Here is a 72,089-nt window from a genome sequence, read left to right as displayed (position 1 = left end):
TGCAGCCTGTAATTGTTTTTAGGGCTTTGTTTTGTATGATTTGAAGGGTGTTGTGGTGTGTCTCACTGAGATTAGGAGCCCATGCAGGACTCGCATAATTCATCACTGAGCGTATGCATTGTTTGTATATTGTTATATTAGTTTCATTGTTTTGTCCAAATGTTGTTCCAGTGATTGACTTAAGTGCGTTAAGTCTAGGTGTGCATTTGTTTTTTATGTTTGTGAGGTGTTTGAAAGACATGGATGTATCGTATGTTACACCAAGAATTTTCGGTGTGTTTGTGTGTGGTATTAGAGTGTTGTTGATGTAGAGATGAGGTATGTATTTGTGTTCTTTTCTCCAGTTGGTGAGAAGTGTTGCTGTAGATTTGGTTGGAGCTATTTTGAGTCTGTTTGTGATGAACCATGTGTTGAGTGTGTCAAGGTAAGGCTGGATTATTTCTGCAGCTTTGTCTGTGTTACGATGTGTGCATGTGATTGTTATGTCATCTGCGTAGGAAGAGATTTGTGTTGTTGTCTTTTGCGCATGCGTCGTGTCGGCATGGGCAGAAACTGGCAGATTAAAAAAAATAATAACAATAACGAAAAAATAGATCAAAAATAGACCAAAAAGATAAAACATAAAATTAAATAACAGAGAAAGAAGAATTAATTTTAGGTTAATCGTTGGTCGTCTTCGGGTTTGTTGTCTTTTGCGCATGCGCCGTGACGTCATGGGCAGAGATTGGTAGATAGAAAAAATAAATAACGAAGTACATTAATAGATCAAAAAGGTAAAACATAAAATTAAATAACAAAGGAAAGAGAGAGAGAAACGGGAAAGAATTAATTTTGAAAGAACTAATCGTTGGTCGTCTTCGGGTTTGTTGTCTTTTGCGCATGCGTCGTGACGTCATGGTGTAGTGGGTTTAGTTCGGAACAACGGCAGGACAAAGAAATTCACTGGTGATCTTTAATCTCTTTTGTAATTAGCCACAAGGTGCGACACTAGAAGTGTCACACGAGGAATATAGGTGCAGCTCGGACTAAGGCCAGAGCTTAGTGGAGCTAGTTAGTTGTAGCTGGACGGGGAGCCTAACGTCAGAGGTGTGGTGGCAGCTGATGACGCCGAGGCTCGATGGGACGGCAACAAGACTGGACGAGGAGATGTTGTTGGTTCACTAGTCGGTAGTGTTCTGGATTCTGGATTCCAAGAAAAGACCACCTCGCTTGCGCGGGATCGGGTTTTGTGGGAGGGGAAGAATGTCTGTTAGAAAATGAAAAGATAGTAGTGTATAAAAGAGGGCTATTGCCACCGGGCGAATTACGAGCGATTAGGGGCTTATTTGTTGTCGTGGCTTAGGAGAACTGGACCAGGAGCTTGGAGGGCAGCGCTTGACGCCGGAGGTTAGGATTACCAACGGGGTTAGGATCACCAACGAAAGTTTAGAAAATGGTAGGAGGCGTAGTAGTAAAGGTGGAAAAATGGACAAATCTTTAGTGGGAGGTAAACTGAAAGTAGAAGATGTAGTAGAAGAGAAAGTTAGAAAGGAAGCGAATTTTAGTCGAAGAAAAAGTAAGTGTAGATGTTTGTGCGTGTGTTGTGGCTCTGTTCGTGAGAGGTGTATGTGTGTATCTTACGAGAAGTGAGTTGATTTCACTTTCCGCGTGTAGAGGGCGGTCCTGATAAGTGTTCTGAGTGGTATGGCCGTTGGCTTCCCAATTTAAAGGTCGCCCACTGCTCAGCGTAGTTGGCAAGGGAGGTCGCTCGTCTCTCGAGTCCGCTTTGCTGGTTCCTGATTGGCTAGCGCATATTCACCGTTTGCCAACTATGGGAACTATATAAGGCTAGCTCCGGAGGTTTCTTTGATGAGTGTGTGACAGGTCGTAGGATGCGTCACTACAACCTCAGTTGCTAATACTCATACGAAAGCTATGGAAACTGAAGAAGCAGAAGAAAAGTTGGTAAATTCTGCCTTGGTTGGCAAGACGTGGCGATAGAAGTTTGTATGCCAGATTAGTGGAGGAACTTTCAGGAGAAAGCACTTTATTTTTAGAACCCTTCGAAGCTGTACACAAGAATCTCGGTATACAAAGTCCTTTCAACTTGACTATAATTGTAAACGAAATTATTACTGCAGTAGTCAAGTGAAAATAATGAACACTGGTTTTATATCATTTTTAATGGTGTCAATAAAAACAAAAAACTCAGGTTTGAGCAATAAAATGTATGTTCCATTTTACTTATATTTTATATAAACCTCAGGAATGGTGGCTCATTGAAATGAGTAAACAAACTTGCCATTGTCCTTCCCAGCGAATTCGCCACTTTTCCTGGCAGCAGGAGTTAGTATCATTCTGCTCATTTTGGATATCAAATATCTATGAGAAGGGGAAACACAAATTCCAAGGTGTAGTGACTGTATTCGGATGGCGACTGCGTTTTTTTTTTTTTTTAATGAATGGGCGTGATGTAAATTATGCCTTAATTGGAACTATTCCCGGTCCCGAACACCACGGATGAGAAAATTTATTAAGATATGCATATATATATAGTACTATTTTGGAAATTCTACATTAGCATTGTTTTGATTATTCAAAATATGTTTGTTCATGTTTTGGTGCCACCATCCCAAATACAAGGGTTAATATTCAAGAATACGTGGTAATTCGTGGACACCACATGATTTTATTCCATTCCCCCCTTGTTTGTCCGCTTAGGTGTTACGTTGCATTCGCAGGACCGAGAGCAAATGGGAAAATCAAGTCTGTTTTACTGAAATAAGAGATAATGGTATTTATCACAAAACTTATAACTCCTTAATCTATACTCAATGTCACAGATATGGTGCAAGTAAGGTGTAGTTTCACTCCATAGAATACGTTGGCTTGGGGTTAGGTATGTAACGCCTACCCACAGGACACCTGTACGTCCCTCTCCCATGGCCGGATTTAGGATAGGGTTATAGGGCTGCGGCCCCGCGCATTTAGGGGACTCGCGCCAACTCCATAACAATGGTATAAACACTTCTTTGTGTGTGTATCGTGGTAAAGAAAACGAGTAATCAGCGGACTGTGACTGAGCGCCGAGTGGCAGTGTGACTGTACATAGACCTCGAGGTGGCTGACAACACATTTCATGAAAACTGGGGCAATGTTGTAATGGGGGATGAACCTGACAGGGCCGGGGTCCCACATGTAAATCCGGGCTGCCCTGGACTCTTTTTATCCAATTACACTGATGGTTTGTTCTTACGAATCTTTTCATTGGATTACAAGACAAGAATAACCTACGAATACAGATGGCCCGTGTGAAATATGTGAGATTACGTCGCCCTTCCGGCCACCTTTTAGATATAATTCTATTTCTACACATAATAACCACCAATTTATCGTTGAGGGCAGGCAACTTTCGGTCGCAACCCCTTCCGTTTACAGCGATTTTTATTGGTTTCTACGTCCGGGTATGCATGACTCTTGATGATCGTTACGAGTGTAAATGTGTTGTCTTTGTGGTTTTTTCGTAAACTCCCCATCACAGCTTCATCTCTGCCAGTGGGGCTCACCTTTGAATGCCTATCCCGGGCGCTTGTGATTGTGCGTGTAGCTTTGTTGGAGTCCCCGCCTACTATTTCGTAATATAAATTTCTGCTACTTCGTTGCTGTGGTGAAATATTCATGAATTCTAAAACCCTAAGAATGCTTCTGTACTGAAATCTTGAACTGGGTAGTGGGTTTTTCTCCTTTACTAAAACTTAAAGTTCCTAATCGGTTCATATATATGAACATGTCCTCATAATGTAATGGAGGGGTGGAGTGAGAGATCAAATTTCCCCAATACCTATTTGTGAGTAGTCACATAGTCCTTAGGGAAAAAAAAAAAAAAAAAAAAAAAAACCGTGGCCTTACAAAGGTACCAAAAAATGACTAGTGTTTCCGAGCAAGTTATCCACTATTTCCAACAACAAGAGTCAGTAGCATGCTACTGACTTTGGATACCAAAAATCACATTGAGTAGCATCTGAATGAGAAATGCCTAGTGTGCTTAACTAAATTCGAACCACTTTGCAATTTCACTAAGCAAAAAGAGATTAGAAAGCAGTTCCCCAAATGAATATTTTCCATACAAACTTCAGCTGTAGCAAATACATTTCACTACAATGCAATGCGGAGAATCTTCTTTTATCTTTGTGTACACAGAGTTGTGAGGTCTCCACACACTGAATGCACCATCAGTACCAAATCCTGTAATATTACTCAGTGGACCACTGTAACAAAGTGGGACTTAATATCTGAGAAACAGGACAATGTTGTACATGAGGTAATAGGAAGCAATGTCAAGAATCTTGTTACAACTTTTGGTACATCCTCCTTGAAATATCACACACGTGCATGGATGCTTTGTAACTGAGACATGAATTGACTCATGAGTGACAAGGGAAAATGAGACTTATTGTATGTCTTTGATTACTGGGCCATGAAGACACGAGTGAACAACAATAGTGAGTATAGTGGTTCATTTTGTTCTGCGGTGTTTTATACCACGAAAAAAATCTCACCTGGTTTTATTTCTATTGAACACACTGTTCTTTTGAACACGGAGAATTTGAAACTAAACTCTCCATGCTTGTGAACATATGTAGATATTTGAACCCATCTCAGTACTCTTTCCTAGTTTGTTTCTAGGCTAAAAAATGCCATGTCACAATATTTTTTCATATGATTTAAAGAAAGAAGGGTCCCTTTTTCAGTGCTTATGTTCTCAATAGCCAACCAGTAGTACATTGACAAGCTGATAACATTACACAAGTGTGTTTTATGTCATGAATACAGATTAAAACAACAATAGATGAAGTCAGTGTATTTACCTAGTTACCTAGTTGTGTTTACCTAGTTGTATTTTGTGGGAAGGGGAGCTATGCTCATGGTGTCCCGCCTTTGTATCTCACATACTGTGGCCTCTTCGGAATGTATGTAGGTATTATAATAAAATATTTATTACTATTTTTTTTTATTGTGAAGTTTCACAATATTAATGAATGATGCTGCAATCACTCATCTGTTTGTCTTATCTATTTTATCAATTTTGTACAGATCAAGTGGCATTCAATTGGTTCCATATCAGATTCAAGCTTAGATTAGACAATTTTTGACATACATAAATTGAGATAATGAACAGATCTTAGATCTTCTTGTCCTATATCAACTACCAATAAAACTTTCACTGATGTATGTAGGACTTCACCAATGCATCATTAAGTACGTAATAATAATTTCATAGGGTACTGTGTTTAAAGAACTTGTTAGAAAGCATAAAAAAGAGCCAAGTATAAAACTTTTTTTTGAGGAGTATTTCACATTCATTTCAGCCTAAAATGTCATCAATCCAAATTTGAATCTAACAATTATATCCCCACATAGCTCATCTTTATTGAGAAATGTGCAACACAATGTCACACCGGAAAAGTCTCAATTTTGCTTGAGTTATCACATGACTTTTGAAAGCATCTCACAAGAAAGCTGCATCGCACAAGTCACATTGGAAAGACTTTTCTCCTGTGTTGACCATCATATGCCACTTGATATTGCTCCTTCATGATAAAGCTGGATTGCACAGGTCACGGTCGATAGGCATATTTCTATGTGGGACATGACGTGCTATTTCTGAACACCCCTATGCAAGACATACACTGCTGGAAAGGCCTTTAAGATCATTATGTGATATTTGAGATCATCTTTACTTGAGAAAGCTGTATCACAAAAGATCACATTGCAACTGCTTTCCACCCATGGGTTATCATATGCATACATACATACATATACCAAGGCTTTTTCCCCCTTCCAATGGAGGTAGCCAAAAAGGGAAAGGCATAAAAACACTTCCACCCATTTCATCCCTAAATACACTCCACACCCCTCCCACCCTCCCTCTCATCTGAGCACCTCCTGGATGACGGGTCATCCCTGCACCCTGCCCACCGCCCTGGGTCAGAGGAAGAGGAGGCGAATCAAGTAGGGAAGAAAAGGTAAAAGGTACAGATGGAGAGATGATAATGGAAGAGATGGCAGTAAGGGGAAGATGGGCAGAATATTTTAGGGAGTTGCTAAATGTGAAGGAGGATAGGGAAGGAAAGATAGCTGCAGTGGGAAGTGCGAAGAAAATGAGAGTGATGAGTGAGGAGAATGGAGGAGAAATAGGGAAGGATGAGGTTATCATATGCAGTTTGATGAAACTCATTCAAAAGAAAGCTGCACCACATGGATTACACTGTAAGGGCCCCTCTCCAATGTGAGCCACCATGCCATCTTTGAGACAACTCTCATGAATATGCTGTGTTGCACACGTCATATTTGGAAATGCTCATCTCTTGTGTACGTTATCATATCACGGTTGAGATCACCCTTCTGCGAGGGAGAAGAATCACTCAGGTCACACTTACTTGAGAAAGCTACCTCACACAGGACACACAGGAATAACTTCTCTCCTGTGTGGTTCATCACATGATGTTCATGGTCATCCTTTTCTATGAAGGCTGCATCACACTGGTCACATTAAAATGGGTCCTCTCCAGTCTGGTTTATCATATGATGTTTGATAACACCCTTTTGTGAGAAAGCCGTGACGTCATGGGCAGAGACTGGTAGATAGAAAAAATAAACAACGAAGAAATAAATCTATAGACAAAAAAAGATAAAACATAACATTAAATAACAAAGAAAAGAGAGAAAGAAAAGAAGGAGAAAAAATTCGAGTTTGCTGTCTTTTGCGCATGCGTCATGACGTCATGGGCAGAGACTGGTAGATAAAAAAAAATAATGAAGAAATACATTAACAGATCAAAAAGACAAAACAGAAAATCAAATAACAAAGAAAAGAGAGAAAGGAGAAAGAATTAATTTTGAATTTTAGGTTAATCACTGGTCGTCGTCGGGTTTGTTGTCTTTTGCGCATGCGCCGTGACGTCATAGGCAGAGATTGGTAGATAACAAAATAATGAAGAAATACATTAATAGACCAAAAAGATAAAACAGAAAATTAAATAACAAAGGAGAGAAAGAAAGGGGGAACAATTAACTTTGAAAGAATTAATCGTTGGTCGTCTTCGGGTTTGTTGTCTTTTGCGCATGCGCCGTGACGTCATAGACAGATTGGTAGATAAAAAAAAAAAGAATATTAGATAACGAAGAAATAGATTGATAGACAAAAAAGATGAAACATAACATTAGATAACAAAGAAACGAGAGAAAGAAAAGATGTTTTTTTTTTTTTGCGCATGCGTCGTGACGTCATGGGCAGAGACTGGTAAATAAACAAATAAATAACGAAGAAATACATTAATAGATCAAAAAGATAAAACAGAAAATTAAATATCAAAGAAAAGATTGAAAGGGGAAATAATAAATTATGAAAGAATTAATCGTTGGTCGTCTTCGAGTTTGTTGTTGTTGTTGTTGTTGTCGTTCCCTAGACTGTCTGTCCGAGCAGTCCCGTCTCCTCAAGGAAGGCCACAGCCGAAACTGGGTTTTCCCACAAATCCTTTATAGAGTGTATGTTGTGTTGTTTGCGTGCATGATTGTGTATAATGCAGTCTTCCATTATGTGTTGTATGGTATGGGGTGAAGTGTTACATCCTGGGCAGCTGTTCACAACACGGTCGTCCAGCCTCTTCTGGTAGCTTAGAAGTGCTGGGTGGTGACCGCATCGCAGTCTGGCCAAGTGGACTCTGTCCTTACGTGGGAGAGAGGATTCAGAAGGGTGGATATCAGGGGGTCTGGCATGCAGCAGTGTGTTGTCTTTCAGTGTGTTAATGGAGCGGTGAGTGATATGATTATGAATATGTTTCCGGAGGCTGGTATTTGGTGGTTGTGGAGGAAGAGAAGAGAGTATCTGTGTGTAATAAAGGTCTTTGGGTGTAGTTTTAATGTTTCTTGGTGTGTGTGGGTGTTCTGCTATGTAGTGTAGCGGGTGTGATGTGTTTGTGGTGGCTGCAGCAAGTGTTTGTGTGCCTCTCATGTCGAGGTGGTCCTTGACTTTGAGGACTTTTGTTTCATGGTGTAAATGGTCTGTAGGTGATGTATTTGTGCAGCCTGTAATTGTTTTTAGGGCTTTGTTTTGTATGATTTGAAGGGTGTTGTGGTGTGTCTCACTGAGATTAGGAGCCCATGCAGGACTCGCATAATTCATCACTGAGCGTATGCATTGTTTGTATATTGTTATATTAGTTTCTTTGTTTTGTCCAAATGTTGTTCCAGTGATTGACTTAAGTGCGTTAAGTCTAGGTGTGCATTTGTTTTTTATGTTTGTGAGGTGTTGTTTGAAAGACATGGATGTATCGTATGTTACACCAAGAATTTTCGGTGTGTTTGTGTGTGGTATTAGAGTGTTGTTGATGTAGAGATGAGGTATGTATTTGTGTTCTTTTCTCCAGTTGGTGAGAAGTGTTGCTGTAGATTTGATTGGAGCTATTTTGAGTCTGTTTGTGATGAACCATGTGTTGAGTGTGTCAAGGTAAGGCTGGATTATTTCTGCAGCTTTGTCTGTGTTACGATGTGTGCATGTGATTGTTATGTCGTCTGCGTAGGAAGAGATTTGTATTTCTGAGGTGTCTGGCGTGGGTAAGTCATGCATGTATAGATTAAATAATGTGGGGGATAGAACTGAGCCCTGTGGTACTCCGTTCTTAATGTTTCTGATGTGCGATGATTGGCCATTATACGACACATGAGCATTCCTGCCTGCCAGATAATTGGCCAGCCATCTTTTGGTGTTATTGTGCATGTCTGTGTTATATATTTTATTTGTTAGGTTGTGGCGGGGGATAGCATCAAAAGCTTTACTAATGTCCAATGTTATAAGAAGTGTTCTGTGGTGGGGCCTATTTGAATTGATGCCATCTAAAATTCTTTGTGTGAGGTTTGTCAGAAGAGTGTTTGTGGAGTGTAGTGGCCTAAAACCGTGTTGTGAGTCAGCAAGGGGAATATATGGTGTGACAAGTTTAAGTATTAGGCGTTCAATGACTTTAGAGGGGGTGCAGAGAAGTGTGATTGGGCGGTGTGATGTTGGGATTGTTGGGTCTTTGTTCGGTTTTGGAATGGTGATTATTTTACCATGCTTCCAGATGTCGGGTATTGTGTTGTGTGAATAGCTGTAGTTTGCAATGTTTGTGAGTGCGTGTATACCTTGTGGTCCAATGTGTTTTAGGTGGATGTTGCTTATGTTATCAGGGCCACAGGCAGATGAGTGCTTGAGACTATGCATTATGAGTTTTGTCTGACTGTCTATGAAGGGTGTATAGTCTGAGTCTGTGGGAAAGTCTTTCTTACGTCGAATGGTGCGTCGGTCGTCAGGGTGAGATGTAAGATGGCTCGTCTGTGCAAAATGACGTATGAGTGCATTTGCTTGTTGTCTGTTTGAGGGTAGATTATCTGTTGTTGTGATTATTGCTGCGTGAGAGCGTGTAGTGTTAGTGTTGGATAGTGTGATGCTGTTGAGTGTTTTGTACAATTTGCTGGTGTTTGTTTTGTGATCAAGTGTATTGATAAAGTTTTGCCAATTTTGTGTTTTTTGTTCATGTATTTTATTGGCAATCACAGTGTTTAGTGTTTGTATTTGGTCTGCTATGTTTTGAGGGATAGGTGTGGGGGTATCGTGTTTAAGTGTGTCACGTTGTCTGATGAGGCCTTGGATTTCTTGTGTGAAGTTGGGGTTGTGTGATTTTCTGTTGCCTCTAGGGATGTATCTCTTGTCTGCGTTTTGTATGATTGTATTAAAAGCGTGCACAGCATTGTTTATGTTTGTGATTGGTGTACTGTTAAGTGTTTCAAAATGTTGTTCTGTCTCTTCATTAAAGGCTTCCCAGTTAGCTCTCTTGTAATTGGTGTAAGTGTGTCTGTGGCCAGCTGGGGTGCATCTTGTTTTGGTGGTGATGATGATTGGAAGGTGGTCAGAACCAAGGGCTCCGACCACTCTCCATGATGTTGTTGGGGTTAGGCAGGGGGAGCAAAAGGTGATATCAGGAGAGGAGGGAGTGTAGAGGGCTTGGTATGGGATATGTGTATGATTATGCATGTTGTTCATGATAGTCAATGAGTCGAATTGAGTCTGTATATCAAGCCCTCTGTCTGTGTCAGGGTTGTCGACAAACCAGGCAGACGACTTGGCGTTGAAGTCACCACCCATGATCAGGTTGGGGATTGAGGTTAGTTGGCTGAGTTGAGGTCTGAAGGTGTTTGGAACTGTGGGGGATGATTGGGGGGGAATGTACATGTTAACTATTGTTAGTGTTGAATTGTTGCCTGTGCGGATACGAATGGATTGGGTTTCTGTTGTGTTATCTGTGGTAGGGAGGAGAATTTTGGTTGTGGCACTTGTGTCCACAAAACAGATGGAATGGTGGATCAGGGTGATGAGTCCACCGCCATTGCCGTCAGTCCGGTCTTGTCTGATGGTGGTGTAATTATGAAATGACGGTGTTTTGTGTGAGTGTCTTAATTTTGTTTCTTGTAGAATTGCAATGTGTATGTTGTGTTGTTTAAGAAAGTGTTCAAGTTCATGTTTTTTAGTGTTTATACCGTCAATGTTGTGTTGTAATATGTTGATGTTGTGTGTTTTGTATGTGTTGTATGTTGCCGTTTGGGGTTGAGGTTGGGGTGGTAGTGGGGAAGGTGTAGGATCTGGGTCAGAGGGGGGGAAAGGAGAGATCGGGGACAAAGGAAGGGGAGTACTAATCGGGGGTAAGGGCAAAGGGAAATTGGGAGTGGGTAAGGGTGTTGGCTGTGGTTGGGGAGGTGGGATTGGGGTTACTGGAGGGCAGGTAGAACATGTCCAAGTGTTTGTGTATTGGTTTGTGTCAGCAAGTGTTGTACAAGTGAGGTGGGCCCAGTTTTTGCACATATTGCACTGAACTGAGCCCTTTGTCTGTCTGCTCGAAGTAATGGGTTTAGAGCATGTTGGGCATGTGTATTTTGTGGTGGGCCCAGGATTGCTCTCTACATCTCCGGCTAAAAGTAGAAGAAGAGGGGTGATCGCCGGAAAATGACCCCTCAGTGCAGAAAAAACGTAACATTGTGTGTTGGAAAAAAAAAAAAAAAGGATTGTGGTACTCCCCCAGGTAGGCGTAGCTCCTCCTTGGGGATCGGTGCCATCTGCGTAGAGCTGATGGCCAGGGGTATTTGCTGCTGTTTGGCCCCCAACTCTTGGGGTTGGGGGGTGGTCCCACGACGTAGACGTTGCAGCTCCAGGACCTGTTGTTGTTGTTGTTGTCGTTCCCTAGACTGTCCGAGCAGTCCCGTCTCCCCAAGGAAGGCCACAGCCGAAACTGGGTTTTCCCACAAATCCTTTATAGAGTGTATGTTGTGTTGTTTGCGTGCATGATTGTGTATAATGCAGTCTTCCATTATGTGTTGTATGGTATGGGGTGAAGTGTTGCATCCTGGGCAGCTGTTCACAACACGGTCGTCCAGCCTCTTCTGGTAGCTTAGAAGTGCTGGGTGGTGACCGCATCGCAGTCTGGCCAAGTGGACTCTGTCCTTTCGTGGGAGAGAGGATTCAGCAGGGTGGATATCAGGGGGTCTGGCATGCAGCAGTGTGTTGTCTTTCAGTGTGTTAATGGAGCGGTGAGTGATATGATTATGAATATGTTTCTGGAGGCTGGTATTTGGTGGTTGTGGAGGAAGAGAAGAGAGTATCTGTGCGTAATAAAGGTCTTTGGGTGTAGTTTTAATGTTTCTTGGTGTGTGTGGGTGTTCTGCTTTGTAGTGTAGCGGGTGTGATGTGTTTGTGGTGGCTGCAGCAAGTGTTTGTGTGCCTCTCATGTCGAGGTGGTCCTTGACTTTGAGGACTTTTGTTTCATGGTGTAAATGGTCTGTAGGTGTTGTATTTGTGCAGCCTGTAATTGTTTTTAGGGCTTTGTTTTGTATGATTTGAAGGGTGTTGTGGTGTGTCTCACTGAGATTAGGAGCCCATGCAGGACTCGCATAATTCATCACTGAGCGTATGCATTGTTTGTATATTGTTATATTAGTTTCATTGTTTTGTCCAAATGTTGTTCCAGTGATTGACTTAAGTGCGTTAAGTCTAGGTGTGCATTTGTTTTTTATGTTTGTGAGGTGTTTGAAAGACATGGATGTATCGTATGTTACACCAAGAATTTTCGGTGTGTTTGTGTGTGGTATTAGAGTGTTGTTGATGTAGAGATGAGGTATGTATTTGTGTTCTTTTCTCCAGTTGGTGAGAAGTGTTGCTGTAGATTTGGTTGGAGCTATTTTGAGTCTGTTTGTGATGAACCATGTGTTGAGTGTGTCAAGGTAAGGCTGGATTATTTCTGCAGCTTTGTCTGTGTTACGATGTGTGCATGTGATTGTTATGTCATCTGCGTAGGAAGAGATTTGTGTTGTTGTCTTTTGCGCATGCGTCGTGTCGGCATGGGCAGAAACTGGCAGATTAAAAAAAATAATAACAATAACGAAAAAATAGATCAAAAATAGACCAAAAAGATAAAACATAAAATTAAATAACAGAGAAAGAAGAATTAATTTTAGGTTAATCGTTGGTCGTCTTCGGGTTTGTTGTCTTTTGCGCATGCGCCGTGACGTCATGGGCAGAGATTGGTAGATAGAAAAAATAAATAACGAAGTACATTAATAGATCAAAAAGGTAAAACATAAAATTAAATAACAAAGGAAAGAGAGAGAGAAACGGGAAAGAATTAATTTTGAAAGAACTAATCGTTGGTCGTCTTCGGGTTTGTTGTCTTTTGCGCATGCGTCGTGACGTCATGGTGTAGTGGGTTTAGTTCGGAACAACGGCAGGACAATGAAACTCACTAAGCAATCTTTAATCTCTTTTGTAATTAGCCACAAGGTACGACACTAGAAGTGTCACACGAGGAATATAGGTGCAGCTCGGACTAAGGCCACAGCTTAGAGGAGCTAGTTAGTTGTAGCTGGACGGGGAGCCTAACGTCAGAGGTGTGGTGGCAGCTGATGACGCCGAGGCTCGATGGGACGGCAACAAGACTGGACGAGGAGATGTTGTTGGTTCACTAGTCGGTAGTGTTCTGGATTCTGGATTCCAAGAAAAGACCACCTCGCTTGCGCGGGATCGGGTTTTGTGGGAGGGGAAGAATGTCTGTTAGAAAATGAAAAGATAATAGTGTATATAAGAGGGCTATTGCCACCGGGCGAATTGCGAGCGATTAGGGGCTTATTTGTTGTCGTGGCTTAGGAGAACTGGACCAGGAGCTTGGAGGGCAGCGCTTGACGCCGGAGGTTAGGATTACCAACGGGGTTAGGATCACCAACGAAAGTTTAGAAAATGGTAGGAGGCGTAGTAGTAGAGAAAGGTGGAAAAATGGAAAAATATTTAGTGGGAGGTAAACTGAAATGAGAAGATGTAGTAGAAGAGAAAGTTAGAAAGGAAGCGAATTTTAGTCGAAGAAAAAGTAAGTGTAGATGTTTGTGCGTGTGTTGTGGCTCTGTTCGTGAGAGGTGTATGTGTGTATCTTACGAGAAGTGAGTTGATTTCACTTTCCGCGTGTAGAGGGCGGTCCTGATAAGTGTTCTGAGTGGTATGGCCGTTGGCTTCCCAATTTAAAGGTCGCCCGCTGCTCAGTGTAGTTGGCAAGAAAGGTCGCTCGTCTCTCGAGTCCGCTTTGCTGGATCCTGATTGGCTAGCGCATATTCACCGTTTGCCAACTATCGGAACTATATAAGGCTAGCTCCGGAAGTTTTTTGGATCAGTGTGTGACAGGTCGTAGGATGCGTCACTACAACCTCAGTTGCTAATACTCATACGAAAGCTATGGAAACTGAAGAAGCAGAAGAAAAGTTGGTAAATTCTGCCTTGGTTGGCAAGACGTGGCGATAGAAGTTTGTATGCCAGATTAGTGGAGGAACTTTCAGGAGAAAGCACTTTATTTTTAGAACCCTTCGAAGCTGTACACAAGAATCTCGGTATACAAAGTCCTTTCAACTTGACTATAATTGTAAACGAAATTATTACTGCTGTAGTCAAGTGAAAATAATGAACACTGATTTTATATAATTTTGAATGGTGTCAATAAAAACAAAAAACTCAGGTTTGAGCAATAAAATGTATGTTCCATTTTACTTATATTTTATATAAACCTCAGGAATGGTGGCTCATTGAAATGAGTAAACAAACTTGCCATTGTCCTTCCCAGCGAATTCGCCACTTTTCCTGGCAGCAGGAGTTAGTATCATTCTGCTCATTTTGGATATCAAATATCTATGAGAAGGGGAAACACAAATTCTAAGGTGTATTGACTGTATTCGGATGGCGACTGCGTTTTTTTTTTTTTTTTTTTTTTTTTTTTTCATGAATGGGCGTGATGTACATTATGCCTTCATGGGAACTATGCCCGGTCCCGAACACCACTGATGAGATAATTTATTCAGATATGCATATATATATAGTACTAGTTGGGAAATTCTACATTAGCATTGTTTTGATTAGTATTCAAAATATGTTTGATCAATGTTTTGGTGCCACCATCCCAAATACAAGGGTTAATATTCAAGAATACGTGGTAATTCGTGGGACACCACATGATTTTATTCCATTCCCCCCTTGTTTGTCCGCTTAGGTGTTACGTTGCATTCGCAGGACCGAGAGCAAATGGGAAAATCAAGTCTGTTTTACTGAAATAAGAGATAATGGTATTTATCACAAAACTTATAACTCCTTAATCTATACTCAATGTCACAGATATGGTGCAAGTAAGGTGTAGTTTCACTCCATAGAATACGTTGGCTTGGGGTTAGGTATGTAACGCCTACCCACAGGACACCTGTACGTCCCTCTCCCATGGCCGGATTTAGGATAGGGTTATAGGGCTGCGGCCCCGCGCATTTAGGGGACTAGCGCCAACTCCATAACAATGGTATAAACACTTCTTTGTGTGTGTATCGTGGTAAAGAAAACGAGTAATCAGCGGACTGTGACTGAGCGCCGAGTGGCAGTGTGACTGTACATTACCTCGAGGTGGCTGACAACACATTTCATGGAAACTGGGGCAATGTTGTAATGGGGGATGAACCTGACAGGGCCGGGGTCCCACATGTAAATCCGGGCTGCCCTTGACTCTTTTTATCCAATTACACTGATGGTTTGTTCTTACGAATCTTTTCATTGGATTACAAGACAAGAATAACCTACGAATACAGATGGCCCGTGTGAAATATGTGAGATTACGTCGCCCTTCCGGCCACCTTTTAGATATAATTCTATTTCTACACATAATAACCACCAATTTATCGTTGAGGGCAGGCAACTTTCGGTCGCAACCCCTTCCGTTTACAGCGATTTTTATTGGTTTCTACGTCCGGGTATGCATGACTCTTGATGATCGTTACGAGTGTAAATGTGTTGTCTTTGTGGTTTTTTCGTAAACTCCCCATCACAGCTTCATCTCTGCCAGTGGGGCTCACCTTTGAATGCCTATCCCGGGCGCTTGTGATTGTGCGTGTAGCTTTGTTGGAGTCCCCGCCTACTATTTCGTAATATAAATTTCTGCTACTTCGTTGCTGTGGTGAAATATTCATGAATTCTAAAACCCTAAGAATGCTTCTGTACTGAAATCTTGAACTGGGTAGTGGGTTTTTCTCCTTTACTAAAACTTAAAGTTCCTAATCGGTTCATATATATGAACATGTCCTCATAATGTAATGGAGGGGTGGAGTGAGAGATCCAATTTCCCCAATACCTATTTGTGAGTAGTCACATTGTCCTTAGGGAAAAAAAAAAAAAAAAAAAAAAAATCCGTGGCCTTACAAAGGTACCAAAAAATGGCTAGTGTTTCCTAGCAAGTTATCCACTATTTCCAACAACAAGAGTCAGTAGCATGCTACTGACTTTGGATACCAAAAATCACATTGAGTAGCATCTGAATGAGAAATGCCTAGTGTGCTTAACTAAATTCGAACCACTTTGCAATTTCACTAAGCAAAAAGAGATTAGAAAGCAGTTCCCCAAATGAATATTTTCCATACAAACTTCATCTGTAGCAAATACATTTCACTACAATGCAATGCGGAGAATGTTCTTTTATCTTTGTGTACACAGAGTTGTGAGGTCTCCACACATTGAATGCACCATCAGTACCAAATCCTGTAATATTACTCAGTGGACCACTGTAACAAAGTGGGACTTAGTATCTGAGAAACAGGACAATGTTGTACATGAGGTAATAGGAAGCAATGTCAAGAATCTTGTTACAACTTATGGTACATCCTCCTTGAAATATCACACACGTGCATGGATGCTTTGTAACTGAGACATGAATTGACTCATGAGTGACAAGGGAAAATGAGACTTATTGTATGACTTTGATTACTGGGCCATGAAGACACGAGTGAACAACAATAGTGAGTATAGTGGTTCGTTTTGTTCTGCGGTGTTTTATACCACGAAAAAAATCTCGCCTGGTTTTATTTCTATTGAACACACTGTTCTTTTGAACACGGAGAATTTGAAACTAAACTCTCCATGCTTGTGAACATATGTAGATATTTGAACCCATCTCAGTACTCTTTCCTAGTTTGTTTCTAGGCTAAAAAATGCCATGTCACAATATTTTTTCATATGATTTAAAGAAAGAAGGGTCCCTTTTTCAGTGCTTATGTTCTCAATAGCCAACCAGTAGTACATTAACAAGCTGATAACATTACACTAGTGTGTTTTATGTCATGAATACAGATTAAAACAACGATAGATGAAGTCAGTGTATTTACCTAGTTACCTAGTTGTGTTTACCTAGTTGTATTTTGTGGGAAGGGGAGCTATGCTCATGGTGTCCCGCCTTTGTATCTCACATACTGTGGCCTCTTCGGAATGTATGTAGGTATTATAACAAAATATTTATTACTATTTTTTTTATTGTGAAGTTTCACAATATTAATGAATGATGCTGCAATCACTCATCTGTTTGTCTTATCTATTTTATCAATTTTGTACAGATCAAGTGGCATTCAATTGGTTCCATATCAGATTCAAGCTTAAATTAGACAATTTTTGACATACATAAATTGAGATAATGAACAGATCTTAGATCTTCTTGTCCTATATCAACTACCAATAAAACTTTCACTGATGTATGTAGGACTTCACCAATGCATCATTAAGTACATAATAATAATTTCATAGGGTACTGTGTTTAAAGAACTTGTTAGAAAGCATAAAAAAGAGCCAAGTATAAAACTTATTTTTGAGGAGTATTTCACATTCATTTCAGCCTAAAATGCCATCAATCCAAATTTGAATCTAACAATTATATCCCCACATAGCTCATCTTTATTGAGAAATGTGCAACACAATGTCACACCGGAAAAGTCTCAATTTTGCTTGAGTTACCACATGACTTTTGAAAGCATCTCACAAGAAAGCTGCATTACACAAGTCACATTGGAAAGACTTTTCTCCTGTGTTGACCATCATATGCCACTTGATATTGCTCCTTCATGATAAAGCTGGATTGCACAGGTCACGGTTGATAGGCATATTTCTATGTGGGACATGACGTGCTATTTCTGAACACCCCTATGCAAGACATACACTGCTGGAAAGGCCTTTAAGATCATTATGTGATATTTGAGATCATCTTTACTTGAGAAAGCTGTATCACAAAAGATCACATTGCAACTGCTTTCCCCCCATGGGTTATCATATGCATACATACATACATATACCAAGGCTTTTTCCCCCTTCCAAGGGAGGTAGCCAAAAAGGGAAAGGCATAAAAACACTCCCACCCATTTCATCCCTAAATACACTCCACACCCCTCCCACCCTCCCTCTCATCTGAGCACCTCCTGGATGACGGGTCATCCCTGCACCCTGCCCACCGCCCTGGGTCAGGAAGAGGAGGCGAATCAAGTAGGGAAGAAAAGGTAAAAGGTACAGATGGAGAGATGATAATGGAAGAGATGGCAGTAAGGGGAAGATGGGCAGAATATTTTAGGGAGTTGCTAAATGTGAAGGAGGATAGGGAAGGAAAGATAGCTGCAGTGGGAAATGCGAAGAAAATGAGAGTGATGAGTGAGGAGAATGGAGGAGAAATAGGGAAGGATGAGGTTATCATATGCAGTTTGATGAAACTCATTCAAAAGAAAGCTGCACCACATGGATTACACTGTAAGGGCCCCTCTCCAATGTGAGCCACCATGCCATCTTTGAGACAACTCTCATGAATATGCTGTGTTGCACACGTCATATTTGGAAATGCTCATCTCTTGTGTACGTTATCATATCACGGTTGAGATCACCCTTCTGCGAGGGAGAAGAATCACTCAGGTCACACTTACTTGAGAAAGCTACATCACACAGGACACACAGGAATAACTTCTCTCCTGTGTGGTTCATCACATGATGTTCATGGTCATCCTTTTCTATGAAGGCTGCATCACACTGGTCACATTAAAATGGGTCCTCTCCAGTCTGGTTTATCATATGATGTTTGATAACACCCTTTTGTGAGAAAGCAGAATCACACAGTGCACATTGGAAAGGCTTTTCTCCTGTGTGGCTCAACAACATATGACATTTGAGGTCACCTTTTTGTGAGAAAGCTGCATGGCACATGGCACATTACAAAGGGTTCTCTCCTTTGTGAGTCATCATGTGACATTTGAGATCACTTTTTTGTGAGAAAGCAAAATCGCACAGGTCACATTGGAAAGGCTTCTCTCCTGTATGAGTCATCATGTGATTTTTCAGATCACCCTTTCGTGAGAAAGCTCTATTGCACAGGTCACATTGGAAAGGCTTCTCTCCTGTGTGAGTTATCATGTGAGATTTGAGATCAGCCTTTCGTGGGAAAGCTGCCTTGCACAGGTCACATTGGAAAGGCTTCTCTCCTGTATGTGTCATTATGTGATATTTGAGACTACCTTTTTGTGAGAAAGCAGAATCACACAGTTCACACTGGAAAGGTTTCTCTCCTGTGTGGGTCATCATGTGATATTTGAGAACACTTTTTCCTGATAAAGCTGCATCACACATGTCACACTGGACAGGCTTCTCTCCTGTGTGAGTCGTTATGTGATATTTGAGATGACTTTTTTGTGAGAAAGTTACATCACACAGGTCACACTGGAAAGGCTTCTCTCCTGTATGGGTCAGCATGTGACGTTTGAGTTTACCCTTTTGTGAAAAAGCAGAATCACATAGGTCACACTGGAAAGGCTTCTCTCCTGTGTGGGTCAGCATGTGACATTTGAGTTCACTCTTTTTTGAGAAAGCAGAATCACACAGGTCACACTGGAAAGGTTTCTTTACTACATGGGCCACTGTGTGACATTTCAAATCAAACTTTTGTGAAAAAGCTGTATCACATTGGAAAGTGTTTTCTTCTGTGTGCATCATCATCTGATATTTAAGATGACTCATGTGATAGCTGTGCCACAGATGTCACACTGGATTCTCTTCATTGTATAACAAGTATATGGAGTCTATGGATAGCTCTTCCAAAGGAATGTTGATAGTTACCCTCCTCCTGGAAAAAATGTATTTATAAGATTGACATCTAACTCTTTGAGATGTGTAACAATACGAATGTGGATGTTTTGTACACAAACCATTTCATACCCAAGCCCCTTTATATAACCCTCCTTCTGACCCTGCCACAAGCACAGTGTCGTCAGCAAATATTAAATGAATCGCCTCCCACTATTCTCTATTTTCATTAATCCAATCCCCTGTCCATTTACCTCCTGCACCACCCATTCTATGTACACATTGAACAGACATGGTGACATGACACTTCCCTGATGCAGTCCCACCTTTATCTCAAACCACTTGATCTCTCCATTTCTAATTCTAACACAGATTGTACTACTCTTGTAAAAACTCTTATTAGCTTCCCCCAATCCTATATATCCAAAATTTCCTACATCCTTATCTTTTACTAAAGCTTTCTCATATATCTGGCTTACTACAAAAATCCAATCCACACAACCCCTAGCTTTCCTAAACCCACACTGTTCTGTTCCTCACCAATTACTCCCTCTGTTCCTCTCCTTATCCTCTCAATTAAAACCCTCCCATAATCCTTCCCAACTACACTAAAAAAACTCATCCCTCTGAAACTACTACATTCATATTTGTCCCCTTTTCCCTTTTAAAGCAGAACAATACAGGCACTCATCCAGTCCTCTGGCATTCTACCCTCCCTTAGACACACATTAAACAACCTTACTAGCAAGTCCATTATTACTATACCTCCCTTCTTCTGACACTCCACATGACACTCAGGTGCCTTACCTGCTCTCGTCATTTTAATGACTACTTGCACCTCTTTTCTTAATTCTCCTCAATTTCCCTCACCCATCACTGTCAATTTCTATCACCTCCCACTGCTACCACTAATCCCTCCCTATCCTCCTCCACATTCAACAGCTTCCTAAAATATACTGCCAATCTTCCCCTTACCACCTCCTCTTTAATTATATTATCTTTATCTGCACTTTTACCTTTTTTTCAATACTTGACTTCTCTTAACTTCCAAAACATCTATCACTTCCAAAATTTTGTCATACCCCTCCACCATTTTATATCTGCTATCCTTTTCATCTCCTTTATCTTATGCTTTGCTGCGTTATATTATTATTATTATTATTTTTACTTATTGCATATTTCTCTTGACCTACTTTGCAACTTGTCCATGAATGCTCACTTCTTCTTTTCTACAACTTTCTCCACTTCATCATACCACCACTCACTACCATTCCTTCTATTCTCTCCTTGTTCCACATACCACCTTTGCACACCTTGTCCCTCCCCCTTTGAAACATTTTCATTCCTCCTCCACTTCTATCTTTGTTCTATCCTTCACTATCTCCCACTCATTTTTTCAGCTTTTCTTTGTACTCCTGCTTCTTATTATATTCATTTGAGCAATTTACTACAAACACCTCCTTATCTTCTATTCTTTTCCTCTTTTTCCATCTGTCCTCCACTCTCAACATGCCTTTCACCCCTAAAAAATCTTCTATTCCCCCACTCCCTCCCCTAAGAACATGGGCATCCTACTCTTCTCGTGGATACCACAACATAGCCCATTAATCTCTTCCATATGATGATGGTAATGTAGACATCATGAGGCGCAAGTGGATATACAAGTATGCCAACATTGGTGTCTTGATTATATTTTGCATTTGTAGCTGAGCGACCCCTGTATTCTGTATTTACCTAGTTGTGTTTTGCAGGAGAAGGGCTATGCTCATAGAGACCCACAGTTGTATCTTTCCACATCCAGTTCTTTCTTATAGTCATGTATAGTTTTAGCACTCACTGTTTTCTCTTTCAATTTATTCCATGTATCTATCACTCTGTGTGGAAAGCTATTCTTTTTCAGATCTATTCTGTGACTGTCCTTCTTAAGTTTCTTCTTGTGTCCCCTTTTATTACTTCTGTCCCATTTAAGTAGATCATCCCTGTCAAGGATTTCCATCCATTTCATAATTCTGTAGATGGTTATCAAATTGCCTCTTCTCTTCTTTGCTCCAGAGTTAATAAGTTTAGTTTGTCCAATCTTTGTTTGTATGTCAACATGCTAAGTGTTGGTGTCATCTTTGTTAGTGCTCTTTGAATTCTTTCTAGTTTCTTTATGTTTTTTTCTTTCTTTCTTTCTTTTTTGTACTGGGTGTCCATAGTGATGCTGCATACTCTAATTTTGGTCTTATCAGTGTAGCTATTATTTTCTTCACAATTTCCTCGTCCATGTAGTCAAAGGCCACTTTCATTGATCTTATCACGTTGTAGATTTCTCCAACTATTTTGTTTAATGTTCCTAGGTCTCTTTCTGAGTTTACTTTTGCAAGTTCTTTTGTTCCAGTTTTGTACTGACCGGATATTCTATTTTGCTTTTTCCAAATTCCTTTATTCTACATTTTTTAATGTTGAAATTCACTTCGTTCTTTTTACTCCAATTCCAGGCTTTGTCCAGATCTCCCTGAAAAGATTTGCAATCTTCTTCGTTACTCACTCTCTTCAATAATTTTGCATCGTCTGCAAAGAAGTTTATGTAGCATTAAAATCCTTCATCCATCACATTTATATAAATAGCAAACATTATCGGAGCCAACACAGAGCATTGGGGTACTCCACTTATCATGTTTACCCATTTTGAGTTCTTTTCTCTAAGTATCACTCTCATTTTTCTTCCTTCCAAGAAGTTTTTCATCCATTCTAAAAAAAATTCCTTGTATTCCACCTATTATTTTAATTTTTCTTAGTAGTTTTTTGTGTGGTACTTTGTCAAAGGCCTTTTGTATGTCCAAGAAGGCACAATCTGCCCAGCCATCTCTTTCTCTTATTATGTCTAGCAATCTTGAGTAAAAGCATATTAAGTCTGTAGTACATGATATTCCACTTCTAATTTCAAATTGGTTGGGGTTTAATATTTTGTTCTCTTCCAAGTGTTTAGTTCATTTATTCTTAATAACTCTTTTGCAAATTTTTGCAATTGTGCTTGTAAGGGACACTGGTCTATAATTTGTTGGATTTTCTTTATTTCCTCCCTAATATATTGGTATAATATTAGCATTTTTCCAGTCTTGTGGTACTTTTCCTTCTTTGAGTGAGAAGTCAATTAGCTTGTGTATTTTATCTGTGAATTCGTCTATGCATTCTTTTAATATCCAGTTTACTTTTCTGTCTGGCCCATGTGATTTTCTGACATCGAGTTTCCTTATTTGGTCCCTTATTTCTTTCTGTGTCACCATTACTTCTTTCATTTTAGGGGATCCTTCCTGGTGACTATCATCCCACAATTGTGACCTTTCAATTGTAAATACAGACTTAAAGTGTCTGTTCATTACTTCAACCATTTCTACATCTTCTGTGTATTCTTGATTTCCTTCACGCAGTTTCACTATTTTGTGTTTGTCTTTTAGTCTGTCATTCACATATCTGTAAAATAGTTTAGGTTGATCTTTGCATTTTGATATTATATCTTTTTCATAGTTTCTTTTTTCCTCGCTTCGTATGTCTACGTATTCATTTCTCAGTTTAATGTATATTTGCCATTTAGTCTCTTTTCCATCTTTTCCAAGCTTTGTCTCTTCTATCTTTAGCATCACTACACTTTTTATTATACCAGCACTTTATGTACTTAGTTTTCTGTTTCTGGTTAGGCACATATTTGTCTTTTCCCTCTTTATATATTTCTTTGAAAATGTTCCATTTTTCTTCTGTCTTTGTTTTATCATTTGCAAATTTTTCCCAACATTTTGTTCCTTAAGTTCGATCTCTATTAGTGTGTGGTCACTCTTTTCAATTGGTGTTTTATAGTTTATATCTTCCACTATTTCTGGTTCAGAGGTGAATATCAAATCTAGTCTCGATGGTTCTTCGTTTTGTCTAAATCTAGCATTTTCTTTAACCCATTGCATCAATGTGTAATCTATGGTCATATCCAGTAGGACATAACCCCAGAGTATGTTTCCACCTCCCATTGCCAGTTCTTCCCAATTTATTTCCTTCGTGTTACAGTCACCTATACTATATTATATATATTATATACTATATTACTATTACTATATTTTCTCCATATTTCAGTGTCTCGGTTAATTCATTCTTTGTGTCCTCTAGTAATTTTGAGTGTTCGCTGTCAGTCCAAGTCTTAGTTTTTGGTGGCACATATACAACTATAAACTTATCATACTGCTATTTTTTACTTTAAGTGTGATTAATTCCACATTATCTTTTCCTTCTGTTGCCTATATTACATTTAGGTTCTTTCTAGTCAATAGCATGACTCCTCCCCCCTGTTTGTCCATCCTATTTCTCGACCAAAGGTTGTATAATCCTTGTCCCACCATACTTGATTGTATAGGACCTTTCAGTTTTGTCTCTGCAATTCCCATTATGTCAGGTTTCTCTATTGACAGTCATTCAATTCATTTAATCCTGAAATCATATTTGCATATGCCACTTAAAAAAAATTCTTCTCTTCTCTTTTTTGGTTTAAGTTTCCATTTTTCTGATGTACCATTTTCTCAGTCTCAGATACAGCGCTCTCCAAAAAAACTTGTTTTTTTTTCCATCTCCATTCTTTTCTTGTTTTGTTTTTTTTCCTCGGCTTCACTTCTCTGTTCCCTATCTTTCTCTAATTCTTCTGCATTCATTTCCTTTTTTATCCATACATTTTTGTATTTTTCACTGTTAGCTAGTTTTGTTGTTTTGATAGTACTTCTGCTATCATATGTATTCTTAGTTTGATTTTCATTGGTCTGTGTTTTTTTTTTCTCTTGAGTATGTACCCATCCTGTGTATGTCATCAATTTCTGTATCGAAATTCTGTCCTTCATCTTGAACCACTTTTAGAATCTCCTTTGCAATTTCTTTCCCTTCCTTTTCTCTTTGGTATTTGTGTACATCGTATTTTTCATTGATACCATAAACCACAATGCATTTCTTTTTGTCCACTGTGTCTCTCACCCAATTTTCCTTTTCTTTGATAACCTTGATCACTGTTTCCTTTGCATTCTCTTCTACCTGCTACTGTACTTTTTCTCTGAATGAAAGTTCTTTACTTTTGTGTCCCTTTTTTCACTGATTTTTTATTTCTTTTAGATCACTCTCTTTGATTGAGTCTTCCATTTTTTCAGTTACTGCTTTCAATTGTTCTTTTACCTCTTTCTTCAGTTCATCATTTGTATTTCTAACCCTGTTTTCCTTTCTTTCATTTTCTCTTTTTATCACACTTAGTTCACTTTTTAGTTCGTTCAGTTCTCTTAGTATTACCTCGTTCGTTGTATGTAGGTTGGATACTTCTAGTTGCAAAGCTTTGTAGTCTAATTTTAAATTAATCACTTCATCTGCTAAGTTGTTAATTTCTCTATTTCTTATTGCTCTACTAATCCTAAAATCTCTCTCAGTGTCCAAGGTTTTCTCCATTGTTTCCCCTTGCCTCCTGAACCCCAAGAAATAGTCATCACTGATGTACCTGCTGGTCATCTTTGGAGTATTGTTTAGACTTTTTTTTTTTTTTTTTTTTGTATTACTTTCCACGGGGACTCAATCCTGGATTCATTAATTCTTACTTCTTTATTGCTTTCCATTTTGTATTAAACTATTTACCCAAGAACTGGATTGGTTACAAACACTGCCAGTCCCACAAAAACATATTGTTTTTCTCCAAAATAACAAGGCATTTTTCCTAATGTAGCAATAAAACGCTCATTCAGAGCGCCAATCATAGCGAAACTCGGAGCAGCTGTTGACACTTCCTTCCTCTTCGACTGCCTTGATCACATCTTCTGTATTTATTAATATATTCAGAATGAAAGAGAATAAGTAATATAGCTGTGACTTTATAATTTACAATTCAAGTATTGTGATGCATCATCGGATCATCATACATCAGGCATGCGATGCTGTGCGTGAGAAGTTGACTTGTATTGAAGAGGTTGAAGCCTTATCAACCACCCTTTCCCATGTGTACTAATGATCGACTATTTTCCTAAACACTGAGTTAGCTATCATCACATCTCCACCATAACCTCTCCACTATGATTTTTACTTGACACTCCAAACTTCTCAACCACTCTGTCTATTGGTTCCTCCCCCACTCTAGCCCTGAGATCTCCCAATACCATTACACTGACATTCCTCCCAAAACTCTCTATGCACTCATTTAAATCTATCCAAAATGCCTCCCTTTCCTTACTAGTATAGCCACCCCTTCCCTCTCTCATCATCTCACTCCCAACATCCTCAACACTACACTCTCAAACTTACCCTTCCCTTTAAAATTAGTTTCACTTAGTGCCAATACACCCATTTCACTTCTCACTAACATACTGCTTATTTCTTCCCTTTTATTTTCATCTGTACCACACCCACACAAATTAAAAGACCCAAACCTTAGGGTCCTAGTTGAAAACCTCTTCCCATACCCTTTTATGCCTTAACTTCTCATAGGAATATACCCATTAGGATTACAGAGAGCAGAGTGCATAGTCCTTTTTTTGCCAGCTTATACAACCCGTATGGGAAAACTTGGTGTTTATTCTTTTTTTCCCCTACCATAGGGGTGGGGGATAAAGGCAAAAATGTAAATATATATTCAGAGAAGCGGTACAGGGCAGTATTAAGAGTGGAGGTGGGCAGCACAATGGAGGGACAGTAACAGTACATTAAAGTAGCATCATTTCTTTATGAGTAGATAATTCCTCTATCATAGACAAAATTCGCTGTGATTATGGTTTGCAGGGGCACCCCACATAGACCCTAAAGTATGAGCTGCATGGTACTGAGTGGATTTTACCCCAGATGGGGATAATTAATCAATTAATCATTAAATATTAATATGAAGGTACAAATATTAATTGATATCAAATAAATGCTAATAAATCTATTGATAAATTATCAATTATAAATATCAATTAAACAAATAGAAAAATAATAATTAGGGTAAATCCACCTCCCATATCAACTCATGAAGTCAGTCTGGCATAGAGGACATCATGTTCCTCACTAGTTGTACTTGTCTACAAACTTTGGTTGGTCAAGTGGATTTAGGATCTGCACTCTCTCAATGAGCAGATGCTGAGTCACTGACAGTGGTTACTTCTGAAATTTTGATTCCTAATAACCATATGAATAATTTTACAAAGAGTGCTCCCAGAGTGAATTGAATTTGTCAGTATCTAATATTTTTTAACACTTTATCCTTAATTGCACACAATGAAATAGAATTGGTTCACTCTTAAAAATGGGATGCATGGACATCACATTCACACAGTTTAGTGTCCCAGCCCTGTGTCACTTTCATAGCCAAATGCTGTTTTGTATATCCAGCCTTGAGAAGGTGCCCATCTACACTACTTGCCACCAGCCACCACTTCATTGCTGTTCATACTGGTCACTCTTTAATTATTTTGTCATATCAACTTCATATAATAGAAACCCCAAAAATGGTAAACTGCTCATTATAATGGTGTTTGCTTTGACCCATTCATACTGTTTCACTACAATATAAACACAGTTACCAGATGAACTCTCCTACATGACCCACTGTCCAACCAGTGTACTAGTTATAACTGCTGGCAATATTACATACCAATAGACCTTTTCCTCCTAAAAGGTGGGTGGCAGAGTCAAAGCATACCTTTTACCCATCCCACAGCCTTTTGTTGGTCTTACATTTGCCTAGTTGTGAGTTTGAATCACACAATTCTCTCCCCCTCTTAGCTATCTATCTATATAGCAAGGGCTTTTTTCATCCTTATGAGGGAGGTGCCAAGTCATCCTATCCATCCCACTCCCATCCAACACCTTTTCCCCCATCCCATATTAGCTACTCATTGATGATTAGTTATCCCTGTATCCCACACCCTGCTCTGGGTCTGAAGCAATGTTGCAAGACAATACATCTACAGCATGGCAGCCTCACTTAGTTGACAACCCCCCTCTCTGTCCCCTCATGCACAAAAAGATGATGAGAAATATACCTTTGGGCTGCATCAAAATATCATTCACACATAAGCAACACTTACCCTCACATTCCCTGCCCCTCCCTTGCATAACAGTATCATCTATACACAGTAACTCTCCACTCATCCTTATTTCCTGCCCTTTCCCTTCCATCCTCAACAAACATTTCCCTCTTTCTTAATGCCCCTTTCACCCCATCCATCCATCTCATCCTCAAGTTCACTCCCTCCACCTCTGCCTTTCACACCTCTTTTACTAATCTTTAATCACTCATTCTTTCCATGTGTCCAAACCATCCCAATATTCTTTCATCAGCCCTATCTGACATCCCCTTTTCCACTACCACTCTCCCCTTCACCTCATTTCTCACTCTATCCATACTTCTCAGACATTTCAACTCAAACATATTCAAACTTTTCCTCTCTACCTCTCATAAATTCCAGGTCTCTGCCCCATGCAATGCCATCAGCACAATTACCCCTTCATACAATCTCCTCTTTTCATCCATTCCCAGGTGTCTACTTCTCATAACACATTGAGTATATATTTCCATTTTCGCCTTTCCCTGTGGTAGGGAGAAGAATGAATATTGGCACCAAGTCTTCCCACTCATGTTGTAAAGGTGGCTAAAACAGGATGGAGCATGGGACTAGACATCCTACTCTGTTTCCCTCTGGGTACATTCCTGGGAGAAGTCAAGGCCAATTCTTAGCAGTAACTATTATTGCTTGCCCCAGGATCCCAAACACTTATGAGAAAGGTGATGGCTTTGGCCACAGCCATGCACCTCCTGGTGTAGGCTTATCACTTACCCTCTTCATGGTAAAACTTCTGCAGGGGTACTTGACACATTCCCTTTTCAAGATTGTCAGATATTAATGTTTCATAGTGCGATTCATGTCAATCTGATATTAACCTCTGCTAAACTAATTTTCTATTTTTCAGGAGACACTCCCATGAGTTAATTTTGGCAGAAATAGCATAAAAAGCCTATGGATTAAACTATAAAATAATGATTTCTGACTCACTTGAATGAAAAGTAAATTATCCTACCAACCTAATTTAACATGTCACCACCTATACCTACATGGAATTGGGTTAGGTTAGACTCAACCCCATCCCTGGCCCCTCCATCAACCACTACCAGGACAAGCTGATGAGATAAATCTATTGAATTACAGTTATACAGTGCAAATAGTGACTTAAGTGAGGTACAACTGAGTTTGCCTGACAAATTTGTGCCCCAAAGCAATCTTACTCATAAATCAGAATGACAACACCAAGACTCTTGGCAGCATTTTATTGTGGCAAAGTATCATGCAGTTGATACTTTAGGGTCTATATGGGGCACCCCTACAGACAAGAGCCACACATCATTTTGTCTGTGATAGAGGAAAACTCTGTTCATAGAGAAATTATGACACTTTTATTATACTACGACTATCCCTCTGTTATGCTGTCCCCCAACCCCTTGTTACTGTCCTGTACCATTTCTCTGAATATGCATTTCCTTTTTTTGCCTACCCTGTGGTGAGGGAAAAGAATGTGCCACCAAGTCTTCCCACTTCAGTCATAAAGGGCGACAAAAATGGGATGGGGGTTAGGACTTGGAATCCTGCTACCTGTAGCCCCACAGGGGACATCCCCCCACCCCCAAATAAAATAAAATAAATAAATAAATAAATAAATAAATAAATAAAAAATAAAATAAAGGCATAAGAGGGTCTAGGAGTTTTCCAAACAGTACCCTAAGGTTTGGGTCTTTAATGTGTGTGGATGCAGTAAAGATGAGAGTGAAAGGGAAGTGATAGGCAGTATGCTTGTGAGAAGAAAGATGGATGTGTTGGCTTTGAATGAAACTAAATTAAAAGGGAAGGGTGAGTGTGAGTTTGGGAGTGTAGTTGGGAGGTTCTCAAGAGTGAAGAGGGGGCGAGGGAGAGAGGGAGTGGCTGTACTAGTAAGAGAAGAGATAGGTAAGCGTGTAGTGGAGTGGAAGAAGGTTTCTTCAAGGCTGATGTGGATGAAGGTGAAGCTGGGAAGGGAGATGTGGGTTTTTGTAAGTGCATATGGACCTGGTAATGAGAAGCGTGTAGAGGAAAGGGAGGCTTTTAGGGTAGATTTAAATGAGTGCATGGAGGGATTAAGGAGAAATATCAATGTAGTTGTATTGGGAGACCTTAATGCTAGGGTAGGAAACGAACCAATAGATGGAGTGATTGGGAAGTATGGAGTTCCAGGTAAGAATCGTAGTGGAGAATTGATGATGGAGATGTGTCTAGAAAGAGAGTTGATGATGGCAAATACAGTGTTTAGGAAGAAAGTCAAGCATAAGTACACATGGAAGAGGGTGGTGGATGGAAGGGTGGCAGATAGAGCATTAATGGACTATATAGTGGTGACCAGGAGTATGGTAGGAAGAGATAAGGATGTACATGCTTTAAGGGGAGAGAGTGGGGGAATATCAGATAATTTTCTGGTGGAAGGTAAATTTCGAATGGAGAATAGGTGGAGAAAGAGGAAAAGGGCGGAAGGTAGGGAGGTACTTAGAGTGAACTGCTTAAATGAGAAAGAAAAGGAGAAGGAGTATAAGAAGAAGCTGAGAGAGGAGTGGGAGGGAGTGAAGAACAGAGTAGAACTATGAGTGGAGGAGGAATGGGGATGGTTCAAGGAGGGAGTCATAAGGTGTGCAAAGATGGTATGTGGAACAAGGAGGGTAGGAAGAAATAGAAGGAAGGGTAGTGAGTGGTGGGATGAGGAAGCAAAGAAGTGTGTAGAAGAGAAGCAGGCCTTCATATATTGGATTCAAATTAGGAGGGAATTGTATGAGAGGTACAAAGTAAAGTGAAAGGGAACTCAAGCATAAGATAAAGGAGGCAAAGAGGAGAGCAGATATGAAATGGGGTAAGAGTATGACAGAAATTTTTGAAAGTAATAAAAAGATGTTTTGGAAAGAAATTAAAAGAGGAAGAGGAGGCGAATCAAGTAGAGAAGAAAAGGTAAAAGGTGCAGATGGAGAGATGAAAATCGAAGAGAAGGCAGTAAGGGGAAGATGGGCAGAATATTTTAGGGAGTTGCTAAATGTGAAGGAGGATAGGGAGACAAAGGTAGTTGCAGTGGGAAGCACTAAGAAAATGAGAGTGATGAGTGAGGAAAATGGAGGAGAAATAGGGAAAGATGAGGTGAAAGCAGCTGTTAAGATGATGAGAGCAGGAAAGGCACCTGGGTTGGATGGATGCTATGCAGAATGTCTGAAGAAAGGAGGTACAGTTATGGTGGACTGGCTGGCGAGGTTATTTAATGTTTGTTTAAGAGAGGGTAGAGTGCCGGAGGACTGGAGGAGTGCCTGTATAGTTCCACTTGACAAGGGAAAGGGGGACAAGTGAGAGTGTAGTAGTTTCAGAGGGATCAGCTAGTTGAGTGTAGTTGGGAAGGCTTATGTGAGGGTCTTGATTGAGAGGATTAGGAGAGGAACAGTGTGGTTTTAGGACAGGCAGGGCTTGTGTAGATCAGATTTTTGTGGATAGACAGATATGTGAGAAAGCTATAGGAAAAGGTAAGGATGTTTTTTTGGCTTTTATAGATTTGGAAAAGGCTTATGACATGGTAGACAGGAAGGCACTGTGGGAGGTATTGCAGATATATGGGATAGGAGGAAAGCTGTTAAGAGCAGTCAAGAATTTTCATGAGAGTAGTAGACCTTGTGTTAGGATTAGAAATGGGGAGAGTGAATCTTTTAAGGTAAAGGTGGGACTTCATCAGGTATGTGTTATGTTGCCCTAGCTGTTCAATCTATACATGGATGGGGTGGTGCGAGAGGTGAGTGCAAGGGTGGTGGGTCAGGGATTGGAGATGGTTAAAGAAAATGGAGAAAAGTTGGAAGTAAGCCAGCTGTTGTTTGCTGACGACACTGCGTTTGTAGCAGAATCAGAGGAAGGATTGAGGAAGTTAGTGACAGAATTTGAGAAGGTGTGTGAAAGAAGGAAGCTGAAGATAAATGTGGGCAAAAGGTGATGAGATGTACAAGGGGAGAGAGTGGCAGCAGACTGGAAGTGAATATTAAGGGAGAGCGACTGGAGGAAGTGGATAATTTTTTATACTTGGGTTCAAATGTGGCAGGAAATGGAGGAGTGGGGGTGGAGGTAGAATGTAGATCGAGAGAATCGAGTAAATGTCTTGGTGGATTAAAATGTGTAATGAGAAATAGACAACTGGGAATGGATGCTAAGAGGAGGTTATATGAAGGAGTGATTGTGCTGACAGCACTATACAGGGCAGAAACATGGAACATAAGAGAGGAAGAGAGGAGTTTGAATGTGTTTGAGATAAAATATCTGAGAAGTATGACAGGGGTTACTAGGCTGGATAGAGTGAGAAATGAAGAAGTGAGAAGGAGAACAGGGGTGGGAAGGGAGTTGGGAGATAGGGTTGATGAAAGAGTACTGGGATGGTTTGGATTCATGGAAAGAATGAGTGAAGAATGATTAGTAAAAGAGGTGTGGAAGCCAGAGATGGAAGGAGTGAATCTGAGGGGGGCGTCCTAGGATGAGATAGATGGATGGGGTAAAAGGGGCATTATGAAAGAGAGGAATGTCTGTTGAGGAAGGATGGGAGAGGACAGAAGATAGGGGTGAATGGAGAAGAGTTGTGTATGGATGATGCTGTGGTGCATGAGGGGGTGGGGGATGGGGTGGTGAGGGAGTATGTATGAGAAATAAATTGATGCAGCCCGAAGGGATTTCTCCCCGTCTTCTCCTTTTCTGCATGAGGGGACAGAGACGGGGGTTGCCAAATTAATGAAGCGGCCTTGCTGTGGATATACTGTGTCCTGCAACACTGCTTCTGACCCAGGGCAGTGGACAGGATGCAGGGACGACCCGTCATCCAGGAGGTGCCGAGATGTGAGGGAGAGGGGAGGGGGAGGGTAGTGGAGTGTGTAGGGGATGGAATGGGCGGGAGTGGTTTCTGTGTCTTTCTTTTTGGCTACCTCCCATGTAAGGGGGGGGAACGCCTTTGGTATATGTATGTATAATTTACAAAATGAATATTTAGTTTTCTTTTGCTATATAGATAGGTGGGCACTTCTAAGAATGTACCACAATTTTAGGTTAGATGATAGTGCATTCCATTAATGAGACAGAGCTTTCATTATATTTTGAGCACTCCAGCCAATAACACATAAAACACCAGTAACCAAATAATGCAGGGTAAAGTTCTAGAATCACTCAAACACTGATATCTACCATGGAATTTATGTTGTCATATAACTTCTAACCTAATATATTCTACCCTAACATAACCTAATATTCTATCCTATCAACCTAATACATTCTACCCCAACATAACTATTCCATAGCAGAAATGAATCTTTGAAATGCAAATACGAAATTAAGGTGTACTTGCGTGTTACCGGAATAATACAGAATTTGTAACTTAATGTCTATAGTAATATTGCATGTCTACCTTGCGAGAATGAAAACGATGAACAAGCGTTTGACAAGCCTCTTTCATTCTGTCTACGAATTTGGCAGCGTCGATCGGAACTAAGGAAAAACCAGCTCACATAAAGTATCGTTTAACGTGGCAGCACAGTAGGCATTTCTTGCTAGCATGTAACTTCCTCTTGGTACTTACTTTGCTAGCAAACTCTTGTGAATCCGTCACACAGGGAATGTTTTGCTGATGACTTTTTGGATAGCGGCTAAGAAAAACGATAACAAACCTTCCCGTTAAGTTCTCGTATGTTTACAATCGAGTCTATAAATGCGGTTGTCATATTGTATTTAACGCTCTATAAGTGTACAGTGATAGTTAAAGATAACAGATAAAAAATCTTGTATAAACCATAATACGCACGCTAAATTATATATTTATTTCTTATGTAAATCCCAGGAATGGTGGCTAATTTGACCATTCAAGTATCTAAACTTGCCATTAAAGTAGCTTTACACTAGGTATTTCTGCTAGCATTCTATTCACTTTTGCTACTTGCTTTGCTAGCAAACTTGCGTATCCTATTTTCCTGTATCACAAAAAAAAAAAAAAACTCAATGTCGAACGTCACTCCCAAATGGATGACGGACAGGCTGAAATATGAGATCGGTATGAAAAGAGAACTTTACATAAGAATATAAAACGGGGAAATACACCTTAGGTCCAAATATAACGGTGTGGTAAGACTGGTTATAAGAACACGCGCACAGAGAAACGTAACTATAAAATTAAGGATACCAAACAAGCTAGATCCAACCCAAAGGTCTTCTTTCATCTCTAGAGAACAAAAAATAAAGAAAGGATAGGTCTAATTTAAAAACGACGAAAATGTCATGATAGGATTGGAGGAAAATGAGTGAGGCGTTTAATAAATATTTTCTCTCGGTGTTTGCTAAAGAGAGGTTAGTTAAGGTATCCGACTGCGATCCGGTTTTCAGTGGGGATGAACAAGTAGACTATCTAATATCAGCAGTAAAGAAGTAGTAAACAGATTGAAATATTTAAAGCAACAAAATCCCTGGGCCTAGACGACTTTTTTCCGAGAGTGCTTAAAGAGTGTAAATTTGGAATCTGCAGCTAGTTAACAGAAATATTTAGTAAGTCGGTAGACACTTGTTTTGTAGCTATTGCTTGGGGGGCAGGCAAACGTTGTTACTGTTTTAAAAAACGGTGATAAATCATCTATATGCAACTACAGGCCAATCAGTTTGATATCGTAGGTAAAATGCTTGAACCGATAATAGCTAATAGCCTCAGAGAACACATCGAGACATTAATTGATTCCTGATTCACAGCATGGCTTCTCCAAGGGTAAGTCATGTGTGACTAATCTTCATTATTTTTACACTAACGTATATAAAGCGTCAGATAACAATGATAGCTACGATGTTAGTTACATTGACTTTAGCAAAGTGTTCGACAAGATGGCCCACCTGAGATTACTAAAAATAAAAGCCCATGTGTATAAGGATGGCAGATTGAGGTAGACAAGTAGGTATATAGAGGGGCAGATGACGATAAATTCATTTTACGACTTAGATGTTTTGAAAACAATGGCCACTAAGGAGTTGCGGAGTTACACATTCTCGCTCACCGTCCAATGTTTGTAAGCACAAGCTAGGGTATTGACAGAGGTGCTGATATTGCAAAATGTTAACGCTAAGCCACTTCGCTTCATAACAAGATTGCTTGCGTAAGCAGTATTGCTTGAGACAGTATAACAGCCTTTCTGATGGGAGAAAAGGGTGGAGGAGAGAAATTATTGGTGCACGGAGGTAAAGTCACGCCCTTAAAGGGTGGCACTTATTTGTAACGTTCAAATTTATTGGATGAATTAAATAGTGACGTCGATGCAGACTTGGCTTTGTGGGTGTACAAGGATCCCAGGTGGGATTCCTCTGCTGTACTTCATCCACTTAAGTTGTAGTATAATATCATTCGGAAAAGAAGAAAAATACATTTAATTCACCCCATACTAATACTAAGTACTTGACTAAGTAGGACGAAAGAGGCATGGGGCCTACAGATGAGTGACTTACAATACTACAGTGATGAAAAGAGAGAAGTTGAAAATTAATGAAGAACTATAATGTCATAGAAGGAACAGTTAACAGAATAAAACCAGTCATTAAGGAGAGAAGAGAACTGAAAGTGATGGTAGCAACAGAGCTAACACCGTGGCATAAAGGAATAAAAGTGTTAGAACGGGGTCCCAAGAGTTTCTACCCTCATCCCACGCATTCCGTACATTCGTCCACATTATCACCATATCCTTTAGACTTGCCAGTGACAATAACAAATTTTCCCGCCAAATATTCTCCTGCCAGCTTCTGGACGCGTATCATATATACTCTGAAAGACTGGAGAATGGTGCTCTATAGTTGGCAATACAGTGATAAATGTGTGTATACCAACATAGTGGAGGAACTTAAAAAAACGCATTTTCTCTCACAGGTTTCCTTGGTAATTTTCAACGTGAAGTTGAGACTAAACTATCCATGCTTGTCAACATATGTAAATATTTGAACCTCCCTTATTCTACTTATTTTTTGTTCATTATATTACCAAATCACAATATTTTTTCATATACTAATTTACAGAAAGAAGGGTACTTTTTCAATGCTTATGTTCTCATTTGATAACCAAGCAGCAGTACATGAACAAGTTGTTAATTTATCCATTTAATTTATTCATTTGTTTTGTACAGAGGTGGCATTCCGCTGATTCTATAACATGTCACATTCAAACTTAAAGGTCAACTGAGGTTTTCAAAGGGTGTTGAATATTTCCTAATGAATGGCTTAGTCACTTTTTGATCAAATAATGCAAAATTAAATCCTAATTATTGCGCAATGTGATAAAAAGGCATATCAAAATATTGGTAGCAGATGAACTTTCGTTCGCCTATCTTCGGCTGTTCTCGTAAGGCTGTGACGTCAACCTCGGTGTTTACATTCTGATGCACCCATATGCGTGCACTATAAAATGCTGAGTTGTACTGTCAACTTGATCAGTGACCTGTTATATTTCGTGTGTTAGCAAGGTTTTATCAAGTATTAAGCTCAAAAATGGTTTATTATGTCGCCGCAAAATGAAACAGTGATGCGACGAAACATTTTACTTCAAATGGACTTCATTTTCATTCTTTTCTGAAATATCTTGTTCGCAAAAAGGACTGGATCATTCGGTGCAGACGGCACGAGTCGTGGAGGCCTGGATTGAAAGCGAAACTCTGTTCGAAACATTTGGAAAAAATACACTCGGGTCCCTGGTCTTGCCGAGTCAGCATGAATCCCATTAAAAAAAAAATGCAACACCGACAATTTTTGTTATCGACAAGACCCCAGGTTCAACAAACAAAATGCCCGTGTTATCTACGCTGTCACTGATAATCGTTGTTATTGTTGTTGTCGTTCCCTAGACTGTCCGAGCAGTCCCGTCTCCCCAAGGAATGCCATAGCCGAAACTGGGTTTTCCCACAAATCCTTTATAGAGCGTATGTTGTGTTGTTTGCGTGCATGATTGTGTATAATGCAGTCTTCCATTATGTGTTGTATGGTATGGGGTGAAGTGTTACATCCTGGGCAGCTGTTCACAACGCGGTCATCCAGCCTCTTCTGGTAGCTTAGAAGTGCTGGGTGGTGACCACACCGCAGTCTGGCCAAGTGGACTCACTACGTCGTGGGACCACCCCCCAACCCCAAGAGTTGGGGGCCAAACGGCAGCAACTACCCCTGGCCACCGGCTCTACGCAGGTTGCACCTATCCCCAAGAAGAGCTACTGATAATCATTAACAACCATGGTTAGGCTTGACTAATGATTACAGGTGCAATCATGACATAGGTTAGCTAGTGTGACAGGCATGACCATGATGACAGGGGCTTCCATAATAGGCCTATGACCACGTCTTGTCAATTGGAATCAACCAAATTAAAGTCTCCTTTGAGAGTCAAACATGTGGAATCTCCCAACCTAGTTTAGGCCTTACAGTCTCTTGCAGACTCCTTCATTCTTATGTACTACCCCAGCAGGAGTTAAGCCTAATTATACTGGACCAGGAGGAATTCATACTGATGTAGACCTAATGATTTTTTTCAGCTGTTACAAAGTTCTTATGATGAATATTCACCTTCTGCAAGTACTACTACCAGCGAAATTGATATGGAATGCGAAAGTAACCAGGCATATGATTGATGGCTTCACTTCCCCCACAGCAACCACTGCCTTTGGCAGATAATTTCATAGACATGCCTGTGAGTATCTTTTGCTAGCCTTCCTCTCCCCTTCAGTCAATTTATTTCTCTATTCTCTTTGCTACATAGGCTTGTTTTATTGTGACTTATCACAGATAAAAAACAATTTGTAATTCATGAATCCTTGGTACTTTTGCCTGTAGATATGAAGCTTGGCATCCAAATCCGATAAATCTTCTTCACTTGATTAACTGGCCATGTCCAAGAGTGTAAACGACAAACCTTACATCCTCAGTTGCCCTAGCAGTGGAAAATGTAACTACAACATTGAAAAGTTCATCTGTTATCAGACACTTTTAAGATCATGCTATTTGGATAAAATCAAGACTATACAATGCTAGAAACATGTATTTTAGCATTCTAACTTCTTCCAAATTATATTTTCATACTTGAAATAACAAAAACTAAAGAAATCCAATCCCTTCTCAGTTGACCTTTAAACTAGCAGAGCTGGGTGAGTTACCAGCACACAGGTAGTGCATTACCAATTAATCTATATATATATTTATACATATATGCATTGTATATATGTATGCATATACATATGTATATAAAATGCATTGACGGAAATGCACCACAGATTTTTTGGTAACGCGCCCAGCTCTATAAATTAGACATTTTTCAGCAAATATAAATTGAGATAATGAACAGATTTTAGGTCTGGTCCTATAAATCCACTACAACTTCCACTCGTGTATGTAGGTCTTCACCATTGCATCGTTAAGTACATAATAACAATTTTAAACAATGCTGTCTTTAAAGAACTTGTTATGAAGCATAAAAAAGAGCCAAGGTTGATTTTGTCCAAGGAGTATTTTATATTCATTTCTGCACTTGAATACCAAAGGTCCGAGTTTGAATCCAACAATCATATCCCCACATAGCTCCAGTCTTTATTGAGAAATGTGCAATGCACTGTCACACTAGACATTGCTCCTTCATGAGAAAGTTGCATTGCACAGGTCATGGTAGAAAGGCTTTTATCCATGTGTGTCATCACTTTCTATTTCAGAACACCCTGGTCACACTGCTGGAGAGGCCTTTCTCTGGTGTTGGTCATCAAGTGATGTTTGAGATCATCCTTGAGAAAGTTGCATTGCACAGGTCAAACTGTAAAAGGCTTCTCTCCAGAGTCGGGAGAATCATGATGTTTGAGATGAATTTTCTGGGAATATTTTTCTTCAAAGTGAGTAAGCATGTGTCATTTGAGACTATTATTTCATGGCAGGTGCATCACACAGATCACACTGGAATTGCTTCTCTCCAGTGGGTCATCATAGGCAATTTGATGAAACTCTTTTGTAAGAAAGATGCAGCACATAGGTCACACTGTAGGGACTTCTGTCCAATGTGTCACTATGTCATCGTTGAGATGACTCATGCAGGACATTTATCCACCCACCCCCATGGACAATAACCTATGGGGTAGTTGTCCTTGTGGGGTTATTGCCCATGGGTGGTAGTTGTCCTAATACAACTCTTACAAGTAAGCTGCTTCGCACAAGTGACATCGGAAAGGCCTTCCTCCTGTGTGAGTCATCATGTGACATTTGACATCACCCATTTGTGAGAAAACTGTATTACACTGATCACATTAAAATGGCTTCTCCGTAGTGTGGTTCATCATGTGACATTTTAGAGCACCCTTTTGTGAGAAAGCACAATCACACAGGTCACACTGGAAAGGCTTCTCTCCAGTGTGGGTCATCATGTGACGTTTGAGATCACCTTTTTGTGAGAAAGCAGAATCACACAGGTCACAATGGAAAGGCTTCTCTCCTGTGTGGGTCATCATGTGACGTTTGAGATGCCCCTTTAGTATGAAAGCTGTATCACAAAGGACACATTGGAAAGGCTTCTCTCCAGTGTGGGTCATCATGTGACGTTTAAGATCACCCTTTTGTAAGAAAGCTGTATCACACATTACACACTGGAATGGCTTCTCTCCTGTGTGGTTCATCATGTGACGTTTGAGATTACACTTGTTTGAGAAAGCTCCATTGCACAGGTCACACTGAAAAAGTTTCTCTCCTGTGTGGGTAATTATGTGATTCTTGAGATTAAATTTGTGTGAGAAAGCTGCATCGCATAGGTCACACTGAAAAGGCTTCTCTCCTGTGTGGGTCATTATATGACGTTTGAGATCACCCTTCCGTGGGAAAGCTGCACTGCATAGCTCACATTGGAAAGGCTTCTCTTCTGTGTGGATAATCATATGACTCTTGAGGTCGCCTTTTCGTGAGAAAGCTGCATTGCACAGGTCACATTGGAAAGGCTTTTCTCCTGTGTGGGTCCTCATGTGATATTTGAGATTACCTTTTTGTGAGAAAGCAGAATTGCATAGTTCACACTGGAAAGGCTTCTCTCCTGTGTGGGTCATCATATGACGTTTGAGATCACGCTTGTGTGAGAAAGCTGCATGGCACAGGTCACACTGGAATGGCTTCTCTCCTGTGTGGGTCATCATGTGACGTTTGAGATCACTCTTCCATGGGAAAGCTGCATTGCACAGGTCACATTGGAAAGGTTTCTCTCTAGTGTGGGTCATAATGTGATATTTGAAGTGGGACTTTCCTGAGAATGCAGAATCACACAGGTCACATTGGAAAAGCTTCTCTCCTTTGTTGGTCATCACTTGATATTGAAGATGACTTGTGAGATAGCTGTGCCACAGATGTCACACTGGATTCTCTGCAATATATAAGAAATTCATGGAATCTACAGGTCTCCCAAAGAAATGTTGATAATTACCCTGAAAAAATGCAATTATAAGATTGACACAGATGTGCCACAGATGCCACATTGGATTCTCTGCAATGTATAAGAAATTCATGGAATCTATAGGTCTCCCAAAGAAATGTTGATAATTCCCCTGAAAAAATGTAATTATAACATTGGCATCTAAATCTTTGAGGTGCATTCGTTTTATTACATTGACCTGATGATAGTATACAAAAAAGGCACAACACTTGTTGGGTCCCATCTCCTATTCTTCAATTTCTATCCTTAGCCTCATATTTAGGTACAGTGCCAACTTAATTATCCTTGATTTCTAATTGTCATATTTAGATTTGAACCCATGTATTACTTGAACTTTGGCTATTTCACCTAACCTATTCCATGTATTTATGCATATGCATATATATATATATATATATATATATATATATATATATATATATATATATAAATATATAAATATATATATATATATATATATATATATATATATATATATATATATATATATATATACATGTATAATAATGTGTAATAATAGGATTATGGATTGTGCACACAAACCATTTCATGCTCAAGTCCTTTTGTACCAAAACAAACTATGTATGCATCCACACTTCTCATCACCAACTACTTGACTGCTGTTAATATTGGTCAATGATTATATTCATTTGGCAGAGCTGGGCACATTCCTTGGTGAGTTCCTGGTGAGAATTCTTCCAGTCTCTATCCTTTCAGACTTGATTCCAACTTGCTCCCATCCTGTCCGTTTGTACACCACATCACCTTGCTTTGCCCACATTTGCCTTCAAATTTCTCCAATCACATACCTTTCCAAAATCCGTCACTAACTCCCTTAATCCCCCCTATGACCCTGCTGCAAGCACAATGTTGTCAGCAAATAACAACTGGCTCACCTCCCACTTTTCTCCTTTTTTGTAAACCATTTCCAATCCCCTGCCCATTCACCTCCTGCACCACCCATTCCATCTACACACTGAACAGACATGATGACATGACACATCCATGATGCAGCCTCACCTTTATCCCAAAACATTGCTCTCTCCATTTCTAATTCTAACAGATTCTACTACTCTTCTAAAAACTCTTGACTGCCCTTAACAGCTTCTCCCAATCACATATATCTGCAATACCTCCCATAGTGCCTTCCTGTCTACCCTGTTATAAACCTTTTCGAAATACATAATGGTCCAAGAAACATCCTTGCGTTTTACTAAAGCTTTCTCACATGTCTACAAAAATCTGGCCCATGCAACCCCTTTTCTAAACCCATGCTGTTCCTGACCAATTACTACCCCTGTTCCTCTCCTTATTCCCTCAATTAAAACCCTCCCATAAGCCTTCCTACAACACTCAACAAACGCATCCCTCTGAAACTACTACACTTATATTTGTCTTGTTTTAACTTCATACAGTGGAAACCCCAAAAATGGTACACTGCTCATTATGATGGTGTTTGCTTTGACCCATTTGTACTGTTTCACTACAGTGTAAACATAGTTACCAGATAAAATCTCTGACATGAGCCACTGTCCAATATGTGTACTAGATATAATTGCTGGCAATATTACGTAAGTTTTTTCCTACTAAAATGGGGGTAGCAGTGCCAAAGCATGCCTTTCACCCATCCCAGACTCTTTAGTTGGTCTTGCATTTGCCTACTTGTTGGTTCATATTATATACTACTCTCCACTTATAAGGGAGGTGGCTAAGTCAAAGACACGCACCTACTCACACTCATTCCACTCCCATCCACCACCCTTTCCCCCATCTCATCTCAGCTCCTCATGCAATGCTGTGAGCACAATCACCCCTTCATGCATCTCCTTTTGGCATCCATTCCCAGGTGCCTATTTCTCATAACACATTGAGTATATATTCCCATCTTTACCTTTTCCTGTGGTAGGGGAAGAATGAATACTTCTGCCAAGTCTTCCCACTTAGGTCATAAAGACAGATAAAACAGGATGGAGTGTGGGTCTAGGCATCCTCCTGTCTGTAACCCTATGGGTACATTCGTATTAGATATCAAGGCCAATTCTTAACAGTAACTACAGATTACCTGCCCCCAGAGTCCAAACATATGGCAAATGTGATGGCTTTGGCCACAGCCATGCATCTCCTGGTATAGGTTCATCACCTACCTCTTTCTTCATGTTAAACTTCTGCACAGCACCCTTTTAAGGATGCAAGATTTAAGTATCCAATAGTTTTATTCAAGTTAATAGCACATTCACTTAATGCTGCTAAACTCACTTTTCAGGAGACACTCCCGTGAGTTTATTTTTGAAGAAATAGCACCAAAAGCCTATGGAGAAAACTATAATGATTTCTGACACCCTTGAATGAAAAGTAAATTACCCTACCAACCTAATGTAACCTGACACCACTTCTACTTGTGTGGGGTTGGGTTAGGTTAGACTGGCCCCTCCATCAACCACTACCAAAACAAGCTGGCGAGATGAGCATATCGAGTTTGTTATACAGTGGGAATAGCCACTTCAGTTGAGCTACAATTAAATTTATCTAACAAGATTGTACCCCAAGGCTATCTTACTCTTAAATCATAATGACAAGACAAAACTTTTTTGGTGTATTATGATATAGCTCTTGCATAAACAATATGCATGCTCATTTTCATTTATATTTCATATATAAACCCCAGGAATGGTGGCTAATTTGAGCACTCTAGTGAGTTTCTGGTTAACATTCTACTCACTTTTGCAACCTGTTTTACCTGCAAACTCTAGTATCTGTCACACAGGGTATGTTTTTCCCGTGATTGGCGAAAACAATAACAATACTTCACGCCAAATAATCAACTGTAACTTCGTAGGCGCTTACCATTCTCTGTTAGACTGAGTAAAGGTATCTCAGTTGCTAATACACATACGAAAGCTACGGAAACTGAAGAAGCAGAAGAAAAGGTTGTAGCATTCCGTCATGGTTGGCAAGGCGTTGTTATTAAAGTGTGTATGCCAACCTAGTGAAGGAACTTTCAGAAAGCACTTTATTTTTAGAACCACGCACAGACGTTCTCTTTGAAGTTGTAGTCAGGCATCTATGGATACAATGCTTTTTCAACTTGGCTGTAATTGTAAACGAAACTACGACTGCGGTAATCAAACGGAAAAATGAGCACCGATTCCATATACTTTTTTTTTAATCTTAATGAGTATATAGTGTCAATAAAAAAGACGTTTAAACAACAAAATGGATATTCCATTCTACTTGCATTTTATATAAACCCGTATATATTGGGGTAAACCAAACTATTACTGCGATAGTCAAACAAAAGAAAAATGAGCACCAATTTCATAGTTTTTTTAATTTCTAATGAGTAGTGTCAATAAAAACACGTGTTTAAACAACAAAATGCATATTCCAGTCTATATTTTATCTAAGCCCTACAGATGGTGATTCACTTGAACAATGAACTGGGCTAAACAAACTTGCCATTGCCCTTTCCAGCGAATTATCCACATTTCCTGGCGGCAGGAGTCAGTACCATGCGACTCACTTTGGATATCAAAGCAAGTGTAAAAACAAGTAGAAAGGAAACGTAAAAAATGTCTAGTTTGCCGCCAACTTCAGTGTTTTCCAACAAGTTATCCACTTTTGCCAGCAGCAAGAGTCAGTAACATGCTACTCACTTTGGATACCAAAAATCAAAGTGTGTAGCATGCTAACGAGAAATGTCTAATATGCTTAACTAAGTTTGGACCACTTTGCAATTTCACTCGGCAAAACAGATTGGAAGGCAGCTTACCAAAGGCATATTTTCCATACAAATTACACATGTAGCAAATATATTTGACTAAAACATAATGAGGAGAATGCTTTCTTATATTTATGTACACAGAGTTGCGAGGTATACACAAGGAGCGAGAGCCAAAGCTGTGTTGGGAAGGCTAAAGTGCTTCAAAACCGCAACACCGTCCACCAAACGTCGATTGTAACTAGCCCTAGTCAGACCCATTCTCTGCCAGTCCTCGGGATTGAGTCAGCTTACATGTCCCACTAACAACTACGACCATCACAAGGTTTAGAATGCTGCAGTCGTGTTCATCATGGGGATCGTATTGGAGCGACTTCAAAGCCGCTGAGTCCCTACAACGATATGCCAACATCCGTCCAGCGTTGTCCATGAAAAATCACGTATAGCAGCACGCATTTACATCGTATCCTTTTACCAGCTTTGATCGTGACCGGACGTGTCGCGATGTGCTGGGTACTGTCTCAGTACCACGGGCATGAGTTCGTCTGTATCCAGCGGCAAGCATGAGGAAAGGTAGCCGTTAAAATGGCTCCCCTACTTCAGGAGGTCTGTATATCCAGTTGAACTTACATCTACATGGAGGAAACGCACACGACCAGATCACAAAAATACGACCGCACGCACAAACATCTACGTAAGCTTTGCTTCTACTGAAATTAATTTAATTTCTCACTTTCCTACTGCATCTTTTCACTTCAGTTTACCTACCACTAAAAGTCTTTTCAATTTTTCTGCCTCTCCCTACCGCTAAGCGTCCTACTCCTTTTCCTTACTTTGTTGGTTGAGGTTATTGTTGAATGAATATCCCATAAGCAACCAGTTACAGACATTGATTTCAGCGTTCAACTCCAATTAGGTCTCCTGTCCATCCCTCCTGAACCACGACACCATGAAAGAAATGTCCCTGCGAATCGCCCAGTGGCAGTAGACCTTTTCCATACACAAATGTCTTTTCATTTTCATACAGACATCTCTACCCTCCTACAACTACCGATCCCGCGCGAACGAGTGGTCTTTTATAAGTAGTCCATAATCCATTCTTCTTGAAATATCTCGCACACATGCACAGGTGCTTTGTAACTGAGATATCAGTCGACTCATCACTAAGGGAACATAAAGTTTGTTGTAGGTCTCTGATTATTGAGCCATGAAGATACTATTGTACAACATTAGTGAGCATGGTGGTGTATTTTATTCTGTGGTGCTTCATACAGTAAAAAAAGAAAATGCATTTTCTCTCTCTCCTGGTTTTATTTCTATTGAATATACTGGCAATTTTTCTTTCATATGCTACTTTACAGAAAGAAGGATCCCTTCAGTGCTTATGTTCTCTCCTGATAACCAAGCAACAGTACATGAAAATGTATACATGAACATTATACTAATATGTTTCATATCATGGAAACAGATTAATATTTGATAAGGTCACCATGGCCTGTAAAGAATATGTTAAGGTATTGTAACAAAACAGCATTTCAATTTCCTTTTCTTTATTGTGAAGTTTGACAATATCAATGAATGGTGCTACAAACATTCATCTGTTTGTGTACTTATCTAATTGATTAATTTGTTTAGTGCAGATCAAATGGCATTCTACTGGTTCTATAACATATCACATTCAAGCTTAAATTTGACAGTTTTCAACAAATATAGATTGAGATTATAATTTTTTTTATATCTTCTGGTCCTATAATACATCCACTAAAACTACTCCACTGGTGTATGTAGAATTTCACGACTGCGTTGTTAAATACATAATTTCATACAGTACTGTGTTCAAATAACTTATTGGAGAGCATAAAAAGCAACACACACACACACACACACATATATATATATATATTATATATATATATATATATGTGTGTGTGTGTGTGTGTGTGTGTGTGTGTGTGTGTGTGTGTGTGTGTGTGTGTGGTTGTGTGATTCACCATGATCATGGTTCACGTGTTGGACTCGTGATCAACAGCTATTACCCTCCCAGAAGAGTTCAGAGCTCACATACGACCGATCTATGGGTAATGCAGTGACCTTCCATGCACACACACACACACACAATTTCCCGGCCACGAGAGTTGGAGTAACGACTCGCAGTGCAGATACTGAAGTTATTTCGGCCCTGTGCGGGATTCGAACGTGGACCGCCGTAGTTGCGGCCGCGATCGCTACCACTGTGCCACGAGACGTATTTACCTTGTTGTATTATACAGGAAGGGAGCTATGCTCGTAGTGACCGTCTTTGTATCTTTCAGCATCTAGTTTGTTCTCAAATTATTGTATAGTTTTTGCACTTACTGTTTCAATCAATTTGTTCCAGACATCCACCACTCCATGTGGGAAACTATTTTTTCTTTCAGATCTCTTCTATAATTATCCTTTTTGAGTTTCTTTTCATGTCCTCTTGTTTTTCTTTTATCCCACTTTAATAAAATTTCAGTGTCAAGGACTTCCATGCCTTTCTTGATTCTGTAAATGGCCAGTAGATCTTCTCTTTCTCTTTGTTCCAGGGTTGGTAGTTCCAGTTTGGGCAATCTTTATTTGTATGTCAATTTTGAAAGGGTTGGCACCATCTTTTTCATTGCTCTTTGAATTCTTTTAATTTCTTTATATCATTTTTGTGCTGGATGTCCATATTGTTACAGTGTACTCCAATCTTGGTCTTATCAGTACGACTAATATTTTCTTTACCATTACCTCATCCACGTAGTTAAAAGCCACCTTTATTGATCTTAGTCAATTGTGGGTTTCTCCAACTATTTTGTTAATATGCTTGTCTGGTGACATGACTCGGTTAATAATTACTCCTATGCCCTTTTCCGAGCTAATTTTTTTTTACTTTGTACCAATTTTATATTGCCCTGATATTCTATTTTTACTTTTTTTTTTCAAACTCCATTATGCTACATTTCTTGATGTTGAAGTTCATGTCCCACTTTATGCTTCATTCCCAGATTTTGTCCAGGTCTCTCTGTAGTGATTCACAGTGTTTTTCTGTATTTACTTTTAGTAGTTTTGCGTCATCTGCAAAGAAGTTCATATAGCATTCTATACCTTCATCCATGTTTTTTATATGTATGGCAAACATTATTGGAGTTAATACAGAACCTTTTGGGACTGCACTTACCCTTTCTTCCCAGGTTGAGTTTCTGTCTCTAAGTACCACCCTCATTTTACTCTTTTACAAGAGATCTTCCATCCATTTCAATAAATTTCCTTGTACACCTGTCATTTCCAGTTTTCTTTTTTTTTTTTTTTTTTTTTTTTTTTTTTTTGTGTGGTACTTTATCAAATGTTTTTTGTAAATCCAGGAAAGTACAATCAGCCCATCTGTCCCTTTCCTGCATTATGTCTACTAGTCTCAAATAAAAACAAATCAAGTTAGTGGCACATGATCTTAGTGGCACATCAATAGGTAACCTACTCAAAGCATCAGTAGCCACATTGGTTTTACCACTTTTATGAATGAGATCATATAGTGAGATAACAAAACAGACCACCTGATTAATCTTGCATTTCAATTTATTGGATTTTTTCTGAACAATTCAAGTGGTTAATGACCAGTTCTCAACTCAAAATTCCTACCTAATACATAGTATCTAAACTTTGTGACACCAAACACTAGTGCTAGCTCTTCATGGTCAGTCTATGAATAATTTTTCTCAGCAGAAGTAAGCTTTTTACTTGTAAATGTAATACGTTTTTTAACATTATTTTCAACCTGTATCAATACAAAATCTACACCTACTGGAGAAGCATCACATTCTAGAATCAATTTTGACTTTCCAGTAAAGCATGATAAAACATCAGATTCGCATAAAGCTTCTTTAATGACATTACAAGCTACTTGGCACTGTTTTGACCACACAAACTTGATAATGTTTTTTGTTAAAAATCATAGAGTGGTGACAAAATTTCATAATTTTATGGATAAATCTACTATAATGAGTGACAAATCCAAGAAATGACTGTAGCTCATGCAAGTTTTTTGGTACTGGAGCATCAAGGATAGCTTTAACTTTATTTGGTCATGGATTTAAACCTTCTCCAGAAATCACATAACCAAGGAAATCAATTACAGTTGAATTAACCTCACAGTTTTCCAGATTCAACTTGACATTAGCTTCAGCCAATTTATTCAAAACAAGCTTATCTTTATTACTTTGTTCTTCTTTTGACTTGGCACAGATAAGGATGTCATCTGACTAAATAAACCATCCATACCACTTAATTATTGTGATATGTACCTTTGAAAAACTCGTGGTGCAGATGCCAGTCCACAAGGCAATCTTTTGTATTTAAACTATCCTTTTTTAGTTGAGATAAAGTATTTCTGGTCTTCAACAGAAAACTTTTTTTTTTTTAACATGCATTACACAAATCTGACTTACAGAACACATGATTATCTTCAACTGTAGCCAACATCTCATCAAGCTTAAGTAATGAGTATTTCTCATTTTACCTGAATCTTTCAAAACTGGTACAATGGGTGAAGCCCCATCACTATAAGCTACAGGTTCTATGATTTCATTGTCCAAAAGCTCTTCTACAGCAATATTAACTAACTCTTTGTGAGCTAATAGCACTTGCTTTGCTTTGCTGAATTTAGGAGTAGCATCTTTTTTCATATTTTAGTTTGAACTCCTTTAATAGGTACGTATCTTCATTTATTTTATAACTATCCAAAAGTTGTTTAGAATTATCATAAACATTCATGCTATTTGCTGATTTCACTTTCAAAGCCTCATCTAAACCTGTGATTTTGATACCTACTTTGTTCATTAGATCTCTACCACATAAATCATTACAGTGTGAATCAGTAACAAAAATCTATGCTTTGTACTATAGTTGTTAAATCTTACTACAAGATGACCTCCATAAGCAGTCAATTCTTTGGAAAATGGAGTCATTTTAACATTTAGTACTTTTAGCTAATTTTCACATAACAGTGAAACACATGAACCAGATTCTATCTCTAAAGATATAGCTTTATCATTTAACATAAACATGTACATTTCTGGTCTACCATATTTGATACAATTACATGAAACTTTCAGCAACATGCTTTATCACTGGTGTTCAAACTCATCTCCATGCACTGGTTCAGATTCAAAAACTGATTTTACCAATTTATTCTTAAAACTCTTAGAACTATTTTGCTTCAAACTATAATTGGATTTGTATGAATCATTTTGCTTAATTCTACCATTTTTTTTTTTTTTTTTCTAAATGACCCTTGCAACCATAAAAGTTACATTCCAAGTTTTTAAATGTACTAGCAGAACTTGGATGCAGGAAACCACAATGCTTACACTTTGACATAGCCTTGCTATGCACTTTATGCACAAGTGTACCTGATGAACTGGACTTTGCCATCTCTCCTTTCCCCATGTGAACTAAGTGACAGAATGCGGTCTAGGAGTGTTGAAGATGTCAAAGCTTCTAGTTTCAGGCGTTCAGCAAGTAGATATTTGAAGTATGATACTTCAGTTGCCATAAACAGTTGGTCTTGCAGCCTGGCATCAAACGTTGCACCAAAGGTGCAATCCTTCGCCAGTCTCTTCAGGTCTGCATATAGCTCTTTCACAGTTTCTTTTTCAACTTTACGCCATTGTTGAAAAGAACACAAGCTTCGGTGATATGATGGCTTAGTGATAAAATGTTTTTTCAGTAATTCAATAAGCTCATCATATGTCTTTGTAGTTGGCATGTCTGGAGCAGTCACAATTGCTAAAATTCCAAAAAATTTAGTGCCTGTGCAGTTGATTTTTCTTCTTGTCAGCATCAGTTATTTCCCAAGTGGCTAAATATGCTTGAAACAAACCAAATAAACATCAAATGGCAGTTCTTCAGGGTTAAACAGTCCAATCTTTATGGAAGATGCCATCTTTTAAATCTGATCTAGATTCTTGGCTATCAAAAACTTTCAAGCAAATTTAGGTCATCTTAAGATATTTTCTCTAATAGGAGAAAAACAAACAGGTGATTTCCAGTGTTGTGTAACACCAAGTAATATAAGTAAAGACACCTACACTAGGTGTGGTCACCCTTAGCCTAGACTAGACACCAGACGTCATGACGCACGTAATCAAAGGAGGCTGAGGTGCCCAATGATTTCTGAAAAACATTCAAAAACACTTTGTGACTCATCACCATTGTTATATCTTAGCTTTACTGTGCATGTTAATCAGTTTCACAATTAATATCCTTAAATTAAGAAGGATAAACCAAACAAATGCTTGCCACTACACCATATATATTACACTTTGTTTACATCATGGCACCCACTAATGCAAAAACATCAAGAAAACAAAAGCAAAAGGCACATATCGCCATGAACCTAAACATTGTTTTAAACTGAATACACTACACACGTGTCATTTGAGACTATTATTTCATGACAGCTGCATCACACAGATCACACTGGAATTGCTTCTCTCCAGTGGGTCATCATAGGCAGTTTGATGAAACTCTTTCGCAAAAAAGATGCATCACATAGGTCACACTGTAAGGGCTTCTCTCCAATGTGTCACCATGTGATCTTTGAGATGACTCATGCAGAACATTTACCCACCCACCCCCATGGACAATAACCTACGGGGTAGTTGTCCTTGTGGGGTCATTGTCCATGGGTAGTAGTTGTCCTAATACAACTCTTACAAGTAAGCTGCTTCGCACAAGTGACATCGGAAAGGCCTCCTGTGTGGGTCATCATGTGACATCTGACATCACCCATTTGTGAGAAAACTGTATTACACTGATCACATTAAAATGGCTTCTCCGTAGTATGGTTCATCATGTGACACTTGAGAGCACCGTTTTGTGAGAAAGCACAATCACACAGGTCACACTGGAAAGGCTTCTCTCCAGTGTGGGTCATCATGTGACGTTTGAGAGCATCCTTTTGTGAGAAAGCAGAATCACACAGGTCACACTGGAAAGGCTTCTCTCCTGTGTGGGTCATCATGTGACGTTTGAGATCACCCTTTTGTGAGAAAGCAGAATCACACAAGTCACACTGGAAAGGCTTCTCTCCTGTGTGGGTCATCATGTGACATTTAAGCTTACCCTTTTGTGAGAAAGCTGAATCACACAGTTCACACTGGAAAGGCTTCTCTCCAGTGTGGGTCATCATGTGACATTTGAGAACACCCTTTTGTGAGAAAGCAGAATCACACAAGTCACACTGGAAAGGCTTCTCTCCTGTGTGGGTCATCATGTGATTTTTGAGATGCCCCTTTAGTGTGAAAGCTGTATCACAAAGGATACATTGGAAAGGCTTCTCTCCAGTGTGGGTCATCATGTGACATTTAAAATCACCCTTTTGTAAGCAAATTGTATCACACATTACACACTGGAATGGCTTCTCTCCTGTGTGCTTCATCATGTGACGTTTGAAATCACACTTTTTTGAGAAAGCTCCACTGCACAGGTCACACTGAAAAGACTTCTCTCCTGTGTGGGTAATTATGTGATACTTGAGATTACCTTTCTGTGAGAAAGCTGCATCGCACAGGTTACACTGGAAAGGCTTCTCTCCTGTGTGGGTCATCATGTGCTGTCCGAGATCACTCCTCTGTGAGAAAGCTGCATCGCACAGGTTACACTGAAAAGGCTTCTCTCCTGTGTGGGTCATTATATGACGTTTGAGATCACCCTTCCGTGGGAAAGCTGCATTGCATAGCTCACATTGGAAAGCCTTCTCTTTAGTGTGGAACATCATATGAATCTTGAGGTCGCCTTTTCGTGAGAAAGCTGCATTGCACAGGTCACATTGGAAAGGCTTTTCTCCTGTGTGGGTCATCATGTGATATTTGAGATTACCTTTTTGTGAGAAAGCAGAATTGCATAGTTCACACTGGAAAGGCTTCTCTCCTGTGTGGGTCATCATATGACGTTTGAGATCACGCTTGCTTGAGAAAGCTGCATGGCACAGGTCACACTGGAATGGCTTCTCTCCTGTGTGGGTCATCATGTGACGTTTGAGATCACTCTTCCATGGGAAAGCTGCATTGCACAGGTCACATTGGAAAGGTTTCTCTCTAGTGTGGGTCATAATGTGATATTTGAAGTGGGACTTTCCTGAGAATGCAGAATCACACAGGTCACACTGGAAAAGCTTCTCTCCTTTGTTGGTCATCAATTGATATTGAAGATGATTTGTGAGATAGCTGTGCCACAGAGGTCACACTGGATTCTCTGCAATATATAAGAAATTCATGGAATCTATAGGTCTCCCAAAGAAATGTTGATAATTACCCTGAAAAAATGTAATTATAAGATTGGCACAGATGTGCCACAGATGTCACACTGGATTCTCTGCAATGTATAAGAAATTCACGGAATCTATAGGTCTCCTAAAGAAATGTTGATAATTCCCCTGAAAAAGAATATAATCATAAGATTGGCATCTAAATCTTTGAGGTGCATTCGTTTTATTACTTTGACCTAATCGTAGTACACAAAAAAGGTGCAACACTGTTGGGTCCCATCTCCTATTCTTCAATTTCCATCATACTTAGCCTCAAATTTAGGTACAGTGCCAACTTAATTATCCTTGATTTCTAATTGTCATATTTTGATTTGAACCCATGTATTACTTGAACTTTGGCAATTTCACCTAACCTATTCCATGTATTTATGCATATATATACATATGTATATATATATATATATATATATATATATATATATATATATATATATATACATATGTATAATAATGTGTAATAATAGGATTATGGATTGTGTACACAAACCATTTCATGCTCAAGTCCTTTTGTACCAAAACAAACTATGTATGTATCCACACTTCTCATCACCAACTACTTGACTGCTGTTAATATTGGTCAATGATTATATTCATTTGGCAGAGCTGGGCACGTTCCTTGGTGAGTTCCTGGTGAGACTTCTTCCGGTCTCTATCCTTTCAGACTTTTTTTTTTTTATTCCAACTTGCTCCCATCCTGTCCCCTTGTACACCCCATCACCTTACTTTACCTATATTTGCCTTAAAACTTCTCCAAAATCCGTCACTAACTCCCTTAATCCCCCCTATGACCCTGCTGCAAGCACAATGTCGTCAGCAAATAACAACTGGCTCACCTCCCTTTTTCTCCTTTTTTATAAACCATTTCCAATCCCCTGCCCATTTACCTCCTGCACCACCCATTCCATGTATACACTGAACAGACATGATGACATGACACATCCATGATGCAGCCTCACCTCTATCTCAAAACACTTGCTCTCTCCATTTCTAATTCTAACAGATTCTACCACTCTTGTAAAAACTCTTGACTGCCCTTAACAGCTTCTCCCAATCACATATATCTGCAATACCTCCCATAGTGCCTTCCTGTCTACCCTGTTATAAACCTTTTATAAATCCATAATGGTCCAAGGAACATCCTTGCATTTTACTAAAGCTTTCTCACATATCTACAAAAATCTGGCCCATGCAACCCCTTTTCTAAACCCATGCTGTTCCTGACCAATTACTACCTCTGTTCCTCTCCTTATTCCCTCAATTAAAACTCTCCCATAAGCCTTCCAACGACACTCAACAAATGCATCCCTCTGAAACTACTACACTTATGTTTGTCTTGTTTTACCTTCATACAGTGGAAACCCCAAAAATGGTACACTGCTCATTATGATGGTGTTTGCTTTGACCCATTTGTACTGTTTCACTACAGTGTAAACATAGTTACCAGATAAAATCTCTGACATGAGCCACTGTCCAATATGTGTACTAGATATAATTGCTGGCAATATTACATAAGTTTTTTCCTACTAAAATGGGGGTAGCAGTGCCAAAGCATGCCTTTCACCCATCCCAGACTCTTTAGTTGGTCTTGCATTTGCCTACTTGTTGGTTCGAATTACATACTACTCTCCACTTATAAGGGAGGTGGCTAAGTCAAAGACACGCACCTACTCACACTCATTCCACTCCCATCCACCACCCTTTCCCCCATCTCATCTCAGCTCCTCATGCAATGCTGTCAGTGCAATCACCCCTTCATGCATATCCTTTTGGCATCCATTCCCAGGTACCTATTTCTCATAACACATTGAGTATATATTTCCATTTTTACCTTCCCCTGTGGTAGGGGGAAGAATGAATACTTCCACCGAGTCTTCCTACTTGGGCAACAAAGGCAGCTAAAATAGGATGGAGTGTGGGTCTAGGCATGCTACTCTCTGTAGCCCTATGGGTACATTCCTGCGAGATATCAGGGCCAATTCTTAGCAGTAACTATTGATTACCTGTCCCAAGAGTCCATACACATATGGCAAAAGTGATGGCTTTGGCCCCAGCCATGCACATCCTGATGTAGGCTCATCACCTACCTTCTTCTTCATGTTAAACTTGCTCACAGCCCCCTTCTAAGGATGCAAGATATTAATGTTCCATAGTTTAATTCAAGTTCATATCAGATTCACGGAATCTGATATTAACTTTGCTGCTAAACTCATTTTTCATTTTTCAGGGGACACTCCCATGACTTTATTTATTGTAGAAATAGCACCAAAAGCCTATGGAGAAAACTATAAAATATTGATGTCTTACACTCTTGAATAAAAAGTATATTGCCCTACCAACCCAATTTAATCTATCACCACCTCTACTTACATGGGGTTGGGTTAGGTTAGATTCACCCACCCCCTTCCTGGCCAATCCATCAACCATTACCAAAACATACAGGCGAGATAAGCTTATCGAGTGATAGTTATACAGTGAGAACAGCCAATTCAATTGATATACAATTAAATTTGTCTAACAAAATTGTGCCCCAAGGCAATCTTACCCCTAAATCATAATGGCAAGACAAAATTCTTTGGTGTATTTTGATATAGCTCTTGTATAAACAATATGCATGCTCACTTTCATTTATATTTCATATATAAACCCCGGGAATGGTGGCTAAATTGAACACTCAAGTGAATTTCCGGCTAACATTCTACTCACTTTTGTTACCTGTTTTGCTAGCAAACCAAAGACCATATACAGAAGATAGGAAAACAGCGAGTTTTGATGTCCGTGTCAATAGTGCTGTGCCAGGCCGCTAGATGGCTGTGTTGATGCAAAAGTATCGTCTGTTTGTTTACATTTTAAACTCCCGGCATCTATTCAAAATGTATAGCAGGTCGCACCCATGTGTTCTCTGCAACAGCAGAAAAGAAATAACACCAAACCATGTATTTCACGCTTTTCCAAAGGATACAGCAAGGTAATTTGTACCGTGTGTTTTTGGTGTAATAATGTGTCATCTAATTTACCATAGGAAGGAAATATATTTTCCCCAGACATGTCGCCAATAAGATATTGTTTTTAAGGATCATACATTATATATATATATATATATATATATATATATATATATATATATATATATATATATATATATATATATATATATATATATATATATATATATATCAATGTAACTTAAAAAATAAAGTCTTTCCAGTTTTTCCCGTTTTTCAATCCGTGGCATTTTGGGGACATCGGGTGGGTGTAAGGTTGTCCAATAGGAAGAAGAAGAAGAAGAAGAAGAAGAAGAAGAAGAAGTCGGGGTCAGGTGGTATTCTTCCTCTTCTTCCTCTTCTTCCTCTTCTTCTTCTTCTTCTTCTTCTTCTTCTTCTTCTTCTTCTTCGCGTTCTTCGCGTTCATCTTCTTCGCGTTCTTCTTCTTCGCGTTCTTCTTCTTCTTCGCGTTCTTCTTCTTCTTAGCGTTCTTCTTCGCGTTCTTCTTCTTCCTCCTCTTCTTCGCGTTCTTCTTTGTCTTCGCGTTCTTCTTCTTCTTCTTCGTCTTCGCGTTCTTCTTCTTCTTCGTCTTCTTCTTCTTCTTCTTCTTCTTCTTCTTCTTCTCCTTCGGATCTAGAGGACTCGAGCGGATCTTTGAGACTCGAGTGGATCTAGAGGACTCGAGCGGGTCTTTGGGACTCGAGCGGATCTAGAGGACTTGAGTAGATCTTTGGGACTCGAGCGGATCTTTGGGACTCGAGCGGATCTTGGGCGTAACTTAAAAAATAAAGTCTTTCCAGTTTTTCCCGTTTTTCAATCCGTGGTATTTTGGGGACATCGGGGGGGGGGGTGTAAGGTTGTCCAATAGGAAGAAGAAGAAGTCGGGGTCAGGTGGTATTCTTCCTCTTCTTCTTCTTCTTCTTCTTCTTCGCGTTCTTCTTCTTCTTCGCGTTCTTCTTCTTCGCGTTCTTTTTCTTCTTCTTCGCGTTCTTCTTCTTCTTCGCGTTCTTTTTCTTCTTCGCGTTCTTCTTCTTCCTCCTCTTCTTCTTCTTCTTCTTCGTCTTCGCGTTCTTCTTCTTCTTCGTCTTCGCGTTCTTCTTCTTCTTCGTCTTCTTCTTCTTCTTCTTCTTCTTCTTCTTCTTCTTCTTCTTCTTCTTCTTCTTCTCCTTCGGATCTAGAGGACTCGAGCGGATCTTTGAGACTCGAGTGGATCTAGAGGACTCGAGCGGATCTTTGGGACTCGAGCGGATCTAGAGGACTTGAGTAGATCTTTGGGACTCGAGCGGATCTTGAGGGCTCGAGCGGATCTTTGGGACTCGAGCGGATCTTGGGCGTAAGTCTAAATAAAAATATTTTTCTAAAAAACAAAAATGACGAAAATAAAAGAGGTGAATAATTTACAGTTGCTTATTTTATAGCCTTTGTTTGAAGGTGGGGCGTAGCCCTCCGCGAGCGAAGCGAGGTGCGCCGCAGGCCAAGCCCCCCGGCGCAGCCGGGCTGGCGAAGCCAGGGGCTTGTATATATATATATATTATACTATATGAGCTTTTCTAGGGTATTTTGGGCTAATTCGAACGAATCTGACATTATTTTTTTGGCGATCGAACACCGTTACCCCCGTCCAGGCCCCCATAACCCTTTCCTTCTGACTCCATCCAAGAGGGAGTGTTGATGGGGTTCTTTGCCCTCCTACAAATCCTTAGGACACATTGAATCCTTGTCACATTCAAGACAAGAAAGAGCTGAAACAGGTCTTTTAAGAATTGACAATTAAAACATAGTGGGGGAAGTAAATAGAGTGGATTACACAGTAATTTAGCGACTTTATTATTATTATTTTTTTAAATTAATGGCAAAGTAAATAGGTAATGATTACACTTTTCTTGATTCAGTACATATTTTTGTAATATTCTATATAGTACATGATAATCTTATTATATACATCTTTGCAGATCTATGGCATGGCTGAATGTTATCCAGGTCCCACAATTATTTAAAAAATCTGCTCAGGATCTGAACAGGAGTTACAGGCTATGCAGTAGACATCTTTCCCCCCCAAAAAAAAACTACACAAATGAAACAAGCAGCTCCAGACTTCCCCAGAATGCAATACCTGATCAGAATCTTAATTTTTTGTATTAAAGTTGTTTATTTGAATATATTGAACATAATAAATTGTTAGAATGTTATTTAAGTGGTTTGCTATTAAATAATCAAAGCATAACTACAGCAGGAATGTTTAATTTTGTTTCAATATTTAGGTTATGTCTAATTTCCTTTGCATGTATGTGCAGGTGTAGCAACAATTCCTCTTATATGAAGTTCCGGAATAAAATCGGAAGGATAAGAAAGAGAAGGAAATAAGATCGGAAGGAGAAGGATACGAAGGAGGAATGTTTAATTTTGTTTCAATATTTAGGTTATGTCTAATTTCCTTTGCATGCATGTGCAGGTGTAGCAACAATTCCTCTTATATGAAGCTCCATCACACCAACAGACAGCAATGGGGAGGTGGCATCTCAGGCTTCATCTGATACAGATATATTAAACCTGGCATTGTTTATAAGTCTGCACCTGAATTGCCTGTAGCAATTTTTTATCTACAGTATATAGAATCAGAATTTGGTGAGTTAACAAAAAAGAAAAATCACAATAAATTGAATGATTATTATCTTCAATTCTTTATATTATGTGTTACAAATCCCATTTCCAGGTTCTCTGAAGCATGCCATAGAGGATGATTCACATGCATACACAGATTTAAATTTTAGAAAGCAGAATACAAGCGGTAATTATTATTTCTTTTATAACATATAGATGTGCTTATGCCCTATTGCTGAATTTTTATGCTCATGTTTAATATATACATATATATATATATATATATATATATATATATATATATAATCACTAATATGTGTTTATTGATTTTGAGAATTGTAGTTTTACCTTAACATATTTATACATAGAATATATACAGATCAAGATGCAGAACCCACTGAGGAGGAACAACAACAACAACCATGCACAACTGTTGAAGATACAGCTTCAAAAGGAACAAGTGAGACCAATATTGTAGATATTCATAGTACTACCTAACATGAGCAAATTCATTAGCATTATCATTAATTATATTAATGTCACTATTGGTAACATTATTTTGGATAATAATGGTTATCATAATGCTAATAATAAATTTATTTATATTTTTACTCTTATTGTTATTATCATATTTTTTCATATTCACTTTAATATTAATATCAATGATAGTTATAATATTTTCAGTGGTAATGATATACTATGTAATAATGTTTATATACTAAGATTATATTTGTCCTGTAATATTGTATATTCCTTTTGCAAAAATATTTGTTTTTACTAATATATATATATATATATATATATATATATATATATATATATATATATACATATATATATACATATAAATAAATTTATATATATATATATATTGTTATGCCTTCCGCAAGGAGATATGGAAATATGTCTAGGAGGGGTTCGTACTTAGTGGCCTTGATGTGGTTAAGGCAAATCCAAACGGAAGTTAACATAAATAACTAATTTAATGTATAACAAAAAGCCAACAAAACAAATATAAGAACGTTACAACAACAAAATTAATCAATTGACAATTAATTCCTCCACCGAAAACCAAGTCATGAGAATATAGATTACGTGGTGATGCCACGGTACTAGAGCAAAAGCAATATGGGAGAGATAAAGTTACGCGTCGCTTCAGCCAACGAAAAGTCCTCTCGCTCTAGGAGCCGGCAGGCATTATATACAGTTGGCGAGGACGGGAGGAAGGCGAAGGATGAGCCGGACAGAACTAGTTTTCACGTCCGTCGGCTTAGAGAGAGTAGATCCCATAAAGTATACAAGCAGTTTTTACCGTACATACGTAATTACCTAACAAGTACAGGATAACACAGATACAGATATTTTTAGATACATGGAGGATGGTGGGCCATCACAACGTATACAAGCAATTTACAGTACATACATAATTATCTTACAATTAAAGATTGACATACAGATACAGACATTTTATATACATGGAGGATGGTGGGCCATCACAATATATATATATATATATATATATATATATATATATATATATATATCATTGTATATGATTAGGGTATATGTGTACATATATGCATAAATATATATATATATATATATATATATATATATATATATATATATATATATATATATACATATATATATATATATATCATTGTATATGATTAGGGTATATGTGTACATATATGAATAATAAAAAAAATATATATATATATATATATATTTTTTTTTTTTTTCAGATCATTCAACTAATCTATGTAAAAATGAAAAGAGACTTAAGTCTGCTAATTAGTTGAACAACTGTAGGAAGCGTATAAATAGATTGATAAAAAAGTAAACCTTTTGAAAAAAATGAACAAAAGTTCTTTCACAAAATGCAGTCATCTTTCACACTTCAAAATATTCAAGTGGTTATGCACTTGAATTTTTTAAATCACAGTTGCAACTTGCTAAAATAAAAAAGAAAGGACGTAGGTATTCTGACACAGAGCGAGCATTTGCTCTTAGCCTTTATTTCAAAAGTGCAAGGGCCTATGATTTATTATCAAAAATCTTTGTTCTGCCATCGCAGAGAATGCTGAGGTATTGGCTACAGAGAATGAATTTAAATGCAGGTTGGAATGACTATGTTTTTCAGGATTTAAAGATAAAGGCTGAGACAATGAACTGCCAAGATAAAGTGTGTGGTGTGGCATTTGATCTTATGCCTTTAAAACAAGGCATATTTTATAATATCAGTAGGGACAACATAGATGGGTTTGAAAATTTAGGGGAATATGGGAAATCCAACAAAGTTGCTACAAATGTTATGGCGTTCATGGCAAAAGGTTTAAAAAGGAAATGGAAACAGATTTTAGGTTATTTTATTTTTTATACTAGTATAAATTCAGAAACATTAGCAAAGATGGTTCTTGATTGTTTAACCTAATTAAAAACTGCAGGACCAATGCCAAAATTTCTAGTGTGTGATCATGATTCAATCAATAGGAGTACTTATAAGAAATTAAATGTAACCCCAAATTCCCCATTTGTCATGCATGATAATGAGAAAGTTCATTTTCTTTTATGACACACCGCATCTCCTAAAGAATGTTAGGAATAATATCATGAAGCAAGATATTGAGGTAAATGGACAAATTATAAGGTGGAAATATATAGAGGAATTTTACCTAAGAGATAGAAAAATGAATTTGCGTCTTGCCCCAAAATTAACAGATAAGCATATTTTCTGCAACATACATACATATACCAAGGCTTTTTCCCCCTTTCAAGGGAGGTAGCCAAAAAGGGAAAGGCATAAAAACACTCCCACCCATTTCATCCCTAAATACACTCCACACCCCTCTCATCTGAGCACCTCCTGGATGACGGGTCATCCCTGCACCTTGCCCACCGCCCTGGGTCAGAAGCAGTGTCGCAAGACACAGCACATCCACAGCAAGGCCGCTTCATTTAATCGGCGACCCCCCCTCTCCACTTTTGCAACACTTTTGATAAAATGTGTGTCTCTTTTGCCAGTCAGGTATTTAGCAGAAGTGTTGCAGCAGGAATTTATACTTATGCACATCTGGGTGCTTTACCTGACGAAGCCAATGCAACTGCTGAATCTATTAATAACATGGATAATTTATTTGATACTTTTAATTGTGCTCAACTACATCATTATAAAGAAAGTAAATGTGCAATAAATAGGGAGAATACACAAATTAGTAATTTGCAGCGCTTAAGCACATGGGTTTCATCATGGAAAGTTAAAAGATCACTTCCATGCATAGAAGGGTGGAAATTAAATATTTGCAGTTTAATATCATTATGGGAAGATGATGACTTACATAATGTACCAGAAGAAAATTTTTACATTCAAGGGGACAACAGTGAGGGAAACACTGCTCTTGCAACATATTTTTCCACTTTTAATCCAGAAGAATGGACAGTGAACTGGCAAAATACTTTGCATCATTTAATCCAGAAGAGGTTAGTTCTAGTAATAATAACATTAATTGTAATCAGTGTGAGATAGAAAATAATATAGTTATATATATAACTGGTTATATATGTCATAAATGTTTAAAAAATCACAAATGCAATGACTGTAATGAGGTTCTTCAAATATCTGAATCTGTTTCAGAACAAAATTATATGTATACACATTTAAAGGATGCAGGTCAGGGAAGGTATCTATAATATGCTAATAATACCATCATTAATTTTATTAAACAAATTGAGACAGTGTTTGTTGAAAATATTGAAAAACTCATGCATGAAGAAAATTTGAAGAGAAAGCTTTCTAATGTAATAAATGCACAAGATATTATCCTATTAAATCTGTGTGATGATTTGAAAAATATGATAGGTTGCATTTACATTAAGATGCTATATTATTTTACAAAGTTTTATAACAGGAAACTAAACAACAAAAGAAAATGTAATGACAGTGGATATGATGGAGGAAAAAAAATAGGAAATTAACCAAAATTACGCATCAGTAATGCAGTATGATTTGAATTCAATGACTTTTGTATTTACAGAAAGGGATGTCATCAACGATAAAAAGAATTTGGTATGTTTTCTCTGGATTAGTATGCATATTTTCACCTCTTTTTCCCAGTGTTTGTCTTGCATGATATCTTGTTTTATGTTCTGTTTTTCTTTTATGTACATATCTGATTGTTGATTAGATATAGTTTTTGAGTGCACTATATATATATATATATATATATATATATATATATATATATATATATATATATATATATATATATATATATATATATATATATATATACTGTATATAATTTTTCTACTTGTTCTCTTTATTATATATTTTTTTATTCTTATTTGTATTTTCCTTTTGTTTGTTTTATTTTTTCCGTGTCTGTATTCTTCAGTTGATATATGTTTGTTTTTTAACTTATCTTTCTAATTGTTTATTCGTTTTAGATAAAGGTGCATGATGCATTTCCTATGTCTATGTCTTGCATGTAAATAGTATTCATGTCAGAGCATTCTGAGAACACAAAGCTGAGAAAAAATCAAAGTGTTTTCTTAACTATCCACATTGCAATTATATTAACTTTGTTTAAAAGAGAGATTGAATCTTTATTTTATCTGATAGAAGAAAATAAGCCAAGGACTAAGTATAATGGATTTCACATTTAATGGACTTTAGCTATAATTTTATTTAGGAACGGTCATTGGTTTAAATTGATAATTGCAACAAGTATTTCAAGTCTTGTATTATTCAATCTGTTGCTCCATATCTCTTTAGTACTGTATTGGTGGATTAAAAAGTGTAATGAGATAGACATTTGGGAGTGGATGCTATGAGATTGTATGAATGAATGATTGTGCCAACAACACTGTATGGGGCAGAAACATAGCACATAAGAGAGGAAGAGTTTATTTGTGAGTTGAAATGCTGTAATGACACCTAAGCAAGATGCTGTAATGATTATCATTTATTTTATATTATTTGTTTTGTTATCATTGACTGTTAATTATTTACAATTTACCTGTTTGTTTATTATTTAACTATACCTATGCATTTATTTATGTATTTTATTTATTATTTATATTATTATAATTTTTTTTTTTTTTTTGCATCCGACCTAGATGTGGACCAAAAGGTCTCCTGTCGGCATGCTCTCCCTTTGTAATCCTTTGTAATTATATAACTAAAGACCATTATAGAAAACAATAATTGAAACAAATATCTAGTGAACATCAGCAAAAAAATAAGTAAGAAAAAATACAAACATGTCATCAGCATACACTTCTTTCAAGTTGAAATTAGATTTTATATTAATGATATTATATTAAAAGATAATATCGAGAAAAAGTTATCACACGACTACGAATAAGTAATGCAAAAAATATAACAGTTGGCCCTGAAAATATTGTAGTATTGTATTAAGCCAACAGGTGGCGGTAGTGTAGCGGCTGCCATTTTGATCAATAAAGTATTGGAGCTTTCCTATCTCTCCCTACATAGTCTTTGCCAATACCCATACGAAAGCTACGAAACTGAAGAAGCAGAAGAAAAGGTTGTAGCTTCGGTCATGGTTAGCAAGGCGTTGTCATTAAAGTGTGTAAGCCAACCTTGTGAAGGCACTTTCAGAAAGCACTTTATTTTTTTAACCATAGACAGACATTGTCTTCGAAGTTGTAGTCAGGTATGTATGGATACAATACATTTTCAACTTTGCTATATCTGTAAACGAAACTATGACTGCGGTAGTCAAACGAAAAAAGTAAGCACAGATTTCATATAATTTTTTTTTATTTTTAATGGGTATATAGTGTCAATAAAACACGTGTTTAAACAACAAAATGCTTGTTCCATTCTAGTTATATTATGTATAAACCCCACGGATGGTGGTTCATTTGAGCATTGAACTGGATAAACAAACTTGCCATTGTCAGTATCATGCTACTCACTTTGGACATCACGACTACGTGGAAGAAATATCCCTAAGAATCGCCCGTTAGCAATAGCCCTCTTTCATACACAACTATCTTTTCATTTTTATACAGACATCTCATCCCTCCTGCAACTACCGATCCCGCGCGAGTAGAGCGAGTGGTCTTTTCCAGGTAGTCCATAGCTCATTCTTGAAATATCTGACACATAATATGCACAGGTGCTTTGTAACTGAGACATCAGTCGACTCATCAGTAAGGGAAAATGAAGTTTGTTGTAGGTCTCTGATTATTGAACCATGAAGACATTATTGTACAACATTAGTGGCCATAGTGGTGCATTTTGTTCTGTGGTGTTTCAGATACAATGAAAAAATGAAATGCATTTTCTCTCACTTGGTTTTATTTCTATTGAATACAAGCGACGACTTCGCCGTCATGGCTTCGCAATGGTCGCTTGACATGCAGCACTGTTCACTTCGCGAGCGGATAATCAATAGTCTCCGGTACCGTGACGTTAGCGTTCTCGGCCAATCAATCGTCTCCTGTGCCGTGACGTCAGCGTTCTCGGCCAATCAGTTGTCTCCGTTGCCATGACGCCACCACTCTCGGCCAATCAGTTGTCCCCGTTGCAGCGACGTCACCACTCTCTCAACCAATCAGTTTCTCGTGGACTGTTACCAAATCACTGTCACCGGCTAAATCATTTTGCCAAAAACAGACATGTTCATTTTCTATTTATTTATTAATACTGACAGAATCGAGAGGCTGGAAGTTGAAGCCAATGTTCCCCCCTACACTCTGCTACGCCGCCAAAGTGCTTCGTATCCCACGACATCCCCGCAAGCGGGCGGCGCGGCGTCCCAATACGAGCACTTTACCAACTCCAGCCTTGATCCCTTTTCCATCAGGATCCGATCCTTGTGCGAGCAGTATTCAGTGCCACTGTGGTCTATTGACAAATTGAAGACGTTCCACATACCACCGTGGGAAAAGATCACCCCGAAGAACGTCAACATCAATGAAGACCTCCAGAAGAAATCGTGCTCGGTAGAAGAACTCCGACAGAAGACCCTACAAGTCACCAACGGATACACTGACCACAGGCCAAGTGTGGCCGCAAGACAGGGACAGGGTTATATAGCTCCACAACCCGGATGAGGTTCAGATTGCCGGGCCATACGAGCATTTATATTGCCGAACTCTTCGGAATATCCAAAGCGATAGAAAATGCTCAATCTGACACACATAGTAACTTTGTTATTTTCTCAGATTATTTGAGTCCATTACAGTCAATTAAATCAGGTAACCAAATGAGGAATTCTCTCGTGGGCAAAATCATTAGCGCACTCTCGACGACCAACAAGTCCATTACTCTCTCTCTCTTGGGTTCCCAGCCACATTGGGATCTCCGGGAACGAGAAAGCGGACACGCTGGCCAAATCTGCGTTAGAAAAGGACTATATCACAGATATACCCATAGAAATAGGCACTTTCAATTCTATCATAAGAAAACAATTACACACCCACTGGCAACACCAGTGGGACAATCTCCACATCACACACAAACACAAGGAGCACATAACAGACTGGTCAACATCATACAGAAGAAATAGACGGGGGGGAAATCGCCATAGCAAGGCTGAGGATGAATTCCACCTAGATCCTTACATCACTGGCGTATTTCCTCCCCAGTGCAACACCTGCAACACTACACTATCTGTAAGACACATACTCATACACTGCAAGAAATATAACACACAGCGGTAAATGTGTAGGAAGAGATCGACATAGAAAACCAAAATCGACGGCATTTTGCCTTGTGTGAAGATGGAAATCAACGGCATTTTTGCTTAGTGTGTACATGAAAATCGACGGTAATTTTGCTTAATGTGTAGATGGAAATCGACGGCATTTTTGACGGCTTTTTGCCCTGTGTGAAGGCGGAAATCGACGGCATTTTTACCTTGTGTGAAGATGGAAATCGACGGTATTTTGGCCTAGTGTGAAGATGGAAATCGACGGTGGTTTTGCCTAGTTTAAGACGACGTGAAAGGAAAAGATGTCATGGTATCACGGAGCGAAATTTTCGGGTCAGCACGTGGCACTGAATGAAACATTCTGAGAAAGCCGTGTGGAGAAAAATGTTTTAAGGAGAAAAGACGATGAATTTTGACAATTGTGTTCATATTAAAACTGAGCGAAACATTCTGAGAGAATCCTTAAATACATGTAGAGAGAAACGTTTTAAAAATATAGAAAAGACGATTAATTTTGACAATTATGTTGAACGAAACATTATGAGAAATTTTTTCAACACGTGAAAAGAAAGAGGTTTTAAAAATATAAAAAATATGATGGATTTTGATGCGACGTGACGTCATAACGTCGGCATCAGAGCGCGGGAAGATTTTTCGGTCCTTATGTGTGGTCATCGCGAATAAAACAAAAAATAAATAAATGTGAAGCAAGATATCGACATAGAAAACCAAAATCGACGGCATTTTGCCTAATGTGAAGATGGAAATCGACGACATTTTTGCTTAGTGTGTACATGAATATCGACGGTAATTTTGCCTAGTGTGAAGATGGAAATTGACGGCAGTTTTTCCTAGTGTGAACATGGAAATCGACGGTATTTTTGTCTAGTGTGAAGATGAAAATCGACGGTATTTTTGCCCTGTGTGAAGGGGAAAATCGACGGCATTTTTGCCCTGCGTGAAGGAGAAAATCGACGGTATTTTTGCCTAGTGTGAAGATGGAAATCGACGGCAGTTTTGCCTAGTGTGAACATGGAAATCAACGGTAGTTTTTGCCTAGTGTGTAGATGGAAATCGACGGCATTTTTGCCCTGTGTGAAGGAGGAAATCGACGGCACTTTTGTCTAGTGTGAAGATGGAAATCGACGATGAATTTTGACAATTGTGTTCTTATTAAAACTGAGCGAAACATTCTGAGAGAATCCCTAAATACATGTAGAGAGAAACGTTTTAAAAATATAGAAAAGGCAATGAATTTTGACAATTGTGTTGAAAGAAACATTATGAGAAAATTTTTAAACACGTGAAAAGAAAGAGGTTTAAAGATATAGAAAATATGATGGATTTTGATGCGACGTGACGTCATAACGTCGGCATCAGAGCGCGGGAAGATTTTTCGGTCCTTGTGTGTGGTCATCGCGAATAAAACAAAAAATAAATAAATGTGAAGCAAGATATCGACATAGAAACCAAAATCGACGGCATTTTGCCATGGAAATCGACGACATTTTTGCTTAGTGTGTACATGAAAATTGACGACATTTTTGCCTAGTGTGTACATGAAAATCGACGGTAATTTTGCCTAATGTGAAGATGGAAATTGACGGCAGTTTTGCCTAGTGTGAACATTGAAATCGATGGTATTTTTGTCTAGTGTGAAGATGAAAATCGACGGTATTTTTGCCCTGTGTGAAGGAGAAAATCGACGGTATTTTTGCCCTGTGTGAAGGAGAAAATTGACGGTGTTTTTGCCTAGTGTGAGGATGGAAATCGACGGCAGTCTTGCCCAGTGTGAACATGGAAATCAACGGTAGTTTTGCCTAGTGTGTAGATGGAAATCGACGTCACTTTTGCCCTGTGTGAAGGAGGAAATCGACGGCATTTTTGTCTAGTGTGAAGATGGAAATCGACGGTGTTTTTGCCTAGTGTGCAGATGAAAATCGACAGTATTTTAGCCCTGTGTGAAGGAGGAAATCGACTGTATTTTTGCCTAGTGTAAAGATGGAAATCGACGGTATTTTTGCCTAGCTTAAGACGACGTGAAAGGGAAATCAAGATGTTGTCATGGTATCATGGAGCGAAATTTTCAGGTCAGCACGTGGCCTTCCGTAACACTGAACGAAACATTCTGAGAAAGCTGTGTAGAGAAAAATGCTTTATGAAATATAAAAAAGATGATTTTTGATATATGTGTTCTTATTAAAACTGAGCGAAACATTCTGAGAAAATCCTTAAATACATGTAGTGAGAAACATTTAAAAATATAGAAAAGACGATGAATTTTGACAATTATGTTGAACGAAACATTCTGATTTTTTTAAACACGTGGAGAGAAAGATGTTTTGAAAATATAGAAAATATGATGGATTATGATACGACGTGACGTCATAACGTTGGCATCACAGCGCGGGAAGATTTTTCGGTCCTAGTGTATGGTCATCGTGCGTAGGCAACTTTTTCCTTGACTATTGGCGATGAAGACATATTTCTGTATTTTGAGGACCAAAAACTCGATGGAGATAATCAGGAAACTTAATACATGTATATGTATATATTTATATATATATATTTATATATATATATATTTATATATATATATATATATATATCTATAATAAAAAAAAAATAATGGTAGTGGGTCCAGTTACTTACACCTTCCCGTGGTAAAAAGCGTTACAGCCGAGTTTTGGCCGTGAGGTTTTTTTTTTTTTTGTTCCAGAATGATTCTAGGTGTCAGGTTATTTGCGGTGTCCCGGGTTATTTTGAGGGAAGATGGTTGGAGCTACATCAAATCTGAGGGTGCAAAGGCACCGCCACTTCTGGAGATGGGTGACGGGGCAGAAGAAGCTCAGCAAAGGAGAGGTAGATAAGAACGTGGAAATGAGCAAAGCACTAAAAAGTGAGCACAAGGAGAAGTTCCCTAGCCTCTACGGGGGGCAGACCAAAGGGCTACAAGTAAGGGAGCAGATAAAGGTGTTCCAGCGAAAAGTAATAACCTTTAACAATCTGCTAAAGGAGCAGAAAGACTGTGTTTATGACGACGGTTTGCTGGATTCCCTGGAAGTTTACGCTGGAGAAATTCCCGAAGAAAGGATAGAAGGTTTCACGAAACACTACTTTGCTGGCTACATAAGCTTCACCAAACACGGGGGAAAGTCTGACCACAAAGAGTACCAGAAACACTACCTGGAGAGGAGCTTCGGGACACAAAAACGCCTAGAAAAGGCGAAAGCCTACGCGATAAAAATAGCCCGCAAACAAGCTCATAGGACTGAGGAACCTCCCCAGGGAGAAATCGTTCCTGTGGACATCGAAGAAGGTCCACTTCCTATGGTCGTCGCAGAAGAACAAGAGGCGGAGCCTTAAAAGAGTATAATAGAGGAACGAGTAGAAATGGAGCCGGAGGTTCGCCCGTCTATTGGTGTTGGCGGTCCGGAGCCAGTTCCGTTACCTGTGGATGTTACTCTGGAAGAGTTGAAGCAAAGCTTGAAAGAGACCAAGGCAGAAAACAGTAAACAAGGGAAAAGGCGCCCGAGACGAACAAAAGCCGAAATCGCAGCCGAAAAAGATAAGAAGGCCAAAGAAATCGCTGCAGCGAAAGTTGCTAAAGCAGAGATTAGGCGTATTAAAAGGGAAAAAAAGGCTAAAGAAATCAAGGTGGCGAAAGCTATTAGAATGGAGGTTAAGCGTATGAACAAGACCGATTTACCGCATTCGCTTACCCCTGAGGCTACCGATGATATTCGTGCTGGGGCAGTCGAAAGGATAGCCAATATGCGTGAGATGCGTAAAGAACGTGGTAAAAAACCAGTGTTCTTAGAGATGAAAGAGCGTGTGCTTAAGACGTTTTGTGGTTACATATCAGAAAGCAGCGAATCACAGGTGCCTCGGCACTCGGTAGGCGAGATAGGCGCGTTTAGGTGCAAGAATTGCCAAGCCTTACTTTTCAAGGGAGAAAGAAAGACAATCTGTTGCAATGGTGGGAAAACACCCAAGTCGATATACGAGTTGGCACCGCTGGACGAGGGTATTAAGGGACTTTATGATGGTTCCTCTCCGTTCTCAAATCACTTTCTCAACAACACTGTATCGTTTAACAACGTTTTCTCTTTTACCTCTTTTGCGTCCTCGAGTCCCATGAGCGTCAAAAAAGATTCGATAATCAGCTACAAGATACAGGGCAAGGTTTACCACCATTTGGGTGCAATGAAACCGAACCTGTTGGTGTCAGAAGGTGACACCTTGGGGCTTAAACCGTCGAAAACACCGTTTTGGAAATCTGCGTCAAGTTTCCTGGATTTGTATTTCTACCACGATAAGGAGCAGCAGTTAAAACTACGCTGTGACCGCTTTAATAACTTCAACAAACACAAGAATGACGAAGCGAGCAGCGCCGCAGGCCAAGCCCCCAGGCGAAGCCTGGCCGGCGAAGCCGGTGGGCTTGTATATATAATATATATATATATATATATATGTATGTATGTATGTATGTATGTATATATACATACAAAACTAGCGTTTTCTATCGACGCCACGAAAATAATGACGGTAATGGAGCGCGGTGCATTGTGGGATTGACGTCTTTTCCAATGTGAGAATCTAAAAATTAGTGTTTTTCTTTTTGTCATCTATGCATGAGCACAGTTGTATGATTAAGCAGTTGTTACACATAGATTATATTTCTGACAACAACATATTTCCACCAAAATGTAAATATTTATTTTCCAAACTCACCCTTTTTGGCGCATTCTGTGTACTGCAAAGTATCTACATTAAATACAATGTCTTCATTTGATTCCTTCTTCCTTAAAGAACCTAATATTACAAATTAATCGACAAAAGTAATTATAAAGATACCAAGTATCATGTTGATATAATGTTAATCATCAAAATTCGCAAACACAATAGCAAATGTACTCGTACCTCCAACCTCCATTTGAATAACGACAATATGACTTCCGTTGCAGACATCTGGACGTCTCTGAGGACATATTCAACAGCATATGACGGAAAGATAATTTATTGTTTGGAGATTTGAAAAATTAAATTTTGTAACCATATCTCAAAATCGCACGATTCAAAATGCCATAGTCAATATTATCCCATTGCTCATAATCCCGCACATAATATTCCAGGATGGAATTAATAAATACTATATTTATGTTAAGTATAATTTGATTTCATTTGATACATATATTAATTAATATAGGCCTAGGTTAATTGGCGTGGGATTTTAACCAATGGGATTATGACCTTATGGGGCTCTGTCATGGATTCGACACAGGCAAGGTCATCATATCAAGGCAACAAGTGAGGACTCGCAGTAATGGGTTTAAATTGAACAGATTTAGATTGTTTTAAGAAACGGTTAGACAACTTTATGCACGGGGATGACAGGTGGTAATGGACATTGAACTGCCTAGTGTAGGCCACATGGTCTCTTGCAATCCCCTTCGTTCTTATGTTCTTATCACACTGGGCGCCGACAACTGTTGAGAGTTCGTTCGAGTCAAAAACGACTTTGGTTACAAAATTCAAATTTTCAAATACTATTTCCGTTACATCTAGCAAAGATGAAGGATGAAAATAAAAATTCCTCCAAAATCTGATTCAAATGCGATCTCGCCATGTCTTTCATTATTAATTATTGTTTTCCTTTCCAAATATTTTCATCAATACTTTCTTAATACTTAAATGTTTTCTTTAATTACAAGCCGCGGGCTTCGCCCTCCCCGGCTTGGCCGGGGGCTTGGCTGCGCAAACAGCGTCCTACGGCCGCAGCGCTCCGCGATCTAATCCCACGATAGGGATCCCGTGCTGGGGATCCCGTGTTGGGGGTTCCGCCCCGAGGCCGAACCCAAGGGACATTTTTTCCTGGTTAGTTCAAGGGAACATGGCGACCACTGAGGACTTGCGGCCACTGAGGACTTGCGACCTTTGAGGACTTGCGATCTTTGAGGACTTGCTACCTTGGAGGACTTGTTAACTTGGAGGACTTGTTACCTTGGAGGACTTGTTACCTTGGAGGATTTATTACCTTGGAGGATTTACAACCTCGTAGGACTTGCAACTCCAGAGGACTTGCAACTCCAGAGGACTTACGACCTCGGAGGACTTGCAGCCTCGAAGGGCTTACAGTTTCGGAGGACTTGCACCCTGGGAGGACTTGCACCCTGGGAGGACTTGCACCCTGGGAGGACTTGCACCCTGGGAGGACTTGCACCCTCGGAGAACTTACAGCCTCGAAAGGCTTACTGCCTCGGAGAACATACGACCTCGAAGGACTTACAGGCCCCCCTCTCCAAGACATGTAACATTTTTTAAAATGTGTCACCTTTGAAATGGTTTAATTTTTTATTAGTAGATACAAAACTGTGGGATCTTCGAGGTCTTTATCACATCTTATATCCCGAGAAGTAATGCCGCATGAACGCCTCTCAATCCTCATCGGATATTATATCGTCCGAACACTCTAATTTGTCAAACATATCGCCACTGTATTCGAGTTGTTTATAGTTCTCTAGAGTTGGTTTGAAGGCGATCACTTTCCTTTGGAACTCGTGCATGGACGCTTTCACCTCAAAGGTCTTGGTATCAGCGTACAACCCAGGGGGCGTGTCACTGTGCTCATCCCTTAGTCTAACTGGCTGCCAACACCTTATCTTCTTGGAACGTCTTCTTCGTTATACCCTTGGTAGCCACTAGCCATTTCCATAGGTGCTTCTGTCCACGCTTCTTCGCCGTTTCGTCTTTTGGTATCGCTTGGACTGCTTCGCGAGAGGGCGCTTCATGCCCTGGACTGCTTCGCTCGCGGCCAATCAATCGTCTCCGT

General features: G+C 39.1%; 2 protein-coding genes across 2 annotated transcripts; both read right to left on the bottom strand.

Annotated features, from left to right (window-relative positions):
* Positions 1-15,252: 15,252 nt before the first annotated feature.
* Positions 15,253-33,163, bottom strand: LOC143032045 (uncharacterized). The gene is made up of 5 exons (XM_076196513.1): positions 32,897-33,163; positions 18,667-19,490; positions 18,237-18,393; positions 16,023-16,131; positions 15,253-15,525 (listed from the first exon to the last, which is right to left on the bottom strand). Exons 2-5 carry the CDS (start codon positions 19,382-19,384, stop codon positions 15,253-15,255), a joined length of 1,257 nt encoding a protein of 418 aa, XP_076052628.1. The 5' UTR covers positions 19,385-19,490; positions 32,897-33,163.
* Positions 33,164-37,774: 4,611 nt separating this feature from the next.
* LOC143032044 (uncharacterized) lies at positions 37,775-54,801 on the bottom strand. The gene is made up of 7 exons (XM_076196512.1): positions 54,691-54,801; positions 50,487-51,914; positions 49,070-49,445; positions 48,107-48,314; positions 42,003-42,117; positions 39,932-40,052; positions 37,775-39,843 (listed from the first exon to the last, which is right to left on the bottom strand). Exons 2-7 carry the CDS (start codon positions 51,853-51,855, stop codon positions 38,775-38,777), a joined length of 3,258 nt encoding a protein of 1,085 aa, XP_076052627.1. The 5' UTR covers positions 51,856-51,914; positions 54,691-54,801; the 3' UTR covers positions 37,775-38,774.
* Between the last annotated feature and the right edge of the window lie 17,288 nt (positions 54,802-72,089).

This window comes from Oratosquilla oratoria, chromosome 12 (assembly GCF_046742065.1).
Source record: "Oratosquilla oratoria isolate Oo_2021 chromosome 12, ASM4674206v1, whole genome shotgun sequence".
NCBI lineage: Eukaryota > Metazoa > Arthropoda > Malacostraca > Stomatopoda > Squillidae > Oratosquilla > Oratosquilla oratoria.
Note: the sequence above shows the minus strand (reverse complement) of the source record. Positions and strands in the feature narration are given on the sequence as shown.

Coding starts and splice junctions, on each gene's coding strand:
- LOC143032045 (XM_076196513.1), bottom strand. CDS start 19,384: ATGAGTCATCTTAAATATCAGATGATGATGCACACAGAAGAAAACACT. Junction 16,132..18,236: donor CTCAACCGTGATATGATAAC/GTACACAAGAGA, acceptor ACTTTGTTACAG/TGGTCCACTGAGTAATATTA. Junction 15,526..16,022: donor AACATTCTCCGCATTGCATT/GTAGTGAAATGT, acceptor ATTTCACCACAG/CAACGAAGTAGCAGAAATTT.
- LOC143032044 (XM_076196512.1), bottom strand. CDS start 51,855: ATGACCAACAAAGGAGAGAAGCTTTTCCAGTGTGACCTGTGTGATTCT. Junction 48,315..49,069: donor GGCAAAGTCCAGTTCATCAG/GTACACTTGTGC, acceptor TCCTAAATTCAG/CAAAGCAAAGCAAGTGCTAT. Junction 39,844..39,931: donor TATAATTGCATTTTTTCAGG/GTAATTATCAAC, acceptor TCTGTGGCACAG/CTATCTCACAAGTCATCTTC.